This window comes from Corvus cornix, chromosome 1, assembly GCF_000738735.6.
Source record: "Corvus cornix cornix isolate S_Up_H32 chromosome 1, ASM73873v5, whole genome shotgun sequence".
Classification (NCBI taxonomy): Eukaryota; Metazoa; Chordata; class Aves; order Passeriformes; family Corvidae; genus Corvus; species Corvus cornix.
The window spans coordinates 17,963,416-18,035,504 of record NC_046332.1 but is presented as its reverse complement, the minus strand read 5'-3'; the positions used below and the strand labels follow the sequence as shown (position 1 = coordinate 18,035,504).

Here is a 72,089-nt window from a genome sequence, read left to right as displayed (position 1 = left end):
CGAGCTGAAATGGGTATTTCTTGTGGTGCTACTGCAAACCCTGAATTTCTTCATTGTTTCATTAAGCATGTTCTGAATACAGAGACAGGATCTCCCACAGATAAAATACAGAACAGCATAACATAAATGATACCCATAAATAATTATTTGCTTAGTTCCTTCACTAAAAATATCACTCCTGCTTGAAATGTATAAGTCTGGATATCACTCCAAGCCAGGAACATTACACGTAGGGCTTCGGTGAGTTCTGTAGCATTACAAGGAAACTGTCGCTACTTCAAGTTCAAATTCAGTGTTAGAACTTGATGCTTAATTTTTTGGAAGAGGATGGGTAAACTAGAATATATCTTCTTCTTTCATCACTTATCATAGCTACAAATATCCCTCTAAGAAGCAAAGTTATGCTTTGAAATAAATTGCTGGGATTCATGTTATGGATCTTAAAAAAAAAAAAAAAGAGAGAAAACCTAACCCACAAAAGTACCTGTAAATAATTGAAAGTGCAGTTTTGCATTACCAAATGACCTTGTCTCACATTTTATAATCAGCAGGATTACCTTAAAACAAAAAAGGTCACTAACATTCTGTCTACCATGCCTGCATTCAGAACTTACTATTACAGATGGGCTCACGGAGGGATTTTTTGTGTTTCCTTTGGTTGCACTGCTCAAGGGAGGGCTGAGAAAAACAGCTGTGAGTTGGGAGCTCAGTGGAAGAGAGTGGGAAACCTTCTGCCCTGTAGATGACTGGCTTTTGCATATCATCTTAAACTAAGCTCCCAATAGGGACAGAATATTCTGTGGCAATCATTGCAAATTGTGTGACATTATTAATACAAATGTTCTGCAAAGATAATGGACAGACCTGCTTATCTGCCATAGTAATTAAAAAGGTCTAATAAAATAATATTGAAATAAATTTCAGTGCTTTGTATGGTGGAGTTCCTCACAGGAAAGTCTTTCATACAGCTTTAACTTCAAGTTGCTACTCATTTTTGAAAGCTAATGCCATGATAACTTTTAATAATATGTCTAGTGCACACTTCTATGCTGCATTAATTATACATTTACAACGTCACAGAAGAACACCCACAAAGAGGAAAAATACAGGACATATCATCTGCAATTGGAGACAAATGAAAACAGTGCCTATCACCCCAGCAGCATTTTCATTAGATATAACTGCTCTTGTCCAGCAGTTGTATGGATTAAATAATCATCATGCTTCCCTAGCTCTCCTCCTTCCCTGGAGAGGTCCATGGATCTAACTGACACTCTTGTAGGACTTACCACTTCTACAGAATACTAAACAAAGATCTAAATAATTTCTTTCCCCTGACATCCTGATTAGGACAGTATGAAGTTCTACACTCTCAAGTCCTGAAGTCAGTGAAGAAACAGAAAGAAGTCTGCTACATTCACATCAACAATTAATTACTCTTTTTTTTTCCCACATAACTTTTTCACTCCATGTCAGTTAGTGCAAAATCCTGCCATAACCAAATCTGTGCAAAGATCTCCATAATCAGACTGGAAGATTTTTTGTTGCTAACACATAGTTGTTTGGATACTCAATCTCCTTTGTTTAGAACACTCCTGTTGCTAGAAAGCCTGGAATCTTTAATTTTTCTTGGCCGGTTCATGAGTAGAGCTGTGGCAGGGAACAGAAAAAGGCATTAGGATACATAGGGAGGAGGAAGAAAATATAATCTCAATGCCAGCAAGAATATGCTGCTGATACAACTGATTTTAAAGCTTCTTTTTAGGTGGGAGACTAACAGAAAACAGCTGAGATTTTCACCTTGAAGAATGCTATTGAACTGGAAAGAATATTACAACAACAGAAAAATAACGCAGATTGCACTTTGCTGATATGGAAATATGCAACAACAGCAATTAAATTAATGAGTGTCCCTACTGAAATAGCTGATTTTTTTCCTTGCTTGCAAAATATTACCTAGACAAAGTTATGGAGAAAAAGGGACATTTTAAAGAAAATTATATTAACCAGGGACCATTTACAAGATAGTCTATTGCCCCAGTTCCTACTGTGAATCTATGCATATACACACAGTTTGCCATCCTCAGGTTTCATTTAGAAATTAATGCCAACACTACTCTCTTCTCTGTGGATCAAATCTGTTCTTTGGATTAGGCTGAAAATACAGAACAGAAAATGAATAACTCAAATGTTTCTATGAAACTTATTTATGATCTCCTAGTGAGCTCTACTCACAAAGGACACCAGAAAAGTTCAAAATGTTGAGAACACAACTATGAAATTTTGTCCGTGTGTTTTTGACACTGTCCTTTAACATACCCCAGTTTTGGAACTGTGACACTAGAAAAACTCCTCAGTTCCTAAACAAGTTTTTCAAATCAAAATAATGTTGCAGTGACATGTTGTAAGCAGTGGTAAGATTACAGAGCACGAAAGGGCAGCTGAAATTTGCTAACAAACAAGAATTTTTACGTCCTCAAGTGTTTGCAAGCTGGGCAGGGTTTTTAATTCATGTGAACCTAAGACTTTGCACAGCTTTTCAGTTTGATCAGGTGCACTAGGAGGAATAGAGGTTATGTGTATGCACAGCTGAAAATAATCTATATGCAGGTACCTGGGCCAATCGCTAGCAATACATAGCACACAGCGTAAGGCCCCTCTCCACCACACTTCAATTCTGCTGATTTCCCAGGCTACATCTAATATTGTGCCTGTCTCTCTTTCAAGTGAAAATTCCATTGTGGGCTGATAATTATCGATAATACTACTACTGGAGTGTTTCAGAAAAAAAAAAATTAAGGAATGTTTTAAAAACAACTCAGCAACTTATAATAATTTAAAAATTGAGACATTTCTGACCAGCCCTAATTATAGTGACAAATTGAAAATACAAGAAATTTCCTCTGGGAAACAGAAGACAGGAAGATCAATCTGCACATGCAAACAGTAGATTATGACTTGGTTTTTTTTACTCTCATAGACCTCAAATGGACCTTCTGGATCATGAAGTCTGGTTCCCAGGCATGCCTGTGAAAGCACTATCCATCTAATGAGGCTCAGTGTGTAGACTGGAGACCCATTCATGAAAGCAAACAGAAAGCACTTTTTCCCACCATCAAACCCTTCATAGAAAATTGGGAAGAACTCAGAAATCAGATAAAATACTAAATCACCCTTCAACACTGGGTAGAAGATACAACTCATCTCTTACCTGAGTTCACTTTTGTTTTGGCTGCATTTTTTTCCCCTGGTGAGTGCTTAATTTCCAACTGGATTCGAACCATGACAGTCGTGCAGAGAGGTCTACAGTGCATTATAAGATAAATACATTCTTGAATTTCCACTGCCATTCACATCTCATAATTCTGATTACTGCCTGAAGTGCACCTTTGCAAAATCTAATGGGTGTAAAGATTCAATCATAACTTACCGTATCGCATTGCTTCTCCCAACACTCCGTCTCCATGCAGTCTCACTGCAGTCCTCCCTCAAAGTAATTAAGTACTATATATACATAAAACCAGAATCTACAGTGAAAACCTGCTAATTTTGTATGTTTTTTGTATTTCAGAGTAGCCTTGCACTCTTATATATTTACCCAGAGGTGCATTTTACCTGCTGACTGTGTTCTTCCCTACATCCTTAGCATTAGAAGACTAATCACGCTGGATAAAATGCACGCACTGCCTTCTATTTTGTCATTATTCCATTTGGCAGGTAACAGTGAACAATAGCTGAGACATCCTCAAAAGCTTCCTTCCATTAAGTGTTGATCTCATTTTTTTTCACACAGACAAGTGTATTTGTGATAAATAAGAAATAGAAGTAACATAAATTGAATATGGATAAGCTGGAAACATTCCCTGATGTGATCAAACCCAGTATATTTAAAAGGCAATGATGCGGGCATTATCGGCTTTGATTTTGAGATGGAGGAGCAACTTCCATCTGTGTATCTGGGGAAGTTCATTAGCAGTACCACAGGGTTATGTACACAAGTCCCTGCGCTCAGACTTGAAAGGGCATGGATGACCAACTGCTTGAAATATGTATGCTGACGTGTATGTGCTGAAACACCAACACATCTGCTGCTGTGCTGGATGCATGGTTCTTATCCTCTTTGAAAGCCATCATGGTGCACGTCATAGTTGCTGCCTGACTTCAGCATCCTGGCCTGTGCTGGTTTTTCATGTGGACTCCTAGTCAAGCACTTTGGGAGCTCTGGAGGGTAAGATTTGAACAGAATCATCTGACAATGACTTCAAGGGCAAGCAGAACCTCTAGGCACCAAAGGAACAAGGTTTACTGCTAGTCTGACTGACAAATTGCTCACAAGGATTAAAAAGGCAAAACCAAGAGGAAAATAAAATGAGTCTAGCAGAAAAAACATGGATTATTTTCACACTATTAAAGTTCACAAAATATTTGGGTCCTGACTGCTCTGCATTTGGAACCCAGGAAAAATATATTTAAAATGTTAGGGACAATGACACTGAGCAAAATTGCTCTCTTTTGGGCTCACATTGTACAAAATGGTCCTAGTGCTCCAACTGCATTTGAAAGATTCAGGGCTTCCCTTTTCTCCAGAACATTTGGGACAGGCACCTAGGTTTAAGAAACATGTTATCATTACCAATTTTAGTTGAAACGCATTTTGCTTCCAAACCCCATTAGCAAGAGAAAGGAGGTAGATTCTCAGAGAACAGGTTTGTGATGGAAAATTAAAAGAAAGGAATTTTGTAAGGACAGGAAAGACAATTCATGAAGAGTACTCCAAGAGTAGCTGCATTTGAGATGCCTTCTTGAGATTAATGAATCTGTTGTACATGCCCGTAATTATTTCCATTCACATGGAACAGGTCCAGCTGCTTTCAGCATCCACAAATGTGAAGCAGAAGGAAACAAAAAAGAAAACAACCATATTTTGCTATGTCCAACAGTTAAAATCACTGGATAGCAAATAAATTATGCTAAGCACAATTAAACACAGAATTAACAGTAATCATTTGTAACATAACACAACAAGGCAGCCGAGATGAATGAGAAAAGACTTTTATTGCATCACATTGAGAAACTGAATGATACGTTGCCAAGATACATGTTTACAGAAATATGAACCTGAGGTCAAATATCTGGTTGGCTTCTAGCAGTACATGTATTCATCAACGCCTTGTTTGTGCTAATCCCTTCTTCTACTTTTGTGTGTGAGGAAAACTCCTACTCTTACAATAGCTGCTATGTTAGCATTACAAGGGGCAGGAATGCTAGTTCAAATCCAGGCTCATGCAGCTGATATTTGGTTATTAGTGAGTGGATTAGACATGCCCCGTGCCAGGTGAGAGATGGCACAGCAGCCACCACTCCGCTTTAAATCCCTGTGATCTTCAGAATTCTGCTGCTGACAGCAAACCAAGGCAAACTCACCCAGGGCATGCCTGCACAGCAACTCATGGGCAGATGGAAGCCCGGTCCACACGAGCTCCAGAGCACTGTGCAAATGACTGTATTCCAAAAACCACATCTCAGTTAGAGAAGACCATGGACTGGGCTGATATATCCAAGGCTTGGATCCTCAATGAGTCTTGAAAGCTTGGGTTTACGATGACAGTAATACAGGCACTCAGCTTTGGTCAGCCTGGAAGTGCAAGTGCAGCAAACACACATAAGGCCAAGAGGCCATTTAGACTTTCTCACAGTTACAGCTGTGCTAGGGTTTCAAGGTTCAGGTGCATACACTTGTTAAAAAAAGAAAAATCTCCTACATCTGTTGCTATAACAACTCTCTTGGTTTTCTATTCAGCAACAGCCTTGAACCAGACTTAAGTCTTGTTATTTCTTTTATTGCATTCTATGCTGTCTTTCAAAGATATTTCCACTGACCGTGCTGAAAGAGCAAACTATCACCTTTCATTGGACAATTATAACTCAGCCATGGAAAAGGACCATAGCATGCCCCAGCACTCCTGGAAAAATTTGGCCCAGGTTTACATTGTGTGGATAATTGCCTAAAAATACTAGAGCTGGGTTACTGCTGTAGTGTGCCTCCAATTCTAGGAGCTAAGGGGTGCTCCTGGGAGCTACAACAAGCAGCCATTGAGTCTGTGCACCTAACATGCCAGAAAGATGATATGGATAACATATCAATGCATTTAAAAGCTAGTGGGTGTGATACTTCTGCTTTGCCTTCTTAAGTTGCAGCAATTCCTGCTCAATGCAAGAAAAAAACCCACCACCTTTCAGGACAAAGCTCTTGGACATTATGCTGTGGAGGAGGTGGGGAATCTGGAACCAATTACAGCCATACCAGGCTCACTGCTGGCAGTCTGTGGGATGTTCCTCTAGGATGTGCAGAGGAACCACCTTCCAGCTTTCCTGCTTCACTGAACCTCCACCAAGGTGCTGCTATTCCCATAGCAGATAGAAGGACTCTTCAGGCTCTGTCTTTCAGCAGCATTTTACCTCCTGTGCCAGAGACATAGAAGTGTACTCTCTCTGTCAAAACACAGCTATGCCACATGGTTTCCATCATCTTTGAATGATGGACCAAGTATAAAAATTGATTTCTAGCTCCTGATGTGAAAAGACAGGCAGAAAATTTCCATAGTAGATGAGTGAATGAAACAGTAGGTCTGAAGGAGGGGAGACAAGCAGGGCCACAAGGAAATTGTTTCCTTAAGGATGCAAATATAACACTTGCCTATAGATTTCAGTGGAAAACCTGGTTCAAAATAAGGAAGCCCTAAATCTATTTGGTTTCTCCCTGCTCTCTTTTCTCCTAAAGAGTACCTGACAGGTGGAGACTAAGCCAAGAGAACAGAGTCCCTCCATTAATCGTTAATGGAGACAAATGCCAGGTATAGATGTCAACTGCAATTTTTCATTCCTTGCTGATAGCACAAGGTTCCACAGAGTAATGCCAAAATGTTAGGGTAGAAAACTCACTCATGGCTCGCCCAGTCCTTCTGTGATTTTTTAAAAAGCTTTCTGTTTTCAAAAAGCAATTTCACTCTGGTACTTCTATCACTCCGTGTAGCTTTGTCACAGTTGATCTTCATTAAAACTGGAGACTCTATAATAGAACGCACAATATTCGAGTAAAGGTAATTGTTCTGTAGTCTGATCCACTGCTCATGCCAGCATGCAAAGTAGTGTTGTGCACTCACACATGCTGTGTAGTGTTAGACATTGACACAACAGCAATGTATTTCCCAGTTTGTTTTGATTTAGGAATTACAATGAAATCACCTGCTAGAGCATCTGTCTACAAATGCAGAGTCACAGACAGAACCAAGACTTCAATTCACAGACAGGAGAACCTGGAAATCTTTCAGGGTTTAGCATGAAGATGAGACTTACTTCATTTTGTTGACCTTTTCAATAGCATGCCTTGCTGGAACGATCCTTTCATTTTTATTTATGTTTCTGTGAGTCAGTATGATTCTACTTTTGTTCAGGGAAGGGGACCTAAAGCCACAGGCATTTCTGCCTCAACCATCAAATGGGGTATTGCACTTAAAGCCTCTGCAACTGCATAGATCTGAATAGTTTGCTGCGATACTCCAATTCTGTATGTTGACCAATCTCTCAGTTAAGGGAAGACAGAGCAATTTAAGAGCACCAAAGTCCTCTCAACAGTTGTCTTTTGGCATTATAACTCCTCCTGCCCAAAAACATCAGCTATGAGTTCCCTCAGCTGCAAGACTGTCTGCCTGAAACCCACTGAGTGCCATTCTAAAGTGGCTGATTTACAGAGTATCTGTTCTAAATCAACAACCAGTAATGGAAGGCATGTGCTCATTTAATGAGTATTATTTGCCTAGGGTACATCTGTCCATTTAGTAGTTGATAATAAAATGCAATGTTCAATGGCCTGAGATGTTTCACAGTGAAATGCACTTGCCGAGAGGCTGTGAGAGTGGGGAGCCAGGGAAAGGTATTATGCCTTTAATGAGTTTAATAGAGGCAGTCATGTTCAGAGGATAGCACCTGACCTGCCAGAAGTTGCTTTAGTCTTTCTAAAGGAGGTAGATATTCAGTAATCATTTCCTAGATAAAGGGCTAGATTCTTTCTTTATTACATTAGTGTAGACTTAATGGGGAAGGAGAGGAGACGTGGATTTGCATATAAGTGAAAACCCAAGAGACTCCAAGGAAATAAGTTCAAAGACAAATGCAGTTGACTTGGAAGGTCCTGCATCTACTGGTATTCATGAGCACACAGGAAAAGAATGCCTTCCTGAGAATTTGAGCAAAAAACTCCTTATGTGAACAGGTTGGGTAATACAGAAGAAGGATGTTTTCTTTTTTGGTTAACAGATTAACAGAACAACTTCCTTTTAACCACATATGCCTCTTTTGTCAATATTTTAAATTGTGCTGTCTGTTATGAACATTGTAAAAAAACTTCTCATCCATCTGGACTTGATCTGGCTTAAGGATAATTCCTGGGGTTTTGCTTAACAGCAAGACACTCCTTATAGCATTGTGATGATCCTTTAAATGGGAATATCTGAACACTAGCAAGAAAACCATTTCTTGAGGGCCTCCAAGGGAGATCTAACTGTGCCTCCCATGATCTTCTACCAGCTGCTCTTTGCACAGTTACCATATTCTTTTTGAGGGCAGAGAGAAGGACAAATAATGAGAATTCTGGTAGAGATAGATCTAGCAAAGGTTATTATTAATAGATCATGTGCAATGACTAAGGAGAAGGAGTTTCAGGGATATGTTGGTTCTTCATCCAGCTTTGCTTTTAATAAAATAACTGGGCCTGCAACCTAACATGTTAAGTCTTTCAGCCCTATTTACTATTGAAAACTTCAGTCAGGCAAAGAATACTATAACTACGGATGCTATAGGCAACATTAAGATACAAAGCTTGGCAGAAAACTTGTCACAGTTGTGTACCAAACAGAAATGGCACATGTCAGGAACACACACAGCATCTCAGCTTCTGAGAAGCAATTACTCCCACCTACATATCTGGTTTTAAAGTCCAGTCACTTAGAATGATCTGCTTGTAAAACTTCTGAATGAGGAAAAGGAAGGAAAAGAGAGATAAGCTTGGATTACAACTTCATAGAGCGAAAAAGAACGAAGATCTTCAAAACCATCGTCTTAATTTTGTAAAAATACATATTTATAAAGCTAATTAAGCAATGAGGCAGGCCAGGATTTTATGCTAGTATCTTGCCTTTGACTAACACAATTCCAATTTATCTCAAATTGCAGTTGTCTATATCAAAAGATTAATTTAACTCTAGCATTGATGTAATAGATTGAGATGACCAAATCAAACTCATAATCAAAATACATAGCTATGTGTGCATGTTTAATGAGCAAGGACAGCTTAGTAACTAGTCTGAATAATAACTATTGCATCCTGCCTGCAGACAGCTCATTGTCTCTGAAGTATTGCAGATTTGAAATTTTCTGCTTTGTTCATCAGAATTCAGAATGGTTACCAAGTATCATCCAGGAATTACAGATACAGTCCATAAATGACAGGTCAATTAAGAAGGCAGCATGAATTCCCAAAAAGGTTGAAGAACAAGGGTTGCAGAGAATACATTACAAAGAAATTGCTGAAGTGACTTGATTTTTGAAACAGAAAATCAGAACAGAGGATGAGAAGTAGGAAAGTGCAGAAAAATGAAGATAGAGCTATAATACCCTCCGTGAATACTTACCTCCTACTGGAGCTGAAAACCTGTCAAATTCAGAAAATAAAAAACTTGAAAGCCATGAGAAAATATGTAAGTTGGTAGCAACATCTAAAACTTAAGCATCCTCTGATTTTGTGCAGGCAGAGAGGATTTATTAGGTTACTGTGGCAGTACTAACACAGGACTGTGAAGAAGCTACAGAACAGATTGAAACAAATAGCACAGATGGATCTAGAAACCACTTGCCCGCAGATGACAGCTTCAGCAGAAGGTGGGACACACTGGCTGTAGAAATCAGCCACTGCCCTCCCACCACAGAGGTATGCATTGTTACTGTCACTTTTTTCATCACTGGTACCAAAAGAGGCAAAATAATTCACTTACTGGGTTCAGACTGGGCCAAAGAAAGAGATCTCCCACCTCAAATAATTTGAGCTGAGTGAAGTTTTTCTGGTAAATAATGTGTTCTGAAATATGCACTTTTGAGCAGACCAAAACATTGCATGAGTTTAACTAAACTCCAAGGAGTATTTTTGAAACAAGATAACTGGGGAGCAAAAAAAAAAAAAACAACACCAAACCAACTTAAACCAACTTAAATAAAAATGTTTATTTAAAAATTATTTTTTGAATCAAGTGCTATGATTGTCAATTTTGTGTTTAGAAATCAGATTTTTAGTTTTGTTGCTGAGGTCAAATAATATTATTGAAAAATAGGATAAATAACATTAACCAAAGAATTTTACTACACAGCAAAATACTTGGTTTCTAATCAAACAATATATTTGGACTTGTTCTGTTAATTCAGCCTTACCTTTTTTGCACTTGCCACCTAAACTTAGTTGTGAAATACAGTGATTTAAAATAACTATAAAAAATCCAACTGGAATGAACTTCAGAGTCATAGCTCTTGTGTTGCCCTGAGGGAGAAAAGGCAACTGCCCCTGGGAAAAATCTAGAAGCAGGATTAAGGAACCTGCTTCTGTACCTGTTCAGAGCTGAGGTACAGGATAACTCTTGGTGTACAGCTTTGCTCTTTGCACCTTCACTAGCCTGATAAAGGAACCAGTGTCTTCAGAGATGACAAAGTTCTGCTTCTGGCTTGTACAGCAAATGAGTAACTTACCCGATACACAGGGAGGACACTTGCTGTGCGTTGTCCGACATGTAAGTAGGATTAAACAAAATAAAAAGCTGTTTTGACTTCTCTGTCCTGTAGCATTGAGAGTAGTCCAAAGTCACAGACTGAGATTGGTAAAAATCCATGGACAGAGGCTGGGCTGCCTCAGAACTACAGGTTTGACATTTTTCACTTTTCTGTCTATAAAATGGAAATAAAACCAATTGAATTTTATTGAAGTAAATATGCAGTATTGATTTCAAGGCATTCAAGGGCACTATAATAACCACTTAAGGTACTATAATAACAACAGGCTCTATAATAACCATATGAAAAAATATAAAGGTACCAAGTTGGCCAGAGTAGGCCTTTTCTGCTAAATGAAAGAAAAGAAATTATTTTAACATGGGCATAACTAATGCACTGTTGAATTATTAACCTGCATGAGTGTGCCAAAATGATTAGTTCATTATTAGGGTTTCCATCTTTGCAAAACTGTATAAAATATTTCAATAAAATAATTTTGTACTTTCAATCTAACTTATTAAAGAATAGGTAATAACAGTAGTTATGCAGTAATGAAAGAATAATCAGGTATGCTCACAAAATCTAGAAAAGAGGAACAAGAAATGTTCCAGGTGTGACATTCTTATCACAATCACAATTTCCCAAGGAACAGAACAGTAAGACCCTGATTGAAAATGTTTTCAAACCTATATTGCAAGTATCTCTACCAGCCTCAATTACACCATCCATACACAATAATACTGTTCGATTAATGTATCCTGGGCTCTTACTTAGGAATATAAAGTTTAACCAAATAACCATATTTCTAGCAAAAGGCAGACCAAGAATGGTATATTGTTGCAATAAATAAAAATAATAACAGGATCAAAACATCCAAGCCAATGCGACACCTTTGAGATGGTTTAATTAAACTGGATCAAACTGGGATTAATTTGTTCCTATTCATCAGCTCAGGTAGGAACTCTGAAGAAAGAAAATATGTGAGATAGATGTGTTTTATTTAATGTGAAATTATTTATTTAATATGTGTTTTATTTAATGTGAAAATGGCAATAGATGCTCTAGGGATCACCAGAGTGGTAAAACAACTTCTTAATTACTTCAGTAGTCTTGTTTCACCATTGCTTGGAGAAACACCCTGCCAATAGCCCCTTGGCTATTGTCTCAGCAAAACACCTGTCCCACAGGGCAGTGACAGAACCGCACTGAGATATCAACCCTTGGAGTTTCATGCATCCCTCTGAAACACCCCACAGCGGCTGCTGTCAAAGAGAAGATGTCAGTTTAAGGTGAGAACACCTTTTTGAATAATAGCACAGACCAGGAAGATTCTTAGGGAGAAGAAAAAAAGAAATAAAGGAATTATCATCCCACCTTCCTGACAGCTAATTCCTGAAGGAGTGTTGGTGAAGAAAAGGTATCCAGATGTTTCACTAACTGGCACCCAGCTGTAATGACATACCTAAGATCATTTATCTGGTGTCACAGATGCTGTGGCTGTTTCCCTAAGTATTCATTGCATGTACGGAACCAGGACAAGTGTGGTGACAACAGACCTGCCACTGGAACAATGGGGCTTCTGGAAGGGAGAGGAGTCCAGGACTCAGCTGAGCAACAAGAAGATCCCATGAAGCTCAGATACAGGCTGAGAGGAGAACGGATTGAGAACAGCCCTGCTGAGAAGAACCTGGAGATGCCGGTTGACAAGAAGATCAACATGACCCAGCAAAGCCAATGCATCCTGGGCTCCATCCAAAGCAATGTGGCCAGCAGGGCAAGGGAAGTGACTCTCTCCCTACTCCACTCTTGTGAGAACCCATCTGGACTGCTGCATCCAGGTCTGGGATCCCCAGCATAAGAAAGAAGTGTACCTGGAGTGACTTCAGAGGAGGGCCATGAAGATGATCAGAAGGTGCAGCACCTCTCTTACAAGGACTGACAGAGAGAGACTGGGTTTTCCAGCCTGGAGAAGAGAAGGATCCAGAGAAAACTTATAGCATCTTCCAGTGCCTAAAGGGGCCTGCAAGAGAGCTGGAGAGGGACTTTTTATTAGGACAAGTGGGAAAAAATTCTTTACTGTGATGGTGGTGAGGCCCTGGCACAGGTTGCCCAGAGAAGCTGTGGACGCCCCATCCCTGAAAGTGTTCAAGGCCAGGTTGGATGGGGTTCTGAGCAACCTGAACTAGTGAGCAACCTGAGCAACCTGAGAAGCTCTGAGCAACCTGAGCATCTTCCTGACCATGGCATTTCTCCAGGCCTAAGGAGTCAAGATTAGTGAAACAGATGCAGGGTGAGCAGGGACCCTTGCGGAATGAGAAAATACCAGGTTGCATGGCTGCAACTTCCAGATCATTTCAGGGGGTCAAAAAGTCCTTATTCCAATCAAAATATTATTTCCAGAGTGGGAACAGCACCCCAGGGGCAGATCCCATATCTGGGGCAGCAGTGTGTGCCCTAGGACCTCTCTGCCCACTTGTGATGTACTGTCACAGTGAAGTAGATTGACTTCAGTTTTAAGAACAACATGGAATTTCAGAAATGAGTCAATAAAAACTTAGTATAGACTTGAGGATTTGAGCACAGCAGCAGTAGCACTTAGGTACAGCTATCTTGCAGATGAAAGGGAGATGTCAATAGACTTAGCCAGAGTAAATCCCACTTAACAAGATACATTACGCTCTCTGCTAGACTGCAGACAAAAGCAAACATACATCTGACCTAAAAGATCCTTTCCAATCTCAAAAGTTCATCCTCTGGGACTCAGCATGGCACACTCAAAGGACTAGAAGTGCTGAATGAAATATTTCTGAGATTCAGCTCTGTGATAGACTCTTGACACAGATTTAATATCCCCATTTTATAAAAAGAGCAATTTTCACAACCATGCCATCTTTGATCTCACAGTTATGATCTTTAAGGATCTCCAAAATGCCTTCCAAAGGCAAGCCTAGAGCTAGCAGTTTAAACTACTGGTCACCAGAAAACAGGGATTCAACAGAGATACTGATTGCATGGCACAGTATAATTTCCTTTCCCTTCCACTAACTGTTCCATGTTCCACAGACTATAAATTATTTTTTCTTTCTTTCCCTTAGCAAGGTAACTGCCTTATCAACTGTCTCTACTCCACACATACTAATGATGTTTTCTCTCTGAGATGGTTTGCTTGGTATATAACTGAGCAATTGCTTTCATTTTCTGCTCAGCTTTGAAGTCTGCATACTTTGTTTCATACCTGAGGAAGGCTGTTGTGCCTGAAAAGAAGTCTTTAGGTAAAAGATTCATGTGCACATGCACACAAATGGTTCTACCTGCTCTCTTTAAAAAACTGTTGCTCAAAAAACCACAGCTGCATCTGCTTTATAAATATTTCTAAAGTTGGCAGGTTAGGAGAATACAGTAAATAAAGCACAGTAAGTTAAGTAAGATATGAGACATGATGAGACCCTATTAAACTAAACAGGAAAATGGATCAACATGTAGTTGTGGAATCATAAATAATCAATATGGAGAACACTAAACATGGATGCTCCACCTGTTGATTCAGGAAAGAAAGGATCTTCTCTAGGCTCTGTGTCACATCAGACAACATTTTGTGGTTGTCTTGGAAGCCTGGTGGCAATTTAAAAGGCACTCAATGCTAAGAAAATGCAATCTGATGTAGGAAACTTGTATGTGGGGAAGGGCTCCATCAGGTTCCTCCTTGCTGGGACTCAGAAAAAGAGCCAAAGTATCTCTGAAATATTCTATATAAATGCTTCCTGGGGACAAAGTGCCCAAGACAGGAGTGAGTACTCTCAAACTGAGAATACCAGCCCACTTCTCAACGACAAAGACAGCCATGATGTAAAGGATTGGTGCTCCCAGTAGGACCTGGATGTTAGGCTACACATTCCCCTCTTTGCTGACCTAATAGGATCAAAAAATGATGAAAACAAGTGAGACAATAAAAATAAATTCAGAAAATTACATTGTCTCCTAGAATGCAGACAAAAGCAAACATACTTAAAAATTCTTTCTAATATCAAAAGTTCCCGTGGAACTCAGAGCTTGTAAGATCTTTGCATTTATTTTTTAGGAACACTGATACTTATTTTTCCTCTTACTAATTGTTTCAGCTAATCAGTAATAAAAAATGATTCCCTATAACTTCATTAACAAGACTAATGCCTTTCACAAAAACCATGATGAACTTTTGCTATATTTTTGATCTTTCAAAACAGGTGAACATTTGCAAATATAACACAAATGGAAAATAAAAGAATGATATATAATAATCCTATATATCTTTTTTTCGATGGACAGTATCCTTTCATACATAGACATGTTACAGTTTACTACATGAAAAACATCAAACATCTCATAATACACTATGACATGGTTATGATAAAATAAAGCTTTGAGCCAACCTTGATATTTCCAGAATTCAGAACATCAAAATTACCAGTGGAATACACTTCCCATTTTAACTTTTTTACATGTTTTAAATCCATCCTTTTCTGCAAGTATTATTTTTGCTGTGCCATTTTTTTTTTATCCTTCAGGAGTTATTCACAGAAAGTGAACACCAGAAGCTGTGTATGTGTTAAATTACAATTTATGAATGCAGGAAGCCAGATTTTACATTACCTGGCCAGCACAGTCAAATGGGAAACTTGAAAGCTTTTAGCACTGTGTTTTGATATCAGAAAAATATTTATTTTTAAAGAGAGCAGTTACTAATGGACATTATTTACTTTTTTAAAAGAATCCTTTGAAAGCCATAGGCTTAAAAAAAATTACATCCCATGACTATAACCTATTCTTCCTTTGGATTAGTAAAAAAAATTTATACTGCATATAAAGCGATTTTAAAAAAATTATATTACTATGGTTTTTGTACCTCTAAAGAGAGTCAGTGGAGGGACTAATTAGCAGAATTATTGACCATCCCATCAGAGAATAATTAAGGAGAACAAGAAAATGGTAGAAAAGATCTTGTACTGGTCAGAATCAATCTACCAATGCTTTGAGAAGGGGCTATTTACAAACAAAGAACTAAATAGAGCTTTGGTAATCAATGGCTATTAATCTGTATTCCAAAACATCTTTGGCTCATGGACTCCATGTCGCGGGTTGGGTTTGTAACCGGGTGGAAACACCAATTTAGTGTAGTGGTTTGGTCCAAAATACTCATTACTGTTTATCTTCTGTGAGATAAGAATTAGGAGAAATGCAAAGCAGGCACCAACCTTGAAAGAATATAAAGAAGTTTATTAACAGACCTAAAAGAAGGAAAAAAAAATTATACCACCTTCAGAACTCTCCTCCTCCTCCCACCTTCCTCCCTTCTCCCACTGACAATGTAAAAAGACAACCCTTAAGATGTTCAGTCTGTTTACCACTTCCATAATAACCTTGTTCAGTCCATTTAGAAAGAGAAGTCTCTTCTTGCTCGTGCTATGAAAACATTATCACAACGAGCCAGCCGCCCACTTCCAAATACTGTTCAGTCCGTTTAGGAAGAGGAGTCTCTCTGCTTGCATGTGAGTCCCTTCCCCCGACTTGCAGCTTTTCCCGCAACTGCTTTCGAGGGTCCACTCTTGAAGTTTTTTGGGGTACAATTTTAAGGTTGAGCCGTTCAGAAACAAAAACAGAGGCCCTTCTCCTTCCCTGGGAGCAAAGGGTCTTCATCATCTTCATCGTTAGGACTATCTCTGGGAGCATCTCTAGGAACTGAGGTTTCTCCTTTCCCGTTTGGAGCAAAAGTCCTCCTCTGGTTCATCTCTCCCTGTCCAAACTTCTCATGAAATTACAGCTGTGTCAGCATCTGCCTATCTCAGCGCAGGTGCTTTTGCTTACGAGTTGAACACTCCACCCCCCATATCTTCATGAAATTACAACAGGATACTCTGATATATCATAGCTTCACAACAGAATTTCAGCTTTAAGCATCTCCTCTCTCTCTTCCCTCAGGTTTTCAGCTCTTCACAGCAATAAAAGGGTTACTCTCACCTCGGCCTTGCAGCTTTGCAGCTGGAATGTTGAATTTTTCTTATCGCAGTGGAGAGGGGGGAGAGCCGAGCCGCTCTGGCTGCCCACGGCAAGGCAGTGGGGGGGGGTTCCACGGCTGGAACAGGTCCATCGGCTCCAGGATGGCCGTGGCCCGGCCCAGCCTGGCCCAAGCAGGGCCTGGCCGGGCCCGCTGGCCCCCGCTCGGGCCCCGCAGCCACCTGTCCCAACGCTGGAAATGAGAGAGAGCTTGGGGGGGAGTTTGTCTATTCTTAAATGTGGATCACAGAGGTGGTCACAACTTTAAGTGGCTTAGAGAATTGTCCATATCCAAACTGGCCAGCTGATAGGTTCTATCAGGTCCCAGAGGAAACTGTAAGCACCCCTTAGCAAGGACATCCCTTCCGGGACTATGCTTGCTAACTAACCTATGACACTCCATCAGAAAAAAAAAATTAAGTTATTACCTTTCATCCTCACCACTCATGGTGTAAATAAAAAGCCAGTCATTTATTGATTTGAGTGTAATATTAACTTGCAGTGAAGCAAAGCCTTGACTCTGCTGCTGCCTCAGTGTTACAGCCAGGGACCAAAAGGAGGGTTTGCATGACACCTGCCTGTCCTCTGTGTCACCGGAGAGCAGTTTGCCACAAGGCAAAGCAGTGCTTGAAATTTAGGAGATAACTACAAATATCACAATTTGTAATAGAGTGTTATTCCTTGAAAAAAAACCCAAACAACAGCCCACTGAATTCAGTTCTAAAGCTCATTAAGAAGCTTTATCAAGGGATTTCTGTGCCCTGAAATGATCCTAAAATTTTAGGAGCATCTGGGAAATCAGTTGGAAGTACAAGTTATTTAAACATCAAGGCACAATCAGAAGTGACTGCAAGTCTGCTCACCAGCACATGCCTACTTCCCTGTGTCAGGGCATCCACGCAAAATTACAAAGTGTGTAACTTATTTGTTATCTGCCACACATTTTACCCCACTGATTCATCTACTTATCATTCATTACATGAAGGAATCAAACTGAGGGGAATAATCTCTTTACTTAGCACGCTAGGTGTCACCTGAAAAAAACCCTTGTCTGTCCATCCATTAGTAGTGTAGGAGTGAGATGCATAATTGATCTGCCTTTTCTTTCACAATGTTGAAAAATAGAAAATAACCCTGCCGCCATCAACACACTACTCAACTTCTCAGATTTTAATGACAGACACTGATGCAGCTGTCATCTTTCTTGCTCATGGTGGCCTAAAGGAAGCTTGAATTTGAAAGCAAAATGAGTTGTCCAAAGCTCAGGGTGGCACAAACAGGAAGGCTGGTCACGCCCGTGCAAACCAAGATGCATAATCTTGGCACTCCACCACCAAAAACACTGGATAATTGATACAACAGGCTCACTGCTCATAAACTGAATGTAACACTCTTGCTTTCTGCTGACAGCTCTGTGAAAAAAAAACTTCCTCACTGGGGAGGGATCAGACTCAGTTGAATGTATTCTTTAACTTCTCACAAGAAAATCAAACACCTCCTTCATCTCCTGGTTTAGTGGGTGCCCACGTAGGGCATGGGTACAGGAGAGAAGAGGAACAGCTCTGGAAAGTGGTTCACCGTCTGTACACCAGCAGCTCCACTATGCAGGGCCAGACAAATGTGCTGGCTGAGCAGATTTTAATGCCCAGAGTTCTGCTTTCCACCTTGCTGGTATTCACTGCCTCCCTAGCACAGAGAGAGAGCAGGAGACTGTGCCAAACCATGCTTGGACATTAAAGTGATTGCACAGGCACACAACTGGGTTTTAACATCAAGCTGCCACCACTAACACACCCCCAACCTTACAGTCCAAAAGGGAAGGGATTCAGTGTAACATCAGCAGATGCTGTCAGCCCTTTCAGAGAAAACCCTTTGTAGTGTCACTCATCTTCAATAAAAGAACCCTGTGCTTCCAGAATAGGGTGAAATATGAACACTATAACATCAAGACCTTGTCTGCTACTGAGGGTGCAAGGACAGGATCTCAGTTACCGTTTGTAAAACTGCTAAACCCTCAAAGTTTGCTTCTTTTTTCCAGAAGCAAAAGCTTAAACACATAGATCATTATCTGGTCTCAGAAGCAGACATCTTAGCACTCTCTTTTAAACCTATTTTCCCTCCCCAAGAGCTTTTCTAGGACTGGGAGACAAACAAAGGAATATCCATACCATGCTTTTATTTCAACCTTGTCTCTGACCCTGCAAACTGTGGGAAAAATCTTGGACACACACTGCCACCCTTCCCTAAAGCACAGATCAAAACTGCTTCACTTCCTTGGCATTACGCAGGACGAAATGACCTCACATACACCTTGATCCCTCAGAATGCTGTTTGGCTCTGACTGCAACAAGAAGGAACGCAGAATTTGTGCCCACTTTTGCCACAGTTTGTAAGTATTCATCTAACATGTGAGAACAATTGACACAAATCTAGGGAGGTGGTAAGGTGGCACAGCTCTTTGGGGCACTGTAAGGGAGATATGGCTGCCTAGACCCAGAAACAATTGTTTAACTTCATTAAAATAAAAGGAAAAGATGTAGTTGCAGCAGCACTGGTCCAGCCACACAAGATGTATCAGACCCACAACATTACAGTAACTTTTAGCACAAAGGAACATGTTTTTCTAATATGTGTGTGCATACACATATATATGCTTGCCTGTGTGCATATATATATACACACGCAGACACACAAATGTATACATAGGCTTGAGGCCAGACAATAAACAAAAGGGGCTAGCAGTGTTCATATATGAAGGAAAAAACCTGACCAGATTTAAGAAAAATTTGCTGGAGTGATGGGAAGATAAAAATGAATGGCTCACCCATACTATATAATGTGAGGGAAGAGTCTTGATGTTTTACCTGTTACAGCATCCTGATTACTTCTAACTGCCTGCCACAATAAGAAGGTTATTTTTGCAGTTGCCCTGCTCTGTTGTATGCCAGGGAATGAGCTATGCAGCCTCACCCCCGCAGCCCTTTGGCATGTTACGCTACGAGCCTTCCCCTGGTTCTTGAAATGTGTCAAGGAAACACATTCCAGCTTCTGGGATGCCCAGATTCATCTGGGACTGCTGACACCCTGATGGGTTTGTTTGAAACTCTAATTAATTTAAATCTATTGTTTTGAAGAAAATAGGGGGCCCTGGTGCCTGTTAGGCTTCATTTTGAGATGCTTAAAAATGCAAAACAAGTTAATCTCAGTGAAGCAAAGGGTTTACGCTGAAATAGTTACAGACAAAGAAAAAAAAGGCAGGGAAGTACAAATTACTAGGCTATCCTTAACTCCTGTCTGCTACCAAGGCTTAGAGAGCTGTGGTATGCTGAAGGCAGTCAAGACTGGCGCCACAGAGGCATCTATGAGATACAGACCTCCATATCAGACTGGAATCAGGCTAAAGGGAACTTTTCTCCAACATCATCTGAATATGACCAGAATATCAACACAAAATGATTTTCAAGCACATTCCCCTTACTATTTAATTTTATGAAAGTGTAATACCAATTGTGATGAGCCTGTGAATATGCAAAGAGAAATATTTTTCAGGCCTGTCTGAGGGTTCACAAAAACTTGACATACTGATTTCTCATGCTACAATGGAGAGAGAACTGAGCTGAAATCTGCCTGATTTTCTTTGTCCCAGGCACCATAACTTTCATTGTTGTATTTTTTGTAACCTGATTACAATTTATAAATATGTCAGAGAAACCACTATCATTAAGATGCTGTGTTTCTACGAAGACCACACACTTTAAAATAAACCAACAGTACATATTACTAAGTTGGCACATGGTATCTCCACTTTCCAATGCAACATTGCAAGCTGGGGCCCACCATACTTAGCACTTATCTGTTTAATTTGAATCAGATTAATGAATTTAAAACATTTGAGGTTTAAAGTTGTAACTCATTAAAATAAAATTAAGAGATAGATGAGCTTTATCTCAGATGAGAAAAATCCCACTGGAAATCGAAACAAACTATTCCTTTATCTTCCAATTACAATGTGCAGAACGAATAAGTTGTAGCTTATTTTAAGCTGAAAGGTTGTATTTCACATCTCAAAAAGCTGGAATTCAATATTCGAGTTTCAAAAGAGAAAAGAAAAAAGGAACAGAGAAATTTCATACTAAAGGGGCCTGGTTTTTTAATATAAGTTGACTCAAATCTGAATTTCACCTTAAGGGGCAAAAAGGAAATAAGCATTAACCAAAATTTGTCTTCACCCATTAAAGAGAATCATAGTCAACATGTACCTACACTGTGAATCCAGAATATACAGTTAATCATAGTCTATACCCTGGGGAGAACTTAGAAAGCCATTTCTTTCTCACTTAGAATAGTTGCTACCCGAACTACTAAAAACTTAAAGAGCTACAAACTTGGAATTACTGATAATGCTACTGGAAACCTCCAAGGCCCACCATTTTATATATAGAGGAAAAAGGAAATAAAAAAGCATTACCAGCAAAAAAACCCCCATCCTACTGACAGGGAGCCCTAGTAGCAAGAATATAGAGGAAATGAATATTTAAAGAAAGGAAAAATTGGAGACGCAGCTAAGTCATGTGAGCAATGTACGGCAATTTAAAAACTCAGTGAAATCTCAACAGGCAAAATAATTAAGAACAATAAGATGGAATTTTTAATAAGAAATGCCTGACCAAGGATTAAATAGATTTCAAGGTAGAGAGAGATATGATGAATAACACCAGAGAAACTTTAAAATGTTCACTAGATATTTACATTCTATAAAGAGAATTATAAAATGAGAATGAATCTATTTTATATAATACAAAACATTGTAAAATAGTTTAAAAAGGACACATCTGCCAAGATTAAGCACGGGTATAAGTAATCAACAAGTCTGGGCAACTTACTTGCAGTCCCACAATGCCTAAAATTGCTTAGCTGAAGGGTTCTCCAATTCATTACCATTTATAAATTATTTATATTATAATCAATCATGGAAAACTGGAACACTTCCAAGAGATGGGAGTACTGCCAAGAAAAAGAAAATTCTGGGGCTGGAAAACCCTGCAACATTCAGTGTCAAAAACACATCTCAGTTTGTTGAAGATCAACTCAGAAATGTTGATCACTGTGGAAAAATTATCTGACAGTCTGCAGATTTTTATTCTGTAACAATTTCTAGCATGAATAAAAAAACAATGGAAAAGCTAACAACATGGGCTAAAGGATGCTCTCAGCATGAACGTGTCTAGATGTTGGTTTGGTTTTTTTCTGAGCCGTGTTCCTTACTGCATCTCCTTAGGCTGGGAGTCTTTGCAGTCAAATCCTGCTGCTAGGTGGCAGGTCCCTCTGACCTCTGGTTTTGTGGAAACGGCTCCTAGAGTTTTCAAAGGCCTTTGACACTTTTGTGCCAATGGGCTCAAGAATGCAGTCATCTATGCAAACAAACCATCACCAGGAGGATGAAAGCAAGATTCAGCCCATGGAGATCAAATGAGTGTTTGCAGAGTCTTGTGATATCTCTGAGAACGAATGAAAAATATGAAAATTAATTACAAGCACAGCTTCACAGCTGAGACCTTGAACATGGCATTTCATCTGGAGCTAATGTTTATGAGTAGTTACACTCTCCCTACCTTGGCAAAAGGCTATAGATTCACAATTAATAATTGTGCTGCTATTAATCTTTAGATGAAGCAGAACAGAGCCATTAAACAGAGACAGCCTTTTACAAGGAGATGCATGCGGATGAGAACAGAATCCTTTCAGTGGATGAAAGGGGAAAATCGGCAAGAAATGTTTTTAAAGGGTTGTTACAAAAATGATCCTATTCTGGTCACAAATAAACACTTGAGTCTCCCCCAAAAGTCTCTCTGAATCAGCTGCAGCATAGCCAAGACTGTTCCAGACTGCACCCTTCTGAAGCCATGCCTGCTTTCAGTTAGATCAGAGCTCACTGTCACAATTTCAGTTGTCCCCATCAGCAGCTCAAGCTCTATCCTCTGGCATTTGTACGAGCAGCTCATGAGCTGCAGCATTTTCCTGTTGCCACTTTTTGAGGCTGGGGGTATAGAGACAAGGGCAGTACTATATGTAGTCTGGAGCTAATCCAGCATCACAGTCCATCCGGGATCTTAGTTCTCCCCTTACACTGCTCTTGGTCCAGAGCTGAGGCAGCCTCAAGAAACTGTCTCAGTTCCCACTACCAAGGTGGTCAGTGAAGATCAATTTCCCAGAGACCACCTACCTAAATTATCTCCTTTTGCTATAATTTCCCATTGTTTGCTACTATCAAAAACAGAGGCATGAGGCCCTCACACACAATTTGCCCTGGAAGCCCTTGCAACAGTTAAGGGCGGACACAACCGTTAATCCAGGTTTGACACCTAAGGTCCTTTTGACAGCTCTTAAATCCAGTCTTTCCTGGTATGTTCTTTTTCTCACTTATAAAGTAACCCTCCTGAGCATCATCTTCATGAAGCTTCCTTCAGAGAGGTAATGGGCTAGAAAGAACAAATTTTCTACTTCAACTTTAACCCTAAGTATAACCCCCAGATTTTCAAGTCTCCTTAAAGCTTTCTGAGTCAATTTTACAGGTCCTATTAGAAACAAGTCTCTTGTGCAGTGTGAAGAGGAAGCAATTTTATCTACTTATTATCTTCACTGTTGCATGATGTGGGAAAAATACGCTGGCTTCTTTAAATGACAAATGAGTGAGAAAATAAACCTGGCAAGTGGCTAAGTTTAGCCATCCATAAACCTGTAATTTGGCTACATCTTTGGAACCATCTAAGTAAAACAAGAACCTAATCAGGTGACACACTCCTACAAAACTTAATGGGGAGCAACCAAGCACAAGTGAGTTCATTAAATGGTGCAATGGGAAATGAAGTTAAAAATATTTATCAATCACTTTCTGGAATATCTTGGAGTAATGGAAAACTTCCATGAGTTTGACAGGCATTAGGTTTCAAAAGGCAATTTATTACCTAGAAATGTGTGCTTTCACTGAAGAAATCACTTCTGCTTTTTAATGACTTCAGCATTAGGCACAGCATTTTGATATATTTACTACAGTGCCAAAGATAGGATCTCCAGATTCCTGACGCTTTAATAGCTTCCATGTTTCAGAGCCTAGAAAGTCCTAATATTCCCTGATAGTACTAGGAGAAAATCTTTTAACATCATGTGTAAAATATCTTAGTCATTCCCCAGCGAACATCACAAGTTATCCAAGAAATATCTAATGAGAAAATGATTGAGTAACCTACATCAAGACCAGTAGCAAATGAAATTTTCGTTTTGATTGATTTTGCCGGGTAATACAAATGAGCCTTTAGTCTATGATAGGAATGTTTTATTGACTCCCCCCCTCTTGAGGCAGCTTGACAGGAGTTAGAGAACAATGTAACTGTGGCTATAGCATTATCATCTCTTCAGAGGCAGCCTATCTCTTTGTGTTCATGCCTTATCTGTGTTGCCTGAGCTGTAACCATTTCTCACTGCTATGGTTAATTTGATAATAGTTGGTAAGGACTACAATATGCCTGTACAGAGGATTCAAGTAAATCATCCTTCCCAATCCTTCCACGAATGGATTATAACACTTCAACAAGCTGGTTTTCCACAGTTTAACATAAGGGCTTTGTTTCCTCCTGTTTCAAAAAACTTGTGAGCTGAAATGAGTGCTTCTACTTTCACGTACTTATTCCTTAGCATGCATTGGTAGGCAGTTAGTAGTTATTAGGCTGCATCCTGCAATTTAGAACTTTAAAAAGACATCTGCACAGGACTAATACAAGAGTAAGGGTGTATAATTTCTCGTCTCATTTGTTAAGATATAATAGAGGATTATTATGAAGATTGATAGAGATTATCCCCAGTTTAATTGTTAAAATCAAATGATCATTGCACACTGAGGCATAAAATACAAGGTGTATCAAGTCAGGAAGTATGTACACATTTTGCAAGGCCAGAGAAATCACATTATCTGGGGAGAAGCAATTGGTTATTTTTACTGACTGACGTTCTAATAAGATTCAACTTTCACCTGTGTACAGTCACATAATGACCATAAATTTTTTAATTCCTATCCTGACTGCACTCTATTAGTCAAAGTAATAGTGGAAGACAATTAGAAGGGCAAAAGCAAGTTGGAAACAGCAGAAAGCTGGTCAGTAAATCATAGATCAGTTCTCTGAGGAAAACTGGGTAAACACAGTTAATTTCTAGTATATGTTCCTGACACCTGCACGTAAATCATCCTAATAGAAGAGAACAAAAGGGAAAATAACTGCTGCTAAGGACTCAAAATTCAGACTGTGCATGTTTTGTGGTATTTTAGTTTGCTCTAGTTTGCATCTGTGGACAAAATACACACTAATTGCTGGAGAGCATCTTCCAGCTAGGTTTCAGCTGACAGGAGTTCAGTTTCAGCTGTCACACCACTTGGCAAGGGGAAGCAAAGCCTGGCAGGGAGGGATGATAAAGTCATTCACCTCAAAGAGGTGATCAGGAACACCTGATCCAAACAAATGTGGATGTTCAATGTGTTGCTATACAGGGACACAACATAGAGTGTAGCAGAACAAGGATAATGGTGCACTTAGCCATCCATGTGCTTCATGGCCATGATTTCTGCAATGATGGTGACAGTAGTATCTGCCCTGCATGCTTTATCTTTGCTTCCAGTCTGCTGGCACATGGGCATTAGCACCGCACAGCCTTGCTCTTCTGAGAAAGGGGAGCAGGGGGTGCTAGAGACGCACCAAGTTCTCACTTCTTCTTTCTGCCTTTCTATCAAATGCCCACGCTGGATTTGTGTCCAAAAAAGGCACAGCACAGCTGCTGGTTGGGAGAACAAGCCGAGCTCTTGAAGGGAACTGCCATCTGCAAGGAAGTCCCATACTTGAAGGGCACAGGAAAGAAAATTAACCAGCTTCTACTTTCTGCAGAAGTGAGCTGAGATTCCTCCTCTTGCTAAGAACCTTTCTCTTCCTGGGCTCCACAAACCCCAGCCAGCCCAGCAAAATGCCCACCAGAACAGCATCATGATGCTCTGTAGTGCTGTAGCCTGGGAGAGAGGCAGGAGTGTCACTGTCACAGCAGATTGCAGTAGCAATCTGGGGACATCGCTGGGGACACTCAGTCTTCCCCAAGCAAGACTTAGACAGCTCCTGAGAAAAAACCAAAAAGACCTGGCTTCTGTTGAGCAAGGCGATTTTCTTACATTTATCTAAGCTGTGTTACAAACCACCTGAGCCAGTGAATACAGCTGATGTCTGCAGAGCACTTTCTCTAAAGCATTTAAGTAACCCAGCAGGTAGCCACAAATCACAGGGAAGTAAAATTTAATGCAGAATCATTCAAAATCCATTATCGGTTTTTCTTGCTGTGCATACCTTCATCTGAGGAGGAAGTGAGAGGAGGGCTTAAAAGCCATTTTATTAAAGATGAGTGCCTTTTTATGTTTACCTTTCTCTCTGGGCTTTCTTCTTGCTCATAAGACACCACAGTCACACAAAACTTATCTGGCCTTCTTACACAGCTCAGCCTGGAGTAGCATACACATACATACACCTGGAATAGAATTCCCTGGATTTACACTCTGATGAACCTACCTCCTCCTCCTTTTAAAGACTCTGTGAGTCTGGAGTAACTGAGGTGTCTACCCTGGTTTTAGCTATAACATCCTTCTTTTGAGATAGAGGCTAAAGAAGTCAAGGAACAGCAATCTTTCAGGGTGGGCAGTGGACTCTGGGTAAATGACAGCCCATGTAGAGAAAAAAATAAAGATGCAGTAAACAGAAAATAGATACCAAAAAGATATGTATCCCAAGCACCACTGTTATACTTCCCAATTTTGATCACACTGGTTATGATGGTTTCCATCAGCAATACATCTTGTAAATAGCTAAACACATTGGCAAATTTCCATGTGAACAAAATACAACCATCTCTTCAGCATAGCCACCTGGTTGAAAATGGCAGCTATGGTTGAAAATAGCATAGCTATTATTCAGCTGCCTACAATGAGCAGGCTTATACTGGGCACTGCAGCTAATGCTGTTTTTTCATAATTTAAAAGGTACTACCTCACCAATTTGCCACATAAGGTTACAGTTCACCAATCTTGATGCATATATTAAAGCTGTAACTGATCATTTACTGAATAAAATTAATGAAATTACTTTCACACCAAGCCTGACACTGCTTTAGGTTTAAAACCCAATGTGAAACCCCATATATGAACTCTTTATACATTCATTTTACTGTTGTATATGATTAAAAAAAATTATCTCTGAAGGCTTTTGGAAAGGAGAATTTTCAGAATTGATTACAGTTCTCATGAAAGGGTCTGTGGCAATCAATCTGGAGTCTGAAAGTCCTTCCCCCACCTTTCTTCCAAAAATTAGGTGCAGTGTAGGCACCAGCTCCCTATGCACAGCCTTCACAATATTCTTTCCCAGGATCTTTGCCCATCAACTGGAATACCACATCTAGGCATGGGAAAATAGCTGGCTTAATCTCCCTGCACATTCCTGCCCTCTTTGCTTGTAAAGGAAAAAGGTTATAAATAGTGATGGGGAGTATGTCAGACGGACACCTGTGGGGCTAAGATCTCAGATTATTTCACAGATTGCCAAAGAGCTGCCTAAAATATCCCTTCTGTCCTCCATTTCTTTTTCTGACTCATTCCCCCAGAAATTTACATGGAAGAAACAGTCTAGAAGAGCTCTGAATCTTTAGAAAAAAGAAGCAGCACCACATTTCCTTAAGTAGATCAATCTACAAATACAAGATTTTCCTCTCTGGTGGGGAAAGCATATGGGGAAAGCCACTTTTTTGGTTAAGGGCTGAAGGAAAAATAGCACTAATTATGCCATTCACAAATAGCATACTTGGTGTATCACAATGGTGATGTTGCTAAGGACAAAGAATGTTCAGTGAAATCAGTATCTAGCACAGTTGATACTGTCCATGCACTTTAAAGCTAAAAGACTCTCCCTTTCAAGAGGGTGCTTTGCAGCTGTATTTCATCCATCTTCCCCAAAGCTCCTAAGAGCCTCCTAAGGGATCTCTGTAGCAACGTGATCTCAGTGGCCACACCAACGTGCCCCAGTACTCACCCTCCAGCATGGTTTAGGCTGAGGCTGGGAGCAGAGCACAAAGCAGCAATTTAGCTCTGCAAACTGGAAAAAAGGGGAGGTTGAATCAGTTCTTCAGGGCCATGAAGCACTTGGATCTGTCTAAGGAAATTTGCTGCAGAAAGCAGATTTCATAGGAGAGAGTCACATTCAGATGGGCATATTTCTCTGAACTGGAGAGCATCTGGCATACCATCAAGCTACACTGAAATTACTGATGAGCTAAACGGAAGTTTTAAGTAGCACATATGTGCCTTTTGGAAGGACCTGGAATGTGACAACTGAAGACAAGTCACAGGATGTTTAACTACTGCAGATCCAAAGCTGTCCAGACAGATGCTCAAACTGCAGCTAGAACCAGAAGAAAACAAAAAAACCTCAAGCACAGAAACTGTTTAAGTCAAAATGATGGATATGATGGAGAACTGGGCCTGCTAATGTAAAGACAGAAAAATAATGCATTGCAGACTAGAGCACTCAAAGGCGAGGAAGAAGGCTGAGTAACTGAGCTTTTTGTCATTATGTTATACCAGTGCTTTAAATTTTGCCCATCTCTAAGACCAGATGGAGCTCTGCTTATCCACTGCCACATGATTTTGCTTATGGTTACAAATACTGGACAATTTCATTTCAATAACTAAATCTGTATTGTGGTTTAACCTCAGCCAACAACCAGGCCTCACACAGCTGCTTGCTCACTCCCCCTCAGTTGGATGGGGAAGAGAAAGGGAAGAATAAAAGGTAAAAAGTAACAGATTGAGATAAAGACAGTTTAGTAGGTAAAGCAAAAGCCCTACAAACAAAGAAAGAAAACCAAGGAATTTGCTCACCTCTTTCCCTGGGCAGGCATTTGTTCAGCCATCTCCAGGAAGGCTGGTCTCCATCATGTATCAGGATGATGGATCAGATGGCTCAGGAAAACAAGCAGCAGCATCCCCACCTTCCTCCTTCCTCCCCCAGCTTTATATGCAGAGCATGATGCCATATGGTGTGGGACATCCCGGGGTCAGTTGCCCTGGCTCTGTCCCCTCACAGCTCCTTGTGCCCCTCAGTCCAGATGCTGTTGGGGTGGTGAGAAAAACAGAAAAGGCCTTGATGCTGTGCAAGTGCTTCTCAGCAATAATGAAAACCTCTCACAGTTATCAGCACAGATCCGAAACACAGAACCACAGGAGCTACCGGGAAGAAAATTAACTCTATCCCAGCCAAAATCAATACAGACTGCAGTCCCCTGAGTCTTTTACATAGAAGAACTGATGCTTATGCTACTTTATAGAAACAGAGAGATGACACAGCATTTGGGCAGCTCTGGAGTCCTTATTGATTCTGCAACTCTCTCACATCCTGAGGAACAAGTGTCTCTGGATTTCTTTACTCCATTGTTACAAAAAACTCTAGCATCTTTATTTTTTTCTGGCGTTTTTTACATTTACTTCTACTGCCTTGTGAAAAACAGCCACAAAACCAGATGGACTGTGATCCAGTACGCTACTGATTTAGGAAGAGTCTGGCTTGGAGGAAGGTCAGTGTACTACATGAGGTAATAAGAGAACCTGATATCAGTTTAAGATCAATAATAATAATAATAATAATAATAAAACACCACACTCAGATTAAAATAATTTGTAACTAGATGTAGCCATGCTAAACGCATGGAAAACAATTGAAAAAATGGTGCAGGTAATGTGTTCCAGGATATTGCCAAAGGAGTGAAAGAATATTTCCTCACTGCTTACATTATTTTAAATACAACACAATTATTAAAACAAAGTTTTGGATAGAAAGAATCTCTGTTTGTAACCTGTATTTGTATTTTCCCTCTATTAAGCAGACTAGCTCAAAGTTGGCTCTTAATTTGAAGACATCCCTCCCTTGCTTTTATTGATTTGTGTTCATTTTGCCAGTGGTTAATAACAGCTAAATAAATATAATAATTACTCCCTGCCTAATAGTTAATTTTGAGCCTGTCTCATTGAGTTTCCAGCTATTGGTTCTTGTTCTGTATTTCTCTGCTAAATTAGGAGCACTTTTGTATCCATTTGTTCTTCCCTTGAAACATTTGTATACAAATCAAGTAATTTCTCAGTCTGCTCTAGTATAAAGAACAACTTGATTTGCAAGTATCTCATTATACAGCTTTTTCTCTTCCTCTTTAGTAATTATTATTGCTTTCTTCAGACTCTACAGTTTTTTATATCCTTTTAGAAAGTATGAAATGGAAACCATTTCCAGGTTCTAACTTGTACTCACACATAAAATTACATTGATGCTTCCATATTCTTTCCCTATTCCAAGGTACATGCCACCTTTCCTGTCATTGCAGGGACTGTCACACTGATCCAATGCCTCCTCTAATCTCTTTTTCAGAGTCACAACTTTTGTTCCTCCCTATTTTATATTGTTCTATGTTTCTAGACACATTATTTGGTTTCTTCTCATATTAAAATGCATATTAAATTTCATTTCATGTGCTGATTAGTATTCCCGATATCTCTGAGGGACTGCTTCTACAGTCTGGCAGACCACATCTCCAATACACTTGCAAATGTTGGGAGCAGGAATTTAACATTCACTGCTGAATATGTTAAATACTGAATTCAGTGCTGACCTCTGCACAGCTTCCATTTAAGAGTATCTCCCTTCACTAATAACTGCTCACAGGATTATATTTTTCAAAATCTTTCAATTATTTCTTATGTAATATTTCCTTCATTGAAAATAGGAAGGGTATTTTCTGCTCCCTTGGCAAGACTGGAGGAGACCATTTTAGTCGTCTCTCTTCATGGTGTTACGTATGCTGTTCTTACTGGGGACTATCCAGATATTTTCGTCTAAGGGAATCTCTCCTCTTGTGCTGAAGGAAGACATGGGCGAAGCTCAGTGTAAGACTTTCTCCTCTTCCACGTACCAGTATGGGCTTATGACATCTCACCCAGTGTCCAAGGTCCACCTGCCTCCAAGTATACGGACAAGGCTTCACAGTCTGAGCGGTCCCACTCAGTCCTTCTTTTATGGCTTAAGACAGATTCCTAGAAACTGTTTCTTACTTCTTTACCTAGTTTGTGTAGCTGAAGAGGAAGGAAGTGGAGATGTGTGAGAAGACCATATGGCCATTCTGGCCACCAAAGGCAGAATCATTCTCTGCCTTTCAAGGAGTGTGTACACCCCCCCAGGGCAGAGCCACACCAGCACTAAGGTGGGTCAGTACGGACTGTCACGAAACCACAACCCAGGGAGCTCTACTACAAAAGGAAACACCTACAGACACTGTGACCAAGGTTTGCTGTTATCCAGCAGCCAAAAAGTGCTGCCTAATCATAGCTGAACAGCTGTGAAAATAAACCTGGTGAGTTGCAACTTCATCTGTGGAGAAAGTCATCTTAAACCAGGCTGAGGTCTGTCTTCCACCGGGATCTTCCAATAACATGAAGTGTAAACATGTTGAAAGGCTCTCCTTAATTTTCAGAGCCAAATCTGAGTGATCCCATCCGGCCTGTTACCAGCATATGAGAAACACCAGGAACGAGACAGATGCCTTGCCTGCCAGCAGTCTCCTGCTCCCGGGTCATTCTCAGAGGGCTGTTAGTGCCACTGAAAATTAATGGAGTTACGATCACACCCATTCCATCAATCGTGGATATCGTAAGCTGTACCTAGAAATCCTCCACCTGAGCTACAAGAACAAACCAAAACCACGTAAATGTACACAGCTGCTTTTTAATGGATGGATATACCCATCAGAGGTAGATTCCAGGAAGTTCCCAGAATAGCCCAATCTCTGGATTTGGGAAACATGCCCAGTCCTGAGACTTTTAAGCAGCTCGCTTTATCACCTGTCAGCTATCCAATTAGTCTTGTACAACATGGGGTTAAACACCATGTTAATGGTATAGTTACATTTTTCTGACATCAGATCTGGATCAAGAAGTTCTTCTGCTGCTTGGTCCAGCTTTTGCTTCAGCATTTCTTCACTGTACCAGCGTGACTCTGAGGTGCTGTGCTCTTGGTGAGACTGCTGAAGTTACCAGAGTAAAAAACAAACCAGGAAAACTTCCTACATTGCAGTGTCTTCCTCTCCAGGAAGGAAAAAGGCATGGGGAGGTCAGACAGAATAGAAATATAAATTTGTAAAAGCTTTTCCAAGTATTAAAATAGAAGAGGGCAGAAAGTACTTGAACTGACTTTGCCATCCTTACCAAGAGCTCACACTTGTGACTGCTCATAGAGAAACACGTCTCAACAGGAGAAACCCTTCGCCCACCTGTGTTAAAGCACTGAGAAGCCCTGCCAGAAACAGCCTAGAAGACACCACACATTCAAACTGCAACAAAGCTGCAACTTAACATTCAGGGCAATTCAGTTCAAGATTTAGCTTAAGGTTTTCTCAGCAAAAGGGAAAAAATATAGTTACAGGATGATAGCATAACTAAATTATTAGGACAACAGTCTGGATGAGAGAAGAGCTCCCATGTTGTTCCTGCAGACACCACTGTCTCTACTGACACAAGGCAACCCAGAACAACAGACTTTGAAACCATTGAGAGTGGTGCGGTTTGGCTTCACTGCACTAGAATTCCCACATGAAAAGTCTGTTTCAGAAGTCAAATGGCCTTAACCCAATTAAAAGTAGGGAAAGTGAACTGAATTAAGAATCCTTGAATTCAGAATAAATCCCCAGGTAGTTTTCATTCTGTTTACAGGAAGACAAGGGCAAAGTTGTTGCTGGCTCTTTTCATTTCACACAGTCTCATCAAAATTCCCTGCTTCACTCATCAAGTAAGGGCAAAGCTTTGTGACCCCAGTGCTCTGCAACTTGCTGGAAATTTGTGTAATATTCATCCCAAATTAATTCATAGTTGATTTATCCTCATAACAACACTGCCCTTTTTCTTTAATGGCTCTTTTCCCTCATTGCTCCATGTATTCTAGGAAATATCTTCTTGCTGTCATGATTTTGCTAGATAAACAAGTCAACCTTTTTAATTTTTCATTTGAAAAGAAAATGCCTTTCTACATAACTTTTTCCTATAGTGTCTCCTCTCCTGCTATAATTAGAGTTCAGCTTCCTTGGGCCTGGATGACTAGCACTGCACACAGTGTTTCAGACATTGTTTCACTGTTGCCCTGGAGGAGAAATAAATTTTAAATATTAATTTAGATTTATGCATTGGATTATCACATTTATTATGTACAACAAGAAACTTAAAACCTATCAAGATCATTCTTACAGCTCATAACTCAGTATTTTGGCACAAATCTGGTAAAATTACGACTTGATAATGTTTTCCTTCATGCTATGTTCTGAGGCAACATGATCTGAATTGAAGACAAATGAAAACATTTCCCTCTATATATTATGTCAGGATTAAATAATTAATACAAAATACCTTAAATAATAAAATCAACAAAGAAATAATATGCTTTTTAGTCTCAATAGTATTTTCTAAACATCCTATTCAATGTTGTGTGTAGGCTATAAAGATTGTATCTGTTTTCCAGAAACAGAAACATATGCTAAAAACCACAGAGGTTATGGAATGGACCCTTTAGCAGTCCTTACAGTGTACTTAATTTTATCTCTATACTTAATTATTACTTTTCAAAATTTTTACTAGGGTCTCTAATTTCTGATGTTTTTTTTCCCCATTAAAGTGATAAAATGAGTCAACTGTTACTACTCTAAATGTTGTTAAGCAGCCCCAGGATAGTACCAACAGTTATGCAAAGCTTAATGGCCAGAGTGTATTTATTTATCTGCTTTGTTTCTTTACTGTTATGAATGTAACCTGCACCTGTCATCTAAGCAACAATCTATAGACTGTTTGCAATGGAACAGAGCTTTGCTGTGAGGAGTGATGGTGGTGGAGTGTTTGTTGATTTTTCTTATGTTTTGTTGTGGGTTTTTTTACAACAGGACCTCTGGCTTCATATAGCACATATCTTCAGCTCAGGTAGTAGCTTGTGAGAAAGCAGGTCCCAGCTTAAGAAAGAAGGAAAGTACTATTCTGATTTATAACACTATGAACCTAGAATGACTACTGAAAAAGTACATGGATATAAAAACACCTACTGGTTTAGAATAACATGAATTCCATTCCTGTGTGACTGAATGGTCACTTTTTGAAATCTGAGATGCTGAATCCCAGGGCTGCCATTTTAAAATTGTCAGAGCAACTTTTATCCATGACCTCGATATTTTACAAATATTAGTTGTCAGAATGCATGTGCATAAGAATTACTACCCCATCAGCACATACATGTTTTTCTCCCTCAAACAGAGGAAATGGAGGCAGCCTATACACAAGCAAGGTAGGACAAGGCTCTTGGAGTTTTGTCTACCGTAGAACCAGCTCCAGAAAGAAATCTATCATGCTGTGTATATGTAAGTAAAATTATAGCATAAGCTACTTTCTTAACTTCAAAGTCTCAGCAATTGCCTGAAGGACTGTTGGGCCTCTTGAATTGCTTGTAAGAGCAGACATCTTCAATCATCTAAATCAGGCAAAGAGAAATAAAAAGGTATGTTCTTACAAGCTGTTCTGTGAAGATATATGTGAACTCGGTTGTCTTACCTACAGCTCTGAGTGCATTCACTTATACAATATAGTTGAGTAAGACTCAGCAGTTTTAAAAAAATCCTCATAAAAATGAATATCACGACCTAAAAAAAATTTTTTTTTGGTTGCTTCTCCCATCTTCTTAAATCAGTTCTAGCCTGCTGGAAAGGCAACAAGGATGCTCTTTCATGGTTATATATCTACACAGGGCACTAAAATTCAGCTCTGTGAGCATTCTGAATAAGAAAAAACTACAGGTTTTGTTTGTTTGTTGGTTTGGTTTTGTTTTTTGGGGTTTTTTTGGTTTGTTTTTTTTCAACCACAGCATCAAAATGAACCATGTAGAATAGCAGAGACTCGTTTCTTCATGCTTAATGTTATTTACTAACTTTGTCTCATTTCAATTTGTGCATACTTTGCATGAAACAGAGGTGCAGACAACAGGAGCTCTATATTCACAGGTTTTCTTTTCTACATGTTAGATGGCTCTATTTAGAGTACCTGAACTACAAAAGTCGATTTATACCACTGTCTTGGTTTGCAGCTGGCTTGAAGCTTCAGGGCCCAATTTTGGTGGCCTTCCAGACATGCAACTCTCTTACAAGTTAATGAAAAGTTTGATCTGAGAATTGAGATAAAATGCTGGACTTATGCCTAGCTTATTACACTTCAAAGAGAGGCACTTCAGCTAAGGGAGCAGAGAAAATATTCCCACTTCAAACACAGTAGTCATCTTCTGTTTAGTGACCAGAACATTCACATCATTACAAGAAAATTTGAGCTACTGTTAGTAAAAAGGAAATAGCAGCATTGTAACCCCAAATATATTAAGTTTCTAACATGCTTAGAGAATGTAGCCAACAGTAGGCAAACACAAATAGTATATTTCTTAAAAAAATAAGTATGGTTGCCATATATGTTTGTGTACATATATGTATTTGAAAGAAAACTTTTAAAAAAACATAAAAAAAGTTACACCCCTCCCCTCCCTGTAAGCAGGACAAAGATTGTGTAAACTGCTCCCAGTGCCATCAACCGTGGATGAGGAACAGGAATGCTGCTGACAGCAGTTGCTATTCTTTTGATACACCAGATACATGCCTTGCATTCCTGTGGCAGCTGACACCACAATTAGTCCTTGTATGGCCAAAAGGGGGTGGGGAAGGAGGGAGTTCTTCTGGAGAATACTTGGTTTCCATGGATAAGCCTAGTTTCTTCTATGGAAGTACTGTCAGCGGTAGGAATCATGAAGTCTTTGTACTCTAATGCCATTCATACATATCTTATGCCTTGTAGTAAAGATTTCTGAGAGGGGAAAACTTAATGAGCTTCAACCTTGTTTCGTGATACTGCGTGCCAGTAAAAATGGAGGGGGGGAAACAAGTTCTCTTGGCATCAAGCTATCTAGTACATGAATGAAATATCTCCTGAAATTTGGGAAAGTTTTGCCTAGTAAGATTTTTGGCTTTTTTTTTACACTTTCCTTCCCTGTAAATTATTTCTGACTAAGGATAGTGCAAAAGACTTGAGAGTTTATTAAATGCTTGATTTTTGTACGAAGCTGTACATGGCAGCAGAATTTCTGTTGATAAACAACAGGTGTAAAAATGCTAATAGACCTTGACACCTACTTTACTTTAAAAGAAACCCAGTCCAGTGGTCACAACTGTTTCATAATCTCCAATATCCATAAACAATTAAGGTCTGCAGTAAAATGATTTGAAAATATGCCCATAACCAAAGTGTTTTATAGACTTTAAATAAGGATATAAACATATATACATATTTAAACAACTCACACTCTAGTGACTATTAACCTACCTTCAGGTATTTCTATTGCATTATGATGAATGGACAATTTGTGCTTATAGGTCAACATCTTTTCCATTCACTACAGTTTGAACAGAAATAGGTGATGCAGAGCTGCCAAGACTGATGTTTCCTCTGCAGGCTACACAATTTTTGCCCTTTTCAGAAGCCGAAAGGGAAGGCAGTGAAATCTATTGGTTGGCCTCCAGCTCAGAGCTCAAGATGCATTGGGAGTTTAATGATTTGTGTGCATTATGGAACAGCTTTGTCACTGATATGTTTTAAATAAAAGTCATGTTCTACTTCCCTGACTTGAATCATAACTTGATTATCCAAATCCAGATTTCCCAGGAGCTTTCATATGACATTCCAAACAAATATTTCACTCCTTTTCCTCTTATGCCTGTATTTCTCATGCTATCTTATTCAAGACTGATATTTGCAATGAGAACAATCAAAAGGTACCTTTCTGTCCAAGAAAAGAAGGAAACCATTTCAGTAGAATCCTTATCCTTCCTTGCAAACCCAGGCCCTGTTATCTCTAACCCTGGTGAATAGTCACACACAGCTCTTAAATAATTTGATCCTCTGTCATGTCATGCTGGAGGATAAACTAGGATAAAACCAACATTAATTTCCCTTCCTTCCCATTTATACCCTTCCTACTGACCATGAAATTAGAGAGAACCCTGTCTGAAATATAACATGCAGGTTTTATTACTTCTCATTTGAATTCTTACTTGATATGTGATATTTATATGCCAGGCTCTCCTTAAGAGAACATGCTTATCTCTACACCACTCAAATATAGAAATGCCCAGTAAAAGCTGGGCTTTGCACACTTTTCCCTCCCCCTTCATTATTAATATATTAAACAAGTGTTACTATAGAGTCATTATGACCAAATGGTAGAGATGCAGGTTACGTGTGAGCAATTTGCCATCAGATTGGAGTTGCACTGCACTGCCAGTGTGCTCCACCACTGACCGTTTTCTTTCAGAGACCATTTCCCACAAAGACTTCCTTCTACCTGAGCATCTCAAAGTGTTAATAAGAATGAAGTCAGTCAGTGCTCTCTTCCTTCCTCTTTTAAACTTGCTGTTCATTGAAAGAAGGTTTAAAGAGCTAAGTAAGTAAAGGATTTTCAGAAAAACTGTACACAGGTGTAGAAAAGAGAGCACGAGTGACTTGCTCAGCGAATCTGTGGCAGACCTAGAAGACGCCCCCGCATTCCCCTGCTCCTGCAGTGACTCAGCCTGTATAAGCGGGTTCCGCAGACTGAACAGCAGAATTGGTATGAATGTTACCTGTGGAAGAAAGCACTTTGTGACTAATGCCCTGGGAGCTGCCCAGAGGGCCCAGGCAGCCCGATCCCAGATGCTCAGGATCAGAGCTCACTAGAGGGAGCACACACACCGCTGCCTCCCCGCACCAGCACTGCCACCTGCTCAAGGAGCCCGCCTCAGATTTTCAAGTGTCCTCAACCGCTGAAAGCAAAATGAAAATAAAAAATCCTAATGAATAGATATAAAAATCACCATTTCAATTTCCTAGGGAGGGTTCTCATTTAAAGAAATTTGGTTTTAGAACCAAGCCTGATTGTTCTGATGGGAAAAATACAATACTAATAAAAAGGATGAACTTGTTAATGAATAAATCCCATCTCGCTTTCCAGAAACACAAAAGTAGTTTTTCCAACCCTTTCCATTTTCAACATTTGCACTGGGATAATAAAATAATCTCATTACCATATGGTATGAGGAAAAAACAAAGAGAAACAAGGGAATCTTGACAGACTGTAAAATGAAGACTTGATTTCCCCCCCATCATTCACCAGTGTATTTTCCTAATCCTGTATTGCTCAGAGTTTCTGGTGTAAACAATTGCATAGCCAAATGATTCAATACCGTTGCCAGTTTCTGTTGAGCAGCAGCGGCTCTTCTGGAAACAACTGCTGCAAGTTCAGGCTGAAGTCATGAAAAGAGGAGATTGTGCTATGGAACAGCCATTCTCTGCTGTTCCTTGTACCCACCTTTCCAAAACACACCAGTGATGGGTTTTCAGGTGTTTTTTTCAGAGATGTGTGCAAAGGTGTTGTTGATTTGTTTAAAACACAAAGAGCCATTGCATTCAACTCAATATTTTTTCAGCTAGGAACTTTGCATAATGACCACACAAGTCACCTCAGCCTGATGGTGATGGCCGTTTGCTGTGGTCTAAAGCAGCCCTTTGAAGGATGAGATGCACATTAATTCCTTCAGACTGCATATTTGCACATCCACTCTCTCCATTTCCTCCACCAGGCTGCACATGCTTTGGAGGATAGTTCCTTTGCTTTGGCTGCTGATGTCTGCACCTGAAACAACTGTTGCATGTCCCAGTCTCTGCTTCTGGTTTCTCTCCTACCCTCTTCTCTTAATCTCTTCACATTCTCCCTTTCTTTACTTTTACTTTATAAATAGTTTTGCAAGAAAACTGCAAATGTCCTTCTAGGCCCAACTGCAAAGCCCCTGGTGAAATTACCCTTGATTCTCTCTTTGCTCTGCATTCTTCACAGGCTGTTTGCTTTTGCTACCTGTTTCACTGGCACAATTCTTCAGGCACTCCTGCGTGAAGGAACTTCTCTCCTAATCCTTATGTGGTGTGCATCCCAGTCCTAATTCAAAGCAGTCAGAAGAGAGGTCTCCTCAGGAGAAAGGCCAAAGTCACACTTAGACAGTCTTGCAAACAGATACACAGAAATATTTACTGACCATTTCAGAAATATCAGGAGGTTAATAGCGATCAGGTCTATTTATGGAGGCATGTAAGAAAACAACATGTATTTTGAGTATGTGTGTTGTTGGGAAAGAAAGGGAGAGAAGAAAAGATTTTGCAAAGGACTAAAACTTATCCCTTTGTTCTAAAGGGCCACAGAGAAATATCAAGGCAGCCTGCAAATCCCAGTAACGTGGCAGTGTAAAACCAATGTTGCCAAAGAGACAACCTTTAAAAAGAAACTACTGTAGCCCTCTCTAGTGGAGTGCACCATTTGAGCCCTGTCAGATTGCTGTAGGTCATGAGCTGAACATATTGAGGGTTTATTTCTCTAATAAAGGGAGTAAGTCCCTTTTCCTGCATCTGGATTAAAGTGATCTTTCAGCAGCTGCCAGAAAATCCTCACTTGGTGGTGGTAACTGGGAATCTTTCCCCTCTGCTGCTCATGAGACGTTTTTCCAAACAAATGCAGATAACCAATTTTTGAAAATATCAAAGCCTAGTCAGTACAAAAAAGAAAGGCAATGTTTTTCAATACTGATGACAGTTTTCTCTATGTGCATTTTCTCGCTCTTTTTTTCCACCAGTTCTCTGGCATTTTAAAATTGTCTTTAGTGCCAAACCTTCATTCTAAACAGATCAATCCAAACTGAGTGTGAGGTAAGAATCAATATGGCTTGGGAAGAATTAAACTCATCTTTCTCTTGAGTCTTTGAAGACTCTTAAAATGCCAAATATTTTTTCCATTAACTGTACCATAGTCAACCTATTAAGTAGCTGGAAGATGCTTCTTAATTTTTAAGCATTGCTTTGAATTAGTGAAAGATTAATCTTTAAACAGCATTGGCTGCTAAGGGAGCCTGAGAAGCTACCCACACAGGTATGACACAGTTATTTGGGAGACATCTTTATTAAAGGAATTTTCGTTGTTCCACTTCTAGTGTTGCACACTCCAAGACCTGACAGATGAGACACCTTTTTGTGGCAAAGATCGCACTTTAACTATCGCTGTAGGGAAAACAAAATGATGTTGTAAATCACAACAGAAGCAAATCTTTAAAGAGTGAAACAGAATTGCTCAAGTGTCCCTGAAATTCTTTGCCTGCTGCTTTAGCACTCATACAATTTCTGTCAGTTTTGATAACTCCAGAAATGTTTGTTTCAAGCACATCAGCTACTGAGTTGGCTGCATTGTTTTCTGAGACACTTTCCTGGTGATTCCCCTTCAAATTATGACAGTTTGTTACAAATCAAGAAGAGAACATGGGAAACCAGCATGATTTTGGGAGAGAATTGGATAAGAAAGCCAAAGATGGCATCATACAATTTAGTTTTCATGAAAAGATGGTCTAAATAGCTATAGGGTAGTATTCAAGGGTACATTTGAGGAAAGAATATAGTAGGAAACCAGTTTGTCTGCTAGAACCAAAATTTGAATCAAAGCTAACAGTAATAGAATGGGAGAAGACAAAGGAATAAGTGAAGGTTTTTATTTAAAAAAAATAACCAGTAACCAGCCACAATTAGGCCGCCACATCCCAAAGATGGAAGATTTTCCTCCATCATGCAGAATTCCTTCCCCAGCAATGGAACAATTTAATACTCCTACCCTCTGTAAGTCATTCCAGGCACATCGGGACTATCCAGCCTCACCTCTGCATGTTGTTCCAGGGTTCCCCCTTTCTGTAATAAGAGGTACCTTAGCGAGCAACTTTCACTGCATCAAACCTTTACGGCATCTCCAATTCAGTCAAAGTGAAAATGCACAAGGCATTTGAAAGGCAAGACCCACACAGCCACAACTCTTGTGTTGACCCCTCTCCTCACCTGAAGATGGATATTGACCTTTCCATATCAGCGTGATAATAAACCTTTGGTAAACACCACAAGCACCAGCTTAGTTGAGACCAAAGTTGGCTCATGTGGGGAGGGAGAGGAGAAACACCTTAGGAAGTTATTTAACTCTCAGTCCATTAGTAAAAGGTCTAGATAATCTACCACATGAGCAGTGTTTGGGCCACTGACATGCCTTTAATTGCAGCTCTCATAATTGGAGTTACTGCTTTAATAAAAGGGCAAATGCTTGATCTGGTTTGCTTGAAAAAATGAGAGTCCCATTAAAATTTAATCTCTAATAGCAGGCTTTATTTTGATAAGGGCATATTTTTTTCAGACTGATTTTATGCAGTGCTGATATGTTTTCAGTAAGGGAATGGCTTTTCCCATGGTTAATGTAAATGTAGTGGGAGTAGGGAAGGTATCCCTTCTGGTACCTTCTAAATCTGGATATGGGCAGCTGTACATTGCTGTCTGGCTCAGTCTCTTTTGCGTTCAAGATGATTATTCTGGTAGTGTTTGGACTGTTTTTGCACACTGTACATTGCTTGGCTAGGGGCTCTCTTAAATTCATTACAAACTAGCACATTCAAGTCACTTGCACAAAATTCCCCCAAGTCAGAGAGAGATGCTGCTTTCACATCTAACTCAAGAAATTTCCAGTATCACTCTACAGTTTCTGTCCTTCTGCTGGAGTTTATTTTGGCAAAGACAGTAATGTTATATTAAAAGAAGCAGCAAGGAAAATCCCTTGTCTCAGAAATGCATTCTGGGCTAGCTAAATGCATATAGGAAGGAGGAAGATGTAGAGTTGGTCAAGAAGTTTATCCTAAATAGACTTCTTCAAAACATAGCTTTCATAGCCAAGGGACCATATGCCCATGCATTTTTTTTTTACTGAAAGTATATATACCAACTTTTCCAGTCGTAAAGTAAAAACTGATTAAGACAGTAACAATGTAAAAGTGAAAAGAACTGTAAATCGTGGAAAAATAACTGAAAATATTAAAGATTATTGTAACATAACTTTTTTTTTTTATCCAGCCACATCCTTTTCTCTCTTCAGAATACAAGATTCACACAGTCTGCTTAAGAATAATTTAAAAGATCTGAAGTTTGTCTTTCTTTCTGGTCAAATAGCCACTCTGAGAGTCTCTATACCCACTGTTTCTTAAGCAAAATAGGTTTGCTCTGGTTCTGAAGTAATGCACTATAAGGCTAAAGATCATTCAGCTTCAGTGATCCACCTGGGGACTTTCCACCTGCCTCAGCCACAGGCAAGGAATAACTTCTGGTTACACATTGACCTGAACTACCCCACCAGCCATGATCAGTATTGATCACTGCAGTAGAGACAGTTTAGAACTACAGGGAAGACAGAAGAACTCTTCTCAAAATGCAAGCATATCTCACTGAATTCAATGACACATTTAATAGAACACCGTTCACAAAACGAAGCTCTTGAGAGACTTTTATGGCAAACAGGAATCTAAAAAAAGACAAAAACCCTGATAGAATAATAGAGCAGAAGGTAAAAAAAAAATAGTTGAAACAGTGTTAGTCAAAAACTGTGAATTTTACCTCCTTGAAAATTCAGTTTAACAAACTTTTGTTCAAATTAAAAATTTCTATGTGCTAGACCAGAAAATGTAAGACATGTAAATCATTTTTCATTTATCTGTCAGATTTTAATAGGACACTGCAGACTTTCATGACAAATTGTGATGCAAACTCAAAATTTTTAGGCAAATAAGTGTATAAAGGACTCTGCTGTAATGCATAAAAATACAAAAACAGTCTCTTTTCTCATGTCTATCAGTATAGTGTTATGTACTGAAAACCCAAGAACAGCCTACACTAATCCATGCCTAGGCTAATCTGAATGTGCAAAATAAATGTTTCTAATGTTCTGGCCTACCCAATTCCAACAATTCTTCTTTACAAACACCTGTGCTGAGTCCAGTAGCAATCAACAGAGCAGCCTGCAAGAACATACTTGACATAGACCTCTTCACATTAAACAGCCTTCCACATCTGGTCACTGCGTTTACACTGATCTGTTGTCAGTGCAGTATTTAGTCACAGATTTCCTCTGTGAATCTGGGCAGACTGCTGAGGGTTTTCTGTACATTCATTTCTCATCTATGTAATGATAAAAAGAATTTTTTTGCTTACTAAATGTGTCCTGGGACCATACAAGTTAAAGGATGAAGCACGCATGTACTCCAGCAGAAAAGATTGTGCCAGCAAAACAAAGAGAAAGAAAATCTGAAACTAATCACAGATCTATAAATAACACTTAGTATTCAGGCAACGGCTGGAAGCCATAAGCCATGCACCACATTTTCTAATTTGTGCTTTTCTGAGATTAGGGAAATGAATTTCGTGGTTGACAGGAGTTTACTCAGACAGTTTAGACTCCTCAGCCATGGCCCCTTGCGATCCTCAGTAAAAGTGGTATCGGTGACACAGTCATGAGGGCAGTCAGACACCATCAGGTCAGACCAATACTTAGATACCAGAAAAGGATTTTTAGGATTTTTTTTTGGCAGCAAGTACCCTACTCACATGCAGAGCTTCCCCAGGAACATTTTCTTTATTATCTGTCTGGTGACAATAACAGTCACTTTGGAGAATCATAAAACCAGGTGACAAATACTGTCCTAGCAGAAATATCTACAGTGATGGTTATATAAAGGAAATAATTTGTTCCCAACCAGTCTGGCTATTTCCAGTGTGCCGTGCCAGGTTTTGCAGTGCCAGTCTCTTCACCCTGGACTTCCCTATGACTGACCCTTTTCTCACTTCCATGCACTATCTCCTGGTTTTCCTCCCCTCTGCTGATGGTGCTTAACTTACCTGTCCTGCAAACGCATGCATTTACCCTTCTTCATGCCTCCCTCCTCAGATGTTCCTTGCTGCTGTGACTTTTTCTCCATTAATCACCAGAAAATCAGTCCACGAAGGACATCAATCGTGTGTGCAGCTATAAGGTTTTTCCATAAAATATCAAGACTAATTTGACAGGCACACATTTTCACCAATTGTCTTAGTAAATCACTGCCTTCCCACTTCCCTCCTTTGTCACTTAGCTTTGGCATTTTACTTTGTCAGCTCCACTTGCTGCCATATCTGCTTAGGCTGTGAGCTCTTCGGAAATAAGAGACTTGTTTTTCTGTACAGCCAGACACTTATTAAGTGTAAGGTTCTCTGAAATAATGAAGATTTTTCTCAAGTCTCCCTTGATACATTGGTGAATTCAAAGTAGTTCCAAATAGACAGGCAGACATTGGTACTCTCAGCAAGGAGGTCAAGGAGTGAAAAGGCCTTAAACAGTAGCTATTTTGATGCATTTGAGAATAGTCAGCACAAAATTGGTTCCATTCTCTTTTAAAGGATTCAAAAAAAAAGAGCACCTAACAGCAGCCAAACTCTACTCCCACAAAAGTCAAGAGCTTTGCCATTGATATAAAACCTTACAAATGTCAAGTCCTTTCCAAAGTTCTCTCCCTCACCTGGTTCATACTCAATCCATGTATATTTGTATCTTAATGACTGCACTTCATCTAGCATTACTAATAAAAACAAACTAAAGCCACAGAAGAAGCCAATATTTTTCACCTAATTTTTATGATATTGATTAGCCATGCAGTCCTGTAAGTGTTGCTGTATTTCTCAGTGCAAAATAAAATAAAAAAAATGTAAACATAAATGAAACATTAAAACAAAATAAATGAAAAAAGCAAAAAAATATTTTTAACTACTGAAATCAGAGTACCAACTCTACATGTACAGGCGTTGGCATTGCAGTGGTGATGCAGCAGCTAATTGCACTCACCCTGCTCTTTGTTGTGCAGCCCCCCTCTCTCTGGCATTTCAAGGACCATGGAGGTGTGTCAGAAGGTGCTCACATGTCCAAACCCACCCAGTGCCAGCAAATGAATGGACGTGGACTCAGTACCTGCACATGTTGTGGACTCAGCAGGAAAACAAGGTCTTAGCCCCACACATTCTCAATTGCAATTGTTGCATTTGCAGAGCAGGCAGGTATTGCATTAACGATGTGCAGAAAATACCCCAGGGAAGTGGAGGCAACAGCAGCACGGACTGCTGACTTGGGATGTTACCTGCCTGTTCCTTTCTTTCCAATGTTACTTTTGCTCTCAGGTCACTCCAGCTTTTGAAGTGAAGCATCATTTGCAGTGCAGAATGCTTCAGATTCATTACTCTGTTTTGGGTGTCAAGTAAATAGGTGGGTCCTCCCAAGACAATCTGTTATTGGATTCCCAAATACAGGGAAGAAATTTTTACCAGGCCAATACACAGCCTACATGGCACTACTGCATATTGAAATATGGAGACTCAAGGGAAAAGGGTGAGAGACCTTTGGATGGCAGAGTTTAAAAGAAGGTGGTGGAAGTAGGAGGTGAAAATTTTAATTCCAGGTGATACTGGCATGCTGCAGTCAAATAGGTCTTGCCAAATTGAAAAGGTCTGCCTTTCCAGGAGCATCTTAAATTGCAGGCCACTTTAAAAGATCCCTCAAGCTAGATACCCAAATGTTTGTGAAAATGTTCAGCAGAAGAAAGCTCAGAAGAAGGCAGGCAGGGTGCAGGTACCTTGGCAATTGACAGGTAGGTAGAAAACACAGGGCAGAGGAACACTTCTTCTTACCATAAAACCCACTGAGAACCAATAACAAAACATCCCCCTCAAATGTCAGCTCTGCAGGACAGGGTTGTTTTTGCTTTCCAGCAAGTGCTGTTGCAGCATTTAAAAAGGTACTTTGTGATTATTTTCCCTTTCCTTAGCTTAAGCTTTCAGGCAGCTGTGATCTAACACTGTTTTGTGCCTCCTGTGAAGAGGCAGACATCAGCTTTTGACAGTACCTGCTGGGAGAACATGACATACTCTCCAGTAATCTTTTCTAACAGGGAGAAAACGACCCTTTGTGTAAAAGGCTTTCCCAGACTTATGCCTCAGTTTACCCAGTAGGACAAATATGATATTCAGAAGAAATCTAAAACCAGTTCTAACTAAGAAAGGACACCAGCTTAGATCCTTACCCGCTCAGCAAGACTCACAGCAGGAAGACTATGGAAGCTTTTGGTGAAGGCTCCAACTGTATTTCAACTGTAACCTGTTAAATTTCTTAGTGCAAGTAAGTGTGATAGTGCAAAGCCACAGGGTACGGCATTCTTGTCAGCTTGCAACATAAACTTGAACTTTCCAACTATTTTTAAAACATGAGTGAAGATATTCTGTCAAGAATTAACTGTAGTTTCAAGGACTGGGTTTGATAGGAAAAAGTTCACTACAAAACACCTGCCCCAGCCTCACCCAGAAACGGAAGAAAATTACACTGACCTTTCTGCTGCTTCACCAGCTCATTTTTATTGCATGAAGGCATCAATCAAGAACTGGGATTTTATGAAAAGCAGGAATACTCAAGAAAGGTATGTGATCAAGTTGCAGTATGTAATCATCAAAATTTTTTTCAGTCAAAAAAAAAGGACCTTTGTTTTTCTGGTGAAGCAAGTGCTGAAGCAGGAGGAGGTTGTGCGTCTACTCCCCCAGTGAGAGAATGGCACTGTAATGCTCTGCTCTCTGGCAGAGCTGGCAGGATTTGCTAAGCAGCAGGATTTGCTAATGCAGGTCCAGGTGCTGCTAGCCCTGCTGGTAAGCTGCTCCCTGCCCCTTCCACTCACTCCTATCCCTTGCTTCCACTCTCTCCCTTAACCCCTACCGGCTGCCCTTCATGCTCTACTCCTCCTTCCTCTGCTAGCCAAATGGCCAGTTATTTCCCTCATCCATTTATCCTCTTGCTTTTTGCTTTCAGAAATAGCCATTAAAATAAAGAAAAAAATATGCAAAATAATTATATTTCAGGCCTGCTCAATGCTTAATTCAAATGACTCTCACTTTCTCTCAATTAGATGTCCAAAATCCTTCTCAGTCTCTGGACTCCCCCATCCCCAGCATAGGCCACAGTCTTCAGGCTTACAGAAGGCATTGCTTTTAAGTAAGTTTTTTTACATGATTTCTAACTAGCCAAAAGTGAGCCATCCTGCATTGACCCACAGCTCCACTGGGTCCATGGGCCCCTGGGCACAGTAATAGGTCCATCTTTAGATCTCATCTTCTCACTCCTTTTGTCCTGGCCTTCCTACTATTTAATTTCAACTCAGACAGGTCAGACTTACTTTTTAGAATATCATTAATTTTCATTGCAACAGAGTATTTTTCACTTTAAAAGCATCTCTGGGCAGTCAGAAGAACCAGAAACCATGACAGTCTGTGGAAATGATACTGGCTGTGGAGTACAGCACTTCACAGCCTACAGCCACATGTGGCTGTGCATGGGGAGAAAAATGGGAACAAGGGGACAATGGCCTTGAACATGTAATTGCTAGAAGTTTAATGGGGCATGGAGTTAAAAGACAGTTCAGTTTTTGCTTTTTTCCCCTCTTTTTTATAATGTCCCTTAATTGCTTCACTTCCTGAAAGTCTTAAGACAGACTGGTGTCCCAGGGAAACATGCCAGTGAAGGGAGGCTTTGCTAGCTAAAACCAGAATATTTTCCTTCAGATCCCCAAAAGCAGTTCCTGCTCTACTGGGGAAAGAAGTAGCCAAGGAAAGTTTTGTAGCTGTCCTTACTAGTGAAGCAGAAATCAAAAGCAAATTAAAAAGAAATAAAAAGAGATTTAATTTTAGGAATTGTTAACTTCTAATTTATGTAGAGGTGAAAAGGCATTTTCTGGGAGGCTGAGAATTGTTAAGCTGTATATGTTGCCACTATTCATGAAAACTACCAACCTCTTCTGTTTTCCTGTTTCTCCCAAATTATGAACTGACAAATGCTTCAGCTTCCTCTGAGTCTTTGGGATCATTCAGGTGCAGCATTCAAAACTCCTCACACTAAACTCTGATGAAGAGATATCACACACATTGTATATACAGGCTTCAAGACTTGGGCAGTATCAGAACTGAGTACAGACTAATTTTATCCATTGATAACTCTTTATATTATTGCAGGTTCTGATGCTCCCAAATGCTAATGGAAGGTAAATCTGGCATCTGAAATTATTGTCTTCCATGTGGAGACTGAGCTTTGCAGTCTGCTTCTGGGATACACTTTCATAGTCAGTTGGGGACTTTGACTTCAGAATTAGAAAATGGAAATTTAATAATCTGGCTAGCCCAAAATAGAAAATAGTTTAAATATTAACAATATATTTAAAAAAAACCCAATCCTTCCATTCTTTTCAAAACCAAATTTTTTCACATACATAGTTAGCCACAAAAAGCTTAGGCCAAATCATTTTTCCTGTACTCTTCCTTCTTTTCACTCTCATGATGCGGATGGGCCAAACCATGACATCTTCTCTTGCTCCTCTCCACAAGAGCTCTGCTGTTTTAAGTTGTTCCTGTTTCTGCCTCATGCTGCTTTTTACCACTCTATCACCAAAACTGGGCTAAGAAAACCCCAGAGCATTCCTCAGGCACCCAGGTGCCAAGTCCTACTCCTCCTCTCCCACCAGGCCTTTGACACTGACATGCCAAGCTCTGTTCACAGACCTCCATGGTGGGACATCAGCCTCTGGCACAGGCTGGTGCCACACACCTGCAGACACCCATCTTTCCCACTACTGCAGATGCTTTGGCCATACACAGCTCCCCTTGGCTCTAGGCAGAGATCCAAACACTGCCCTGGTTTGCCAGCTGGCTGCCAGAGACCCCTGCACATTATCTTCTGGGTTTTAATTAGTTGTTTGCTGTAAGTGCACAATCCATTCCCAGTGTAATCACCCAGTGGCAAATATTCTTCCTGGGGAGTTCTTTTCCTACTGAACTCATGCTAAAGATGCCAGTAAACACAAGGTCCTCCCTTAAATTTGGAGAGACCCGTTCTTGACCTGAGAACAACTGAATTTCACTGAGACTATATCAAAGGGAAGTGAAGCAACCTGAGACCACAAGCAAAAACTTAAAAAAAAAAAAAAAGAGAGAAATACATGCCTTTTTCACATTTCCCTAATCCAGCTGCAACCTTAACACATTTACTTTTATAATGCTTACTGTGTACTTGAAGTGCAAAGGATAGAGTTTTTCTTGATGTTCTTATTCATATGCCATTTGTGCTAAAACACTAGGCAGCTGGGGTTGTGTTGTTTCTCAGAGAGATCAGTTTCCCAATTTTTTTGAGTGGCAAAATTTCCATTTTTTTGATCATTTGTGTTTTAATATAAAAGAACTGTATTAATTCCAGGTGAATTTACTTGTTTTACACCTTTCAGTTCTAAACTCAGTGGATTTGTCTTCTTGTTTAAGCCACAGTCAGACTTTCTATTTCACTGTGAGATCATATATCACAGCTGAAGAAGTCATTCTAAACTGACATTTGCCTTTTGTAATCCTGTGTGAAATTGCCTAGATAGCTGAACTTTGTTCAGCCTGTAACTGAAACAGGAAGATGCAGATGTCAACAAACGGGTGACTCAGTCTCAGATGGCTCCATACAGTGTTACATCAAGAGGAGCAGAAGTTTTCTCTGAATGATGTGTTGGCTTGGGTGCACTCCAAAGCAACAGAAGGACCAGCTCAGTGGCTTACTATTATATTATATTGCAATACCCTGGCTCTGCTAACATGAGTTTAATGACACATTATTTGCCTAAAGCACAACTTTCATTGACACTTACTAAATTTCAAGTAATCCCTTGTCTGGATACCTTAGGTTTGATATTTAAAACTGATGAGAACTTCAAAGACCGGCTGACAAAGTCACGCTGACATGAATCATCTCTGAGCCTTACCAACAGTAAGGCACTCTGAGAACTCACTTTCTAAGCGGCTCAGATTTGGTACCTGGAAAAAGTGGAATCTGATGCCTCTATCAGAGAGTGCCTTAGCCACATGTGTGGGAAAGAGTAGTGGCTGCACTCATGGCGTGGGACTGCTGCTTCAGGAAAAAGCAGGAAGGGACTACTCAGGCATTTGCATGGAAAGCCATACTGCAGAGAAAGCACCTGTTTTCTTAATCTTAATAAAAATCCACCAAACGGTGCAGACAGAAAAGCAATTATTTGCACTCTGGGTCTCTACACTAGGTCTGCAGAAAGAAAGGACTTTAAGGTATGATCTATTAAAGCACTGACAGCTTTTAAGGTGAGGTGGAAAGTTCAGCCTCCATGGATGACAATTGTCCTTTGTCACCAGAGACCTCAGAAGGAAAATTTATTACTCTCAGCTGAAAATTTAAGCTGAACTGGAATCATGCCACCAGAAAGACTGTTTGCACAGTTCTGCTTTAGTAGTTACTGTCTTGGCATTTGGGTGAGAGAGTAATAATATGACATGGTGTACAGGAGCTCTCTCCAATTAACCCACTTGACTTCTCACATCTTTCCTTCCCATCTGAAATCTTGTAACATTCTTAATCAAAGGTCACAGGAGACACTGATACACAGGCAAACTTTATATATGGCAAGGCAAGGTTATCACACCTGATAAATCCAGGCCTTCTCTAACACTTCAGAATCTCTCAGAAGAGAGAAGCTGAACTTGGGGTAATTCCTTTTTTTTTCAAGCAAATTCTTATATCTACATGCATTCATACTCCTATAGTTTTTATATGTATATTTACATACACTATACATAATTGTATAAATTTATACATATGTATTTACACACACCATATATACACATATGCACATTTCAATTCAGTAGGTTCTAGGCAGACTACAGCTACTCCCTAGTTAATTTTTTCAGGTAACTCAAAAACCAGTCTTGAAAAGTAAAAGAATAAAATTAATGCTTCCCATTTTCAATCCAAATGAATAAAATACCTCCATCTTACATTGCAAAACTGAATAATTCATTTTCAAAACAAAAACCTTTTCAAGTGTGTTTTGAAATGTTCATGGGAAAGACATCATATTTCATTCTGCCCTAGCTTTTGCTGTCTTGCTCAATATGACAAAAGACACCAGCAAAAGAACAGGAATAAGCTGTTGTCTCCTGGAGGATAAATCCTCTCACATCATTGCTGTGAGCCATCTGCTATGCATTTTTAAGCATCTTGCCCCTAACATCAGTATTAAGTGGCTGCAGGGAGCACTCAGCATCCCAGGCAGTTACCAACCAATTGGAAGGATGTCTGGAAAACACCACTCTAAGAGCCCCTTGCTGGGGTGAATCCAGTAGGAATGGCTATGCATTTGGAAAAAAAAGGGTCACCAAGTGCTGTGGTTTTTACAACGGTGCCAACTACGGACTTCAATTATGTTTAGCATGTGAATATGTTACATTTACTACCTGAGGATTTAAAAATAATTTTAGTTTTAAGGGACGTATTTAGCTGATGGATAAAATTAGGCATACAAAAGGTGAAAGAATCCCTGCAGCTGGCCTGCCTGGCTCTGGTAGACCTGCAGAAAGGGAATGAGGCACACAGGGCTATTTCTGCCACACCTATGTATTGCATGATTCTTTATATAACCTCCTTCAGCCTCCACTGCTCTGTTCCTTGGAAAGAGCCACATGATGCCCCCAAAAGCTGGGGGTGCTCTTAATGCCATTACCACTATAACAAAATTGGGCTTGTACTAAAAGATCACCACTACAAACATCTCTTACAATTGGTAAAACAAAACTCTCTCAAGCTGAAACAGATAAATAATGGGAAAACCAAGCCTCTTCAGAGCAAAATTCTGACACCACCATATGAACAAGAAAACTACTAGAAGGTTTAAGAATAGGTAGTAATCTTTTGAGTCATTGTATCTAGTCTCCTTGTCCCGTCACACTTTATCATGCACAGTCCCTGTACTGCAGCTGTGCTCATTTAAGCTTTTGTGGGGTTTTTTGTTAGGCTTCCTGCTGTATTTGTTGCAGAGAAGCATATTTGTTTTTTTCTGTGCAACACTATTTCACCTTGTGTCCTCTATAGCTTTCCTGCTGTTTCCTTTCCCCTCACATTTGTTACTCTACTTTCCCTTCTACCCCTTACTTTTGGGCTTGTACTGGTTTGAATTAAAAAGAAATGATAAATTCTATTGAGTGTTGCTATAAAAATGTTTTTTCTTGTATTCTGAGGTGTTGACCCCATTGTAGCTAGAGGCTCTTTTCAGATTTAAATGGTGCATTTCTTCCAATTTGACCTGCTGTCTCATATATGTCCTTTAGTAACATGATTTTAGAGCAGAAAAGACATCAAGATCCACGGTGGGATGTAGAAAAGACCATAACCTTACAAAGTGAGTTTCTTTCAATTGCCTTTGACTGTGTGTGATTTTGGGGATGCTTCTTCCTTCACAGGAGCACTGAGTGATGCACAGGGTCTCACATTATGTGAAGAAACATTTCTCAGTAACAAATATCAATTTGACCTCTCTTCCTCAAAGAAATGACAAAATTCCAGCTGATATTGGCCACAATAGCAGAAGAATAACGTTTCAACACTTACACATAGAGAGGCATGTATAAAGACAGGAAATACACAATCATATTGAGAAGCACATAAAGAATGTTATAAAGCTCTGGCATAGTAATAACTGAGTTGCTGAGTTCATTTGTGCCCTGTCAAAGAAAAATACCGTTATATAAATGCATGCAAAGGTTCATGCAGGGGGACATCTGATCCCAGGAAGCTATCTCTGACACAATAGGTTTATTTCCTTCTTTTCCACATTTGCCCCCATTTCCCAGAAAAAAAGGAGGATTTTACTTAGAAGGATAACCTGCCCATGGTATAATCTATGTCACTGATAAATCATTTCCCTTTTGAGCATAAGGGAGTTTTCACTCTCCTCTGGCTCTAGCACCTGTTTTCTAGGGCAGCTGCCACTGCTTCAGGAGGGTGCTCTTTGTCTATTTAAAATTTACTTGTTTACTCTTTAAAAATCCCATGCTCAAAAAAAAAGTTGAATAATGTAGTTTCAGTTTAGCTCCTGTTCAATTTCTTGAAATCAAAATGTCTTTCCTTCATACAATACCAAAAAACCCACCATTTAAATACTGAATAAGAATAATTCTTAAAATTGTCTGAAATCCCAGCAGAGTTATTAGGTCAAACTGACCACACAGCAGTGGATTTCTGGTTGCCCTGGGAAAATAATTCCCTTCCAGCACCACAGTGATCAAATTATTTGAGCTTTGCAAACGCTAGCTTTGCCCCAAGATGACAATGACCTGGTTGATCCTTCTCTGTTCCATCCCAAAGAACTGGTATAACCAAGCTGGAAAACCTACCTTCTTGGGCTAGAAATACGAGGCTCAATGTACAACAGGTTCATCAGTTCCCTCCCTTTTGACAATGAAGAAGGCTTATTAGTCAGGGGCTGAAAGACTAAAAACCATGAAAAAATATTCTGCTTTCAGTCGCGTTCACAATACCTGACTACCTGGAAATAGGAATCAGCGGATGAAAAAGCACTCTGAAGTTTCTTTTTTGCTGCCATTTGTTGTTGCTGCTGGGAGATGACAGAGCTAATATGGTTAAGGGAAAGCTGTTTTCAGCCAGCAGAACTTTGACTCGAGCAAGATGCAAATCATAACAGCAATATTGGCCTATATTCAATAAATGATGTGAAATTTGCAGTTCAGATCACTGTTTCTTGTCATGTACGAATTCATTGGGATGGGGGGGTGAGTGAAAGAAACAAAAGAAAGGGCGGGAAGATGAAGAAATAAAAGGCTTAATTTTGTCACAAGCTTACTCTTGCTCTAGCAAGCAGCAAAATCTCTGTGATTCCATTACCTGTGGCTACCTTTCAAAGCAAAATTCACCATAATATTTCCTGTGTTCAAAGGTCACCACTGGCTGAGTTATGCAGTCAAGTTTAGCAAGTCAGACTCTGTTACCTCTTCTTAACATTGGTAAAATAAGTGCTTTGGAGTGAGAAACATGAAGATCTAAGCATAAACACATTTCTAGGTCCCAGACAAGATGAGATTAACTGTGTATGTGTGTGAGAAAGAGAACACCTTTCTCCACCCCTAGTTATTTCTTATCTGCTGAATATTGATTCAAATACTGTAATACTTAGACCCATTATTTTGGATGCAGAGACTGTCATTCAAAACCTCATTAAGCAGCCAGTAGACATCTCCATTGCAAGGAACAAGTAAAGACATCAAGAAAATCTGATAACTTGCCAAAGAAAAAGTGTACAAGACATGCAAGAACAGTGGCCTTCTTTGCTTCTCCATGACAGAGCAGGACTCATTATGTGCTCCCTCTTCTTTGACACAGGCACCTTTGTAGTCTTGAAGGGAAAGGGCGACATGGGGCAGAAGGGAACACCTGAAGAAACAAACCAAGTAAGAGACAAGATGTGGTAACGTGAGCATATCGGTGTCAATGTACATGCATTTTAAACAGCCAGTGGTGAGCCCTGAATTGGAAGGCAGAGCTGGCAATGCTTATGAACACACACATAGTACCTGCTGTCAAACAGAGCTGCACTGCAGAAGATGGTGGCAATCAGAGTCTCTTGGAACCAGTTAATGTGAGAGGCGGAAATGCAATATAAAAAGGAAAATAATATGGGGCAACCAAAAACTCACGTCAGGTGCTCTGGCAATGAACACTAGTGATATGATTTCCAACATAAATAACTGTTTATATTAAAAAGGAAAAAAACCAACAAAAAAAAAGAGTTTAAGCTTTTATACATGCTAGAAACTTTTGTATGTGTCTTCCGTGTACGTGTCTATAGATATAAATATGTGTGTGTTAAATGCACCCATTAACATATGAATACCCCAAATAACATAAAATTGAGGTAGACAAAAACCCTCTTCCAAAAGCAAAAACACAAGCTTCTTACAGCCAATGGAGTAAAATCCAGAGGGGAATAAAGGGGTTACAGATGAGGAAACCAGTATGCTGTGTGTACCACTTGTGTGATACCAGGCCTACTTGTCTGTGGCTGAGACTCATATCAGTGCTTCAAAATGCATGTGTAGAACAGCTCAGACAAAATCTCTGTACGTGACGGTTGGGGCAGACAGTGGAGCTGAGCCAGCAACAGCATCCTTGTGTTGTAGGCTGAGCCACTTCAACAGTATTCCCAGAGCGGGAAAGGCCTTCAGATCTTTGTAACTGAATTCATTGTGGTAGGCAAATGGCAGAGGTTCTTGCACTGTTTTCATTCCTGGTGTTCTCTAATAAATTTATTGAACTTTTTCTGAGTGAGATAAAAAATCCTTTTGAAATGCATTTTAAAAAACATCTGATTAACCTCTCTTCTATTTCAGAGTAACAAATAGCTCTGATGCTCAGAGAGGGCTACAACCTTCAAGAGCGTTCACCCAGCAAGGAGATGACTCCCACCTTCTGGATATGCAAACCTGGATGCCAGATCATGCAATATCCTCTCCTTCTTCCATTTAATTTAATGACTCCGATAATATTTTCACAGAATAGGCTAAACTAGTTACAGTGAAATGAGATGTTGACTTAGTTGTAATAAGGTTTTTCTTGATTTGAGACATGAAGACAAAAGAAGTTCCTTTAAGCAGAACTGTTCTCTAAATCTGCTCATCAGTAAATTTGCCTGATTCACCATAAGCAAGGTGTCTGTTTATTAGTTCATCAGCCCTTAACAAGGTTATGAAGCCACTGTTTGCAAAACGTGTGAAGAATCCCATTGACAAGGTAGCATCCTATTAATACAACTGATGCAGCTGGGGAAAACCCGACAATCTTGGAGTCTTATCCTCTTCTAAAACAGTGCTTTCATACGTTAGAAACTAATTAGGAATGTACCATTCCTCCAAAACTTTTATCTGGCTTATTACAGCTTCACCATTGAACCGTGTCTAAGCCATAACAGAAGTACAAAGGTGTCAAGATGTGGGGATCTTGCTCAGAAGCATCAGAGTTTTCAGAGCTGTTCTAACCCAAACTTATTACTGAAAAGATGCTCTAAAAGTCATAACTCCCTGACAGGGAAGAAAAGGTTAAGATAAATAATTGGGGATATTTAACATCCTCAGAAAGCAGAAGAAAGGTGCAGAAGAATGACAACCAGTTTTATCATGGCCAGACATCCATACATTGCTGATAAAAAAATTCTGTCTTGCTTGCCTCATCCAGACTCAAAAACTAAGATGAGGTAACTACTAGCAGCCAAAGCAGGGCCCATTGTGTCTTAATATTTTTTTAATGATGATTATAGACTTGGAACCCAATAAATTTGAACCTGCTAGCCACAATGCCCAAAATTTCATCACAAATTACTTAACAATGCTTTTTTACAATACAGCTGAGCAGATTTAACTGCAATGTGAAATTGAGATGTGATGATTTATTCTTGCAGACTCAAACACTTTTTTTATTTTATTTCTTTTTGGTAGGATTAATTTTCTGCTGCTTTAATTCCTTGAACTATCTTCCCAAGTGCCAGCCCAGCATTAGTGCCAGCGCAAGGGAAGAAATGTGAGTGTCTGGTGGAGCTGGGAATGAGTTTGTTTCTTCAGAAGAGCCCCTGGAGCTCAGTGGCCCTGTGCAACGGTGCCATCACAGCCCTCTTGGGATCACCAGACCCAATGCAGTTGCATGCAGCCACCCACCCTCACACAATAGCGCTGGATCCAGGGGAGCTGATGTCATCTCTAAGGTGGCAAGGCTGTTTTGTGGAGCCAAACCTCTGCTGCCTATGTAAGTCAGGGAACTGCATATATTTGGAATGTAACCCAAGACTCAATATTTAAAAAAAAAAAAAAAAAATTACTAATGGGATCTACTTGTGTCTTGAAGGTTAGTGCATTGCTGGTATGGTTTTGCAGCTAAACATGAAGGGACCCTAGAAATACAGCTTTGGCAAGGATGAGCGCATGATTTCAGATTGCTCCTTGCTGCCAGAATATACACTTGCCTCATATTTGCAATGAAAGAGTTAATATAATTGTTGTCCTGATCTAGTCTAAGGCTTTTTTTTACAGGGCTTATCCAAGCTGCATCACTTTTTCATTTATACTAGAACCCCCCAAAGTGTCTCCTGTTGCATGCCATAACCACACTCTGGAAAGTTATTAATAAAAGTGTTCATTGTTCTAACCCTGAGTGACCAAACCCAACTTTATGCCCTATACTGAGTGTTCCTCTGAACAATTCAAGGGAAGTTGATGTTATTTATCCTGAGGCTGAGAAGCAACAGGAGAATTAGCATGCATGTCACTGTGTTCAAATCCCTGCAAAAGTTGACAATTCTATTTGCAAGTATAATTCCAGACTGTCCAGGGAGATGACAGACAAGCAGGTGCAGACTTGCCTGAAAAGGAAGCTGCTTTAAGGCAGCACACAAACAGAAGGAATCTCCCCACTTCCCTGGAAAGACTTTAAGGACATGCTTTAATGAATTGTTTGACACAAACCTGAGTATATTAAAGAAGAGAGGCAACAGAAGGCAAGCAAAGTATTAGCCTGTGCATCCTTTCCAAGCCTTCTGTTTGCCAAGGCAGGAATAGCCTTGTTGTCTCCTCTGGAAAACTGGGGAGCTGAACATTCACATTATAAAGCAATGAAAGAAGGGCACTTACTATAATGATTCAGGGAAAACACTGATGGTACTGGAATTCATAGCAAGGAACAGCTCTTGTAGCTGGCTAAATGCAGGAGGGAAGCTTGACAGAGGCCGTTTTGGCAGAAAAATTAGATGTTATGTTCAGTGTATTCTGAACAAGTACTTGGCACACAAAGTGAACTCAGTTGAATGTATTCAAGAGGCAACAAGCTGTGAAATGTGTGTTTAGCTTAGCAGATTGGCAACAGTGGCTTCAGTCAAAGAAAGGACCACCTAGTTTCTCCTGTTTGGAGGTCTCACCTACTACAGTTTGTCACAGACACATTATATACTGTTCACATAGTTTATTTTTTTCCTGTAATTTGTCCATTAATAATGGCAGGGTTGATTTTCCAGTGGAACATTTATATTAGTCAGAAATTTAATAACTTGGCAAACCTCATTAAAAATTGTCACTACAGGACATGGTACATTTCTGCTTAGTCATCTATCTAGCATTTGTTTTAACCCCTGACAGAGTCAAGAGCACGGCCGTGGAGGTCAAAAGGTGTCCTTCCTACCCCTAGCACGTAACTGCTGAAGATCTGGAAGCCGAGTAGAAGGAAGGCTTTACACCCCAACTGCTTGCAGTGAAACTTGCCTCTAAGGAAGAGACAGTCACAGCTCCTGTTCACTTCTATCCACCAATCTGATTTGTTTGGCTAACAGCAGCCAATGGAACAAACTGCAGGTGAGAGCAAACAGCAGTTCCAGGCTACGGCTCGCAGGAAAGCTGAATAAAGCCAGATGTTGCTGTGAGACCCTCAGAGCCTGTACAGTGCACAGCCTGTATGGCAGAGGAGCACTGGGGCTGCTGCTCGGAGCGTCTCTTAGCATGGAAGTACACAGTGTGAAGGCAGCTTGATTCAGGGAAATGAACAGGTATGGGGACGTGATTTCCCCAGGACTAATCCTTAATGTTCTTCTTATCCATTCATTGAATAATACATTGATGTAATAACTTTTTTACTCCTCCTTACATAAAAGGAGATGCAGGTTTGTTTTTTGTTGTTGTGGGGATTTTTCTCCCAAAAAATCTCTATTGAGAATATTCATAGCAAAAGTTTGAGAACATTATACTAATAAAACAATAAATAAAGCCAAAGCCAGTCTTTCTTATTTAATGGCATACTTTTTAAAAAACATTGTTCTGATTTTTTTTGTTGCTGTTGTTCCTGTAAAAGAGGTAATTTTTTTCTTCAAAATTTTACCTCAATTTCTCCAATGTTATGATTAGAGGCATTTCTTCTAGAGTTATCTATTGATTCCAAATTATTAGCTAGACTACAAGAACTAGCTACATCTGCACTTAAGAGGTAGACATTCTTCTTCAGGATAATATTTAACATTTTTCTACTGACAAGCAAGACTATTATATTTAAAATTTACAATAAATGAAATACAAATTTTGCATGTAACGTAATAAACTTGTAAACAGATTTATTATTTTAAATGGCATTTTATTGCCAAAGGTATAGGTTTTTTTCCACCAATTGAGGAGGCAAAATTATTTTATGACATGTAAAATATGACACAAAGCTGCACAAGCTTGAACTGTTCATCTGATTGCATTTTAAATGTCTCTTCATGCAATGTTTTCTACAATTTGTTTTTACTATCATGATAACTTAGCTTTGTCTTCTCTACTCCCCCAAAAAGCTTGAAAATATTGGCATAAAATCTATTATTTAAAAAGAAAAACCCCTGAAATGTCATTGGGATCCTTCACATTTGCTCACTAGCTTCTTTTTGTGAGCACTTAACTTCTTCAAGTCCAAAGACATATCTCTGTGGTCACTTGATTAAAACATATGCCACAATTTCCACTTCACTACATGACCCTGACATTTGACTCGAAGAAAAACACCTACTATTAAAAAAGATGTGATGCTATCATGATCTAGCAATGATCAATTAAACCCAGGCCTGAATTCTAATGAATTTCAAGTGACAGGCACCTCTGTTTAATGCTGAGATACTGACTCAGCACTGCTTAGCAATGCAAACCTGACATCTGGATTGGTTTGCCATACTTTCATACACCCCCAAATTTAACATCCAAATTTGTTTTAGCTTCCTCTGGTAAGTTTCTGGCTTTTTAGTGTGTTTATAATACTGTTATAAACTTACTGACCTGCCCTACTAATGCATGCTTAGCACAATTTATTCCATCCTTGCACAATGGAAGTTATTTATTAATTCATTCTTTATTTTTGAAGATGATTACTACAAGTGGAATCATAGGACAGCCAAGAAGACAAGCCAAATCAGGCACCATTAAAAATCAGTGCTGTTTGCAGGTCTCTAACTGGTGTAAAAGAGTGCTGGCAACATCTTGTCACTTAAAATACAGTATATTAAGTACAAGACTAGAGCAAACCCCACAAAATATTCAGCACAGTGCATCTTCCCAGGAATTCACTAGACCTCAGTACTATTGTCATGACATCTTATGAAACTGAGTTATTTAGCACTCACAGCGGATTAAGTGAGAACAGAAACTCCAGAAGTAGTCCACTAACAAAAACCCCATTCACCCCATTGAGCAGAAGTTCAGCTCCTTTGTTTGAAACAAAATACAGTACTCAACCAAAAAGCAAACCCAGACTTGACTACCTCAAACAGCTGAAGCATTACTGAAAATTGTCATGTTAAAGTCCTCCATGACCTGAGCCAAGGGCCAAACTCACCCGTGGTGCAATTCCTTTGACTTCAATGGAGTTGTGCTGGCAATCACCTCAGCTGTACTTGGCCCAGTGCCATTATTTATGCAAGGCTGTGCTGTGTGTCTTCTCTTGATAAATGCCAGCACTGTAGAGCTCCGAAAAATAAAGAAAAAAACATTCTTCAATAATCACAACAAGACAAGAAACGCAGGCACACAAACTGCAGCACAGCAGATAAACAAGAGCTTACAGCTGTGCTATGTGCAAGCACTTAGAGGAAGCTTTTTCTTTTATTTTAAAGAAAAATTTAATGTCATAACTAGCATGAGCTTCTTTTTAGTAAATAGACTACAATTTGACTCTTTCATCTCTGCTTTGAGCCACAATTTTTCAATTAAGAATAGAAGTGGGATGAGACAGAAACTGACTGACTTTTTATGGACAGACCCTGGCCTGCAGTTTAACATACTTGAGGGAGTGAAGGACTTGCAAATACACTTTCAACGTCTTTAAATTTGGAAATATTTAGCACTGCTACATGAGGTATGAAGCCAAGCAAAATCTTCAAGACTCACATGAACACGATAATTAGTTTATATTCAGGTAACATGCCTGTCAGTTACTGTTACTAGAGGCTTTAGAAAGACTTTAAATATAAACATGAAGGCTCTAACCCACCGTTTTGCTGAATTGGTGTAGGCGATCCTCACACACTTGTAAGGCAGCAGAAGGCACTAAATAGCACCTACAAAGCAGGCTGCAGCACCTGCTTCTCAGGAGCTGACTGATACGTCAGAAATTCCGTGTCAGCACACAGCCTGGTTGAGGAGCAGTGAACGCAAATTCTCCCAGGAGCTCCCGAAAGCCAGCATTATCAATTACCTATATGCTGGTGGTTTTTTTAACAAATCAGTCCAGTGTGTGTATCTATATATACATATTTATGTATATATATAAGGTCAGCTTACTTTTTTCCTCAGATGTATCTGAACAATAATAATTTTTAAAAATTAGATGTCATCTGGAATCAATGAATGCATACTCACATGTCTTTCTTTTGTCTGCTTAAAGGCAATGCTTATCCTTTGTATTTTGTTTCATCCACACATGCAATGAAACTGTCATGCCTTCCTGACATTGCAATAAATGAAAATGTGCAAGGGTAAATTAAAAAAAGAATCTGAAGAGTACATGAGCAATTGTATATTCAGTATTGCAGTAGTCTGTGAAAAAAAGAGTTGGCCCAGTAAGTTAGGATAAACACAGATTCTAAGAAAAAATATGAATGCATATTTCAAATGAGAAACAAGAAGGTTTAAAGCAAATATTTACTGAAATCTGATGCCACTAAATAGCTTTGTTACCTTAGGCAGCCTACTTAACTGCTGCTTACCCATTTGAAGTATGAGAAAATGTCTCCTTATTTGAATGATATCTGAATTTTCCTGGGAAGGTAGAACAGCTTATAACAGAAGGGACTTTTGAGGTTATTGTCTTCTCTATCTGCCCAGAGCAGGACCTACTTTGAAGATCTTAGATTCAACTTCAGGATGAAATCAGTTTGCTCTGGACCTTACCCAGTCAAGCTTCAAGTATCTACAGTGGTGATACTTGAACCTGTCCTAATTCTTTATGAACATTTATTTTCTCCAATTACAAATGAGAATTTCTTGCATTGCAGCTTGCATCCATTCTCTTATCCTGTCACTGTGGAAAACAATCTGTCTCTGTCTCCCCTACACACTTCCATCAGGCAGCAATCAGGGCTCCTTCCTGTCAGACTCCCCTTCCCCAGGCTGAACAATCCCAGCTCTCACAGCCTTTCTTTGCACACTCTGTGCTCCTGCCCCTCTGACCAGCCTGTGTCCCACTGCTGGGCTCCATCCAGTACCTTAGCCTCTCTCTTCTACTGAGGAGCCCCAAACTGGGCACAGTGCTCCAGGTGCAGCCTCTCCAGTGCCAAAGAGTGGAGAAGGATTGCTGCCCTCAGCAGTACTCCAGTAGTGAGCAGTCTTCAGCTGGGCTTCATGGTCCTGGTTGCAACTTGGTGGTCCTGCCAAGACATATTTTGAACTGCTCAAAGTCTAAAAATAACTGCAGAAATTGTTAGGTAGTATTTACGCAAGAAAGAATGACAACTTATGCTTTTAAATCCTACCCAAAAGATTTACTAAGCTAAATTATCAAAATTTGAACTTTATCTGACAGAGAGTTCCTGTAGAGAGATGTCAGAGACCTTTTAGAAAGAATATATTTATTATCATGATGTACTTACATTGCTGCCAGATGGAAGATTTAGTCAGGGAATAAAAAACTTAATTTCATCATCTGATGTGACAACTGAGTTACTTCTTCCTATTTAAAAAGAATAAATGAGAAGACAGTATATTTAATTAAAGAGAAAATCAGCATTTGTGATTGTCTTCAGTTAAAGCACAAGTCCCTCTCTCTCTTTCTTAATTTCTGTATTGCTATCCTTCACTGGATCACCTACCTAAAACATCACTATTTATCACTCCCTTAACACAATCATGCTATCATCACAACACAATTACCTCACTTTTTTGATGCTTTATCATTTTTTTCCACTAGCTTCCTTTCGACAACTTTAGCTCTAGCAATGTGCAGCTATTGTAAAAACAGATTTGTTTATTTTACCTCCTTTTTAATAAACCCCTGGAGTGCAGCCTTGCTGAGAATATTTTAGACAGTTTTGCCGTTCCCATTATATCAAACACATGTACATTATTCTTCTTCATCTTCTGCTGACAAGAACACAAATCTGCATTCCTGCAAGCTTTCTTTCCAGGGGCCGTCAAGGCATTCATACCTGAACTGTGTCAGATACAGCACCCTAACAACAAGTGAGCCGCTCAATGCTATCCCATCTACAGTGGTGTAATATTCTCTCATGAAACACACTTTTCTACCATATGAATTTCTGGACAGACTAGCAAACTAACTTTTTACATTCCCAGTGATTTTGACAGTAGTAGTTAAATACACCTCTGAGGATTTGTCCAAATATGAATTATACTTTTGATGGCTAAATTAATGGTAGCTTAAAAGCAGAGGACTAATATGAGATTTTCAGTTGTAGTAAATCTGGTCTCCCACTATTATAAACAAGGTTGACATACAATCTTGCTCATAAATATATCCTATTTCATTTTACAGAGATTTTATTTTAAATCCCCCATTATCACGGAAAGGCATACCTGAGGCTTACATCATGTTCTTCTCTCCAGTCCAGCTGTACTCAGAGCCACTGAAAAATGTACTATTTCTTGTATATAATCCTTTCCCTTAAGCCTTTGGTTTTATTCTTTTCACTCCTTTCATTCTCTTTCTCCTCCTACATCAAGTGATAGAAAGAGGGGACTTTCTTTTAAAGAGAGACACTCCTCCCAAATCACCTCTCCACCTCTTTTGTTTTACAGTTCACCTTCCATGATTGCAGAGGATCAGGACTTTATAGTGTATCCCAAATGTAGTCTTCTCCATGGCCAGGCAGAAAGGTATTAATGACTCCGTTAGTCTTTTGGAAGTGTTTCGCCTGATACATGAGGCCTTTCCATGGACCCAGCTTGGGTGTAACTGTCTCCTGTGTGTGTTGTAACTACAACCAGAATACAAAGCCCAGCTCTGGTGAGAGAAAGAAGTCTGTGCTCAAAAGCATCCAAAGCTGAGGAACTGCTGCAGCTAGTGGGGGCTGAGGAGATTTTTCTTAGCACCAAAGTTGATGCTGGTTGAGAAAAACACATTAATGAAGTAGGAGAATAATTTGTAATACAATACGGCTTTTACATGTTAAGGTTCTTAAATTTCATGACAGTGGACATAGAGTCACAAAGCATTAGACTATGCAGTTCAACACTGCAACAACAACCACCAAGTATTGTTACCTTCTGACAGATGCCTGTCCAGTGGGCTGAGAAAGGCAAATCAGTCTCATCCCAGTTCTCACCTGAAAAGTCATCTTCATTAAATGGTTCATACTATAAATTTGCACCAAGTGGTGATGGTAGAAGAGACAAAGATTGAATAGATATTTTGTGCCATTTCTTTCACGCCTCTAGGCAATCCCTCTTGGTCATGGTTGAGATGTTTTGCTGAGAAGTAAAAACAGGGGTGTTTATCTTCCCTCCCTGTACCCAGTCTTCTGGGGAGGAGCAAATAGAGATTAAATGCTTTTCAGACAGAAGTTAGTCAGGTGAATTCATTTTGCTTCAAATTCTTTTTATATGCTTATGTCTCACACCATGTTTGCAGGGAGATATACACATTTTTCAAAATTTAAGATTGTTATTGCAGGTGTCATGTGAAAATTTTACCATTTACAGGCAAGACAGCCTAACAGACAGGGGCAGGGGGGAGAAGAAGGAAGGAAACTAAAATTGCAGAAATCTCATTTATGTTTCCACAGAAGCTAGACCCCAATTATTTACTTTCCAGTCTTTTAACACTTGTGAAACATTATTTTGTGCATGACATTACACTTGGATGCACACTCATTTCCAAATCAGACTAAGATATCTTAGCCTCACAAATTGTCTTTAAATACCAATTAAATAAATATTTCATTGCCTAAGAATTTATTTGTTTGCTCATCATTTGCTAGGTATTTGTGTGCCTAGAGAAGACAGAGGGGAGCTCTCATTGTGATCTTCAACATCCTCGTGAGGGGAAGAGAAGACACTCATCTCTTCAGCCTTGTGACCCACAGGACTCAAGGGATTGGCATGAAGCTGAGCCAGGGGAGGTTTAGATTGGATATCAGGAATAGGTTTTTCACCCACCCAGAGGGTGAATGGGCACTGGAGCAAGCTCCCCAGGGAAGTGGTCTCAGCACCAAGCCTGAAAGAGTTCAAGAACCATTTGGACAATGCTCTCAGGCACAGGGTGTGACTCTTGGGGTGTCCTGTGCAGGGCCAGCAGTTGGATTCAATGATCCTTGTGAGTCCTTTCCAACTCAGCATATTCTATGATTCTATGATTTTGTATTTTATACTTCTTCGTACACACAGTTAAAATGCATAAGAAGAATGTAATAAGAAATAAAGAATAAGAAATGTAAAGGTTATTCCTTTGGGGTCCCTAGAAATATTACACACATTCAATTTAAATTAACGAGGAAACCCTTTTCCAAATTTCCTGGTTTATTTTCTCAAATAATATATGTATTCCTCATCCAGTAGAACAATAAAAGAGGCACAAAAATATTTTCATGCTTAATTATGATCTTTTGCTGCATTATCTGTGTATTTTCTTTCCATTCTTCTTTTTAATGGCAAATGCCTACACAGAATATCCCAAAGATTCAATAAACCTTCAGCTTCATAGTAACTGATCTGAAACAATCAGGATCCTAGCACAGGAGATGAGGAGACAGTGGGTAGATAGCAATAGTGAATCATGGAATGATTTGGGCTGGAAGGCAACTTAAAGACCCTCCGGTTACAACCCCCTGGCCATGGCCAGGGACACCTTCCATGAGATCAGATTACTCAAAGTTGCATCCAACCTGGCCTTGAACATTTCCAGGGATGAGGCATCCACAACTTCTGTGGGCAACATATTCCAGTGCCTTACCTCGCCTCACAGGAAAGAATTTCTTCCAAATATCCAATCTAAACCTGCCCTCTTTCAGTTTGAAGCCATTCCCCCCTGTCCTTTCACTACCTGCCCTTGTCAAAACTCTCTCTCCACCTTTCTTGTAGGCTCCCTTTAGCTACTGGAAGGTGCTACTAGGTGTCCCTGGATCCTTCTCTTCTCCAGGCTGACCAACCCTAACTCTCTCAAATTCTTCTCATAGGAGGAGTATTCCTTCCCTCCAATGATCTTCATGGCCCTCCTCTGGACTTGCTCCAACAGATCAATGCCCTTCCTGTGCTGGGGACCCCAGAGCTGGATGCAGTTCTCTGCTGGGGTCTCATGAGAGCAATGTAGAGGGTCAGAATCTCCTGCCTTTACCTGCTGTCCATAAAAAAGCCCGACCAACAACCAAACCAAACCAAACCAAACCGAACCACAACAACAAAAAACCCCACCAACAAACCCACCCCCCCCCATTAAATTTATACTATTATAAGTGCTGTAAAAGAAAGAAGATTGGTCCAATTGGACTGAAATACAAAAAGCTCAGAAAGCAGTGTGTTTAACTGGAAAATCGATGTGTGTTGGCAATAACAGAAGTTACGGAAGAAAGAAAATAAAATAAGATTATATCACAGTAACTGAAGCTAGAGGGAGGGAAAGTGACATGGGGAAAAAAGAAATTACCAGAAGAAATTAATGTGTTGAAAAGGTTGCTACTGAAACCTGATTGTCTTGTTCTTAGTATGAAAAAGAATGCTAGTATTAACAATGAGAGTTACATGTACTATGAATGGCAAAATTATATGCAAACTTCAAGGTGAACTTTTTGAATTACAGGACTTGCAAGGAGCTGCAGCAAGTTGATGTGCCAGGCTTATTAGCATTCCACAATCCCTGCATGGGAAACATTCTCTTTTGTACTGTGAATTCAAACTTTTACACCTCCTAGAATGATTTTATTCAAAGAACTCTATTGCTGGGGTATTTTTATTATTTTTAATGGATAAAAGAAATTGAAAAGTAAAGGACACACAATCTAAATGAAAGCTAGCTAACAGGCTCCTTGCTAAGAAATGCATGGAATTATTTCTAAAGCGTGTTTAGAGAGCTAAAAGACTAATATTTTCAAGCCACAAGATCATTCTTAAATCTTTGTTAGACTGCAGATGAATATATTTGCAAGGGGAAAGTCAGAATGAACAAAGCATCCATACTGAAATCTCCTATGTAGCAAGTCCTCCCAACTATTAATGAAAGAAGCACAATTTACCTCCCTTGGCAAAAAATAAATTATTTTTGTGACTATTTTTTAAAAGAATTTTATTATTTTTCTGCTTCTAGAATTCTTTAGCTCATTTCCTTATAAACACATGTTGACAAGAATGTGATAAAACATTAAAAAGATGCAAACAAAGCATTTCTGATACTGTTGTATCACTGAATAAGTCAACAATTCACAAAGATATATCAAATGGGTCCTTCTTCTCCAGCTATATATATTGGGATTTTACAGAGCACAGGCTTAAACCTCAATGCATTTACTGAAAAAGGGGGGGATGCTGAGGGGCAGGAAGAGTACACACATTCCTTGCATACTGAGTTTGGTCTGAACTATGGCCACATCAAATGTCTGCCAGTTTACTGACTCCTACTTGTGCAGTTCTGATCGCCACTAAGCGATGCTGAGCATTGATCATCAGGCCATTTCTCTGTTCTGAATAGGACTTTTTTTTTGCCAGATGAGTCTTTGGAGGTAGGCTGTGCACAAACAGGGAATGACAAAAGGCTGTTTAGCCAGTTTGGGCAGGGCCTGATTTTGGTTCTGGTTTGATTTTGCACCTAACCACACTGGTCATGACCTAATACTTGGTATTAATCAAACCTGTAGGGTTAAGCCCCCTTGAGCATTACTTAAAGATGTATGAGCTGTGGACTTCGTATTACCTTTAGATAACCCAAGAAGATTATGGCTTTACAGAAATATCTATTTCACTCTTAGACAGATTAAATTCAGTTTAACTGGTAAAGCTTTGTCTTTAATTCCTACTGCAAGTCATTACCTCCAATCACAGGGTGTAACAATCTATTTTGCCAATTATACCTTTTTTCATTTCTCTGCAATTCTTCATTATTATTTGATTTTTAGGTATAAAATGAAAAGTGCTAACCAACAAAATTACTTAGGACCATAATGACCTAGCACAATGAAGGCATTCATCATCAGTACCAAGTCTCACTCTGAATAGATCCTACAAATAGTTTCAATTAATAGCTTTATACAAGTACTTCTGTAAAACATACATTAAACACTGTGCCTGATTCTGGGAGCTGCTGAATTTGAATTAATAACAGCTGGAAGTCTTTTATGCCACTCAATCTGGATCAGATGTAGCTGATCAGCCCAATCAGACCCATTTAGGAAAGTCTTCACCCCAAAAGTCTTTATGCATAGAAATGTCTCACACAATTTAGCAAGAATACATTGAATAACTGTGGCTCCCAAACTAGAAATGTCATCTAGGGCATGCTGGGACATAAGAAACTGAAGAGGAGGAAGAAGTTAATACCAATCATTAGGTACTGTTTCATGATATTTTTTCCATGCATGCATAATTTGCGATTTACATTTGTTTATAGTAAGGTAAGAGACATCCACAAGCGAGAGGACAACCTAAATGCAGAATTACCTATTGGCTGTCACAGAAGCCCCTCCTCCCAGCAATACTATAATGAACTCATATACATGTGTCCAGTTCGATAATTTTGGCAGCAATTCATTTCTTAAATTAATCCTGTTACCAGATCCCTGCACAGATTCCTTCTTTCACAGCACAGATAACAAAGTATTTTTTTGTTCTTCACTGAGACATGCATACAATTAATATATAGAAGCTTCAATAAGGATATGCCAAAGGGAAGCCATGACAGGCAACATTGCACATAAGCATTGAATTATCCCATTTCCAAAGTTTGTATTAAATAACACATTGCCCAGAGAGGTCGTAGATGCTCCATCCTCTGAAACATTCAAGGCCAGGTTGGACAGGGCTCTGAGGAAACTGGTCTAGTGGAAAATGCCCCTTCTTATTGCAGGGGTTGGACTAGATGGCCTTTAAATGTCCCTTCCGACCCACATTATTCTATGATTCTAGGATTTGAACAGGAGACTGCTGAAAGGGAGACATGTCATTTCTAGATGAGTGATAGCTAAATTGTATTTCAATTCACTGGTTTAAGCGACCAAATACATCTGCCACACTCCACAAATAGGTGTTACTTGACAAACATCATCTCTTTCACAACAGCGCTCCTGTCTTATACACAGTTACACAAAGTTAAATAAGTAGCTTTATCAAACCCTTATCTTGTTGGTTCTCAACGGATGGATTGCTTAATATCATTACACAAAGGCATTAGCAAAGAACACATTTTAATTGAAATTGCTGACTAGAAGTCCCCAGACTTTTCCTTAAAGATATTGAACATCCTCTGTACAACACCTCAATTTGTATTGAATACCTTACTGCATTTTGAAGACCACTAGCACATCCATGACATAAAATATTTACATATCAACATGTAGCAGAATACTTTGTAACCAATGAATTTTGCAGCTTTAATTTCTAGCATTTTCTACATGTACTGAAAGTCACTAGACAAAACAAGACATATTGGGCTGTCACCATGTAATATGATGGCCATAAATTTACACTGTGAGTGACTTAACATTTTTTTCTATTTTTATGTAAGTGGCTCTGTCTTTTTTTAGTGATGTAAATGAACATAATCATAGTATAAGCACTGTGTTGCATTAAAGATCTGGTTTATATGCGTATGTCACATACTTGGTCATAACTACTTTCATACCAAAAGTGGAAAAAATAAGCCTCTTCTCTTTTAGTGGTGATGTATCAGCTCCAGTAAAACTGTTATCATGATTTCAGAATTCAGAGGTGCAGAGAGGAGAGGGGCTCAAATAAACAGCCAGTGGTTAGAGTAGTTATTTGAACCAGTTTTCCCACCTCCAGGAATTTGAGTAATTCTAGAGTATAAATCTTTCTCTCATACCTCCAAGGAGTGAGTCTTAACCATGCAGGAATTCCATATTCTAGGCTATCCTTCAAACTTTGAAGGAAAAGAAGTATCAAGAGCTAACTACTCTATCCCATTACAAAGAGGAGCCAGGTAAAGAAATCTCCACATACATAAATTTAATTATCTGGTGACCAGTCCAAGTAGTTCCTAATACTGTGACTGAACTATTTCTAAGATCTATATACCAATAGAAAGGAATAATGTTCTGAAGGTTACTGTCGTGTAAACCTGTCCTATTGACATGTAGATTGTGCTAGAAAGGCAGCTTGATGGCATCCTTTTATTTGTAACCTGCCTATTCCCATTACTTTCACTGAAACGAGCAGTTTAACTTTTTGTCTGCATGACCCTTGGGTCATCACATCACAGTTTGCCAAGCACAATGCACTTGCCAGAGCTTGTAACATTAAGGTTTCATGCATCAGCATTTCACTGCAGCCATCTCTCATCAACATTGTTCTTCCTAGGATGTTTCCACCCCAAAATTTCTTAGCTTTGTGCATGTGCTTGCATCACAGACTCCACAATGGAGGTTTTCAGTGATACATACTCAAAGGGAAATAAATAACCAATAGATGTGATGCAGATATTTTGGATTTTGATCAAAGAAATTTTGGGGAAAAAAAACAGTCAAGAAATTAAATAGAAGGATCATGAAAGAAATGCAGGACTTGAATTCTCCATGCACTTACAGGGAAATGCAAGTCAAGCACACTAGCATGGCACTCCTTTTTGCTTTGGCCAGACAGCATCGTCTCTGGAGTAAACTAGCAGAACATTTGCATTAAGATCAATTGATTCAAGATACTTGCATATGCCATAGAGTCCTTGTGATAGTTTTAGATTCAGTCTGTATGCTGGACATGCTCTGTGCCTTTCTGAGATCTCTGCAACCACGAGAGAAGAGTGATTTAATGTCTAGGCTGACCAGATGATGTAGAAGAATTAGGCACCAGGATGCCAGCATGTTTGTTGCCTGGTAGGAAATGTAGGAAAGCAGAACACACCTTTGCTTTTGCCATGCAGATAAAACAGGTTTTAGCCCTGTGTCTGAATTTGAGGGTGGGAAAAAGGCAATTTCATTTACAGAATGAAATGGTTTTTTTTCTCAGCGTAGATGCCATCTTAAAGAAGAAAATATATAACAATACTTTGAAAGTGACACCACACATGCCACAACTTTGCTGTATTTTTAAAAGACAGTCTGTGCTACCACAAGAAAATGTCTTGTTTTAAGAAGCTCTGATTTTCTGATCCTTGTTTTCTGATCCTTGTCTTGAGAAACAACATGCCTGCTTGACACAAAGAAACCATTATTAATGCACAGAGGAAGAGGACAGCAGGTCTGCTGAATGACCAGGGGTGGATTGGCTCTATCTTTAACTAAAGCTCATAACTCTTGCTCACAATAATAACAAGTAAACAACCTCAGCTGTTAAACTGATAACCTGAGAAGCAGCCTAGCATGACTACACAAATCCGTTTTAAAACCCATTTAACTCTGGTGCTAGCTATAAATAAACACTGTAAAGTTTTATCTGAGGTCAAATATCTCTGAGAGTTTGTGTAGCGGTTGATATGGTTATAGCAGTAGAGGGTTCTCCAAAAGCACACTGCTAACTCACCACCCAGCTACACATTCAATGAAAATCACTACTAAAGCAGGTGCTGGTTTTCAGTGCAGTGTTAGCATTATCACTGACCTGTCATTGATCTGAGGTAGGAGAGTCATATTGAAAGAGAGTTCATCCAAAATAAAGAGATTCATATAACTTTCATTTTCTTTGTAAAGCATACTGGGTAACCACTCCTGGAGTTGAAAACATCTGTGTAATTTTTGAGCAGACACAAAAATAATACTGGTAGCATTTCTTTCTTAAACTGAAATCCACAAGATCAAGCTTTTAGCAAATTTATTTAGACTTTTATGTATGAAAAAGTTCACTGGGCAACAAGAGCTTAAAAAAAGCAATTTTTTTGTACTAACCATGGATTTTGCTGCAGCCACACTACAGTTTACCAAATAATTTCAGAATGAATGTTATTTAAAATAGTCTACTATGAAAAATTAATCCAGGTAATAATGCAATGTTTCTGAACATCATGCTACATCAAATTCTGATATTTAAATACCCCCAAAATTCTCTAGATATGTGGTACTCTTTATGAATTTGTGCTTTCCAAAAGAGACAGTCAGTACTTGTAACTCTGCAAGTGGTAATTCCCTTATCTCTG

The 72,089-nt window shown here is 39.5% G+C and overlaps 1 long non-coding RNA gene across 1 annotated transcript; it reads right to left on the bottom strand.

Annotated features, from left to right (window-relative positions):
- Positions 1–49,696: 49,696 nt before the first annotated feature.
- On the bottom strand, positions 49,697–63,600 carry LOC109144164. The gene is made up of 6 exons (XR_002044745.3): positions 63,380–63,600; positions 62,437–62,516; positions 62,053–62,214; positions 61,208–61,384; positions 60,186–60,306; positions 49,697–54,230 (listed from the first exon to the last, which is right to left on the bottom strand). It is a non-coding gene; the product is annotated as an uncharacterized LOC109144164 (long non-coding RNA).
- Positions 63,601–72,089: the final 8,489 nt, after the last annotated feature.